Genomic DNA, 68,421 nt, shown 5'->3' with positions numbered 1-68,421 from the left:
AGCAACATTAATGAAAAATTAACATTTCAAAAATACTAAATTACATTAATTTGACGTACAAAATAGCACCCAATAGCTGGCTACACAATGGCCGCATTAATGATGGCCCAGGTTAAGCGGGTTAAAAAAAAACTCCACAAAATCTCCTCACACTTCAACTCTAACAAAGCGGTCCCAACCAAGTTAAAACATCGATACAAACAATTAATGACCCCGGTGGGGGGTCGAGAGTAACGCCGGAGTGGCGACCAAAGTGTGGAACCGGCCGCACGACGAGGTGACACCAGCCCGTCTTGTTGGCGCCCACAAAGGCGGCTTACGGCATCGTGGGCCCGCGAAGGCTGGCCACGGCCTAGGGAGGCCTTCACCCAGCAGTGGATAGACCACGGCTGATGGCGATGATGCTGATTGTCTACAGAGACCCAATGTTGCCATTCATTCCTCTGTCACAGCAGCAGCAGCAGCATAAACGGGGCCTACACGGGGCCTTGTCTCCGGGACTGCGCCCACCCGCGGCGGGCCTTGGGGTTTCTCTCCGCCGTCAGGGACCCCCTCGGCGTCTCGAGAGTCGTCCGCGGGGGTTCACGGCTTACCCCTGTGAGGACCTCGGCATTCGTCCAGTCGGGCGCGGCCGAGCTGAGCGAGCCGAAGGCCGCCCGAGTCGCCCCCTGAGCGTGAGTTCGCATCGCCATCACGCTCTCGCCGTCTCGCCCGGGGCTTGCCGGGAGTCCGCTGAAGCTGGTGACGTACTTCCGCCCTGCCCCCCTTCTTCTCATCGCCCCGCCCCCCCTTCCCATCGCCCCGCCCCCTTTCTTCCCATCGCCCCGCCCCCCTCCTTCCCACCGCCCCGCCCCCCTCCTTCCCACCGCCCCAGTTGAAACCTACTATATTTTGCCACTGGTAAAGGAGGTCTCATAGTGTAAATGCTTACCCAGAGCTCTCAATAGTCTGATAGTGCGCTGTTTTTGAGTTGTACGCCTTTTGGCGTCATCTAGTCCAACACCAATGGAGACTAGGCTCTAAGAAAAGCTGTCTCGGGTGTGGACCAATCAACTTCAAGGACAGTGATTATCATTATCAGAGTTGTTTCTTTTTGTTTGCACTTTGACTGCTTGTACTGTGGTTATTGCAAACATGATTCCTTGTATAAAGGTGTCAGTTTTTGTACCAGTTGAAAGGGTAAAACCCTATTACTATATTTTGCCACTGGTAAAGGAGGACTTTCATACGATTGTGAAATGAAATCACGTGGAATGGAAGACGTAGGAGAGAGTGTGGAGTGGGATGTATCCATCCAGCAATGGGTTGGTGAAGATGATATTTCAGCGTTAAACTTATTATGCCGTGCTTTAAGTCGATTAAATTGATGCGACAAGTTTGAATTACGATTTAACCGGCGGCTTAATACTCACAACGGATAGTTGGTTGAAAGTGGGGGGAAAGGTTAAATATATAGGGCACACAAAAACAGACAAAAGTCTAAACCCACACAAAGTCCTGTTGAGGACGAGGGGAGAGACGAAAACAGATGGAGGAGTTGCGATATCTAAAGATTGACTAACGAGAACTATGCTTCTGTCGTGTCAGCGAGTCGAAAACGAGGGTTGTAGAGGCACCTTCTTTATTGAACACCCACGATCTCGCCTGCACACTCTGCAGTCGCTAGCCGATACACAACACGAGCCGTCTAACATCGACGGCTCTGACCGAGACAGCTAACGGGCTATCTAGCAGCGCAATATCGAGTGAAGGTGACAGCGACGATGGCGACGAGACGATCCAATCCCTAAACCGGCCCCTTTTATGCTACCAGCGCGGCCTGGCTCCGCCCTGGCCACACCTCCCTTCTCGAACCCACGAGCAGCTTCCAGGGGCTTCCAGATGGGGCCCTCCTTGACCCTTGTCCCAGTTCCTCCGCCCTGCCGACACACAGCCGTGTGTATATGCTCACCGGCATGTGCACTCTTTGTCCACCGCAGTTGCTGCTGCTGGTCACCAGCCGGCGCTATTGCACTACACTTCTATGACCTTACATCAACAGGGAAGTTCAACCTCTGTCGGCCCCAACCCTTCCTCTTTAGGCCCCGTGCCTTCCTGACGAGGCCCCACCTCTTGCTGTTGACTCCACACCTTTGTTTTTCAGGTCCCACCCCTTCCCCCCCTAGACACAAAGGAACTCGTCTGTAGCAGTTATTTCCTGGAGGCGATTTTGGCCACGAGCCGGCTAAAAGTCATGCAAGGTTACCATTCAAATGGTGGCAGCTGCCAAGGACGTCAGAAAAGTCTACGAACGTCACTGGCTGCATCCAGAACTGCACATGTTGAAATGTCAATCTGATAAACGCCACGTTGCTCAGCCTTGATCGTGTGTCGGATGAGTGCAGCAACACACCATTAGCCCAAAGCAGGCTGAGCTCTGTGGTTCTCTATATAGTAAGATGTTATAAGGCTATTAATCAGCACGAGACTAAAAGAACACCAAATAAATATTACTTCCAAAAAACAACTTTAAGCAGTGGCAAAACACGCGTTCTAACAAGGACACTCAATTTATTTTGATAATGGTGAAGTTCTGTGCAAATCTAATTACTACTGGCCAAGACTAATTAGAGAATCTATAGAAATTAATAAAAATAATTTAACTTTTTGGATAGCTACTTGGAAGCGAATCGTCAAATAATACGTTGTTTAAATGCATGCTTATACAGGTCACCGTACTTCAATGGGGATTACGGCTATTTTAGAACACACAATCGACAGGGAGTACAAAAACAATGGGCTTGCATAATGCGCATGCATAATGTACGTTGCTAACCATAAAAATAACCCAAATGGCAATGGATATCGATAGTAATTTATATGCATTCATTAATCTCCCCCTGCCCCAACTTCGCGGAAGAGCACACGAGTGATGTTATAACATCTCCCCCTCTATTTAAGGAACGAAACAGGTGGACTTCTCCACAAATCTGGCTGTCGCCTGGTGAAGCTGGTTGTAATTACTGGCAAAACGTCACGGTACTCAGATTGTAAATGTTGTGGCTTGGCTCTCCAACACACAACGCGTTAGTGCTGTGCTAGCGACGAATTGGCATGTTCTGTTTACGTGACAACCCTTACTAGTTGGCTGTGTTGGGTGGTGGCGGGTTTAACGACACATTTATATATTACGCAATATAACCCAAAAAAACCTGCATTATGGATATTGGTCACGAAAGCCTAAGTGTTAAACTGGCTAACCTCTATGGGGAGGATACTTTTCTTCAAACCAGAAAATTGGAAACTCCGAATTAAGCAAATGAAGCGGTCTTCACTGGTATTCCTCAAAAGATGCATAGATTCAAAGATAATACCACACGCAGTTAAAGTAACTCATCACATTAAGTAACTTAAAGCAAATTAATTGTTGCTAAAAGAGAGAATACAGCCGGCTTTCGCCAGCTGTTGCGTCGCTGGGGAGCGCGTTCAGTGCGTGCGGGGGGCACGGGTAGGGTGGCGAGTGGGCGGTGGTTTTTGCCACCACGGGCGCCGCTAAAACGGTAATAAAGAAAATGAAACGAAATAAATAAGAACAGAGTTGAAGATGAGGAGAACGGGGGAGGGCGAATGGAGAGGTGAGGAAGGGAGGAGTGAAATATTTTGCCGACGGTGGGAGCAAGTGGTGTCAGCAGCCAGCTGCAGCGGCGCTTTCGCCATCTTGCGAGTGTTTATTGAGCAATTAATGAGTAAGATTAACATGCGAGAGGAAAGCGGAGCACCCAGAGAAAACTCATGCAAGGGGGCCACATTGGGGGCCACATGATCCCACACAGATGGAGCAGGTGGAGTCCGCATATGCCATACTGCCTTCTCCTGGCGAGCCAGGGTATGGCTCATCGACGTCTACAGGGATTTTCACGTGAACCACCAACCCTCACCTCCACGAACTGGACTATGGGCCACGTCATAGCCGCCACGTCCCGGATATGCGCCAACGAGCCCAGCAATCAACCGAGTAGCAGATAGACATCGCACAGGGCAGTTCCAACCGGCGGCGCCAACCTTTATTTTGAGCAGAACGGACCGAACCACACGGACCATAAAAACTAAATCGTCACAACCAACTGGAGACAGAACCTCACACGACAGCTTGCAGAGGGACCTGGTAGAACGAGGCTGTGTTGTGGCCGTGTGGCGGCGAGGGAGGCTGTGTTGTGGCAGAGAGGGAGGCTGTGTTGTAGTAGCGGAGAGCTCTTAAGGACTAGAAGTGAAGGAGTCCTCTCCGGGCTGGGACGCCAGGGCGGCACGTTCCAGTTCAACCGACTCCCCCCACGCGTCTCATGTGCTGTCCGCACACGCCTTCCGTTTATTTTTGTTCCGGTTCCTTTTCTTCTTCTTCATCTTTCCACCTTCTGTCACACCGCTCTTCACCGAGCTCTCCATTCCACCTCCATTCGCCTCCTCCTCCTTCTCCTGCTTCTGCCCGTCGGGACAACCGAGGTCCCGACGCAACTCCAGAGAGGGGACCGCCGTATCAACATCTCCACCACCGTTGCCTCCCCTGGGGGAGAGACGAACATTAGGACACGTGTTGAGTTTCAGATAAAAAATATTTCAGTTTTCGAGATTTTCAGATAATTTGCACGAGTAATTAATCACAATAATTATGTACATTCGGTATGTGCTCTATCACTGTTATCGCGCAAGGCTATCCTGACAAAGACGCTATTGTTAAACAGACACAATCCGCAGTAGTTTGACAGTCGGGGGCGATGCTGTGATGTGTAATCCCAGTTCAGTAATTTTCAGTGTAATTTTTTAAAATGGAACAAATTTGGACCGTGTCGTTGGCATACAATGGCCGACTGTTCGAATGGCATCACGGGGATCTTAGACGTCCACTGCGAGTGAATTAGACGACAGAGTTAGTAAAACCACATGGACTAAGTTCAAACAACTGAGCCGCTGAAGACGACGCGACCACCGCACGTAGCGGATCGTCGGACGTCGCAAACGCCGAAATCACATCGGAGAGCTACGTGGCGTGGCCGCGAAAGCGTACGTTTGTGGCCTCCAGTGGTAATAACGGACGTGAGCCCAGAGCGAGGGGGCTCGCGGTGAAGGGACCGAGCAGCTCACCCTCCAGGTTTGACGAGATCACCGCCACCACCGCCCCCCACGTTTCTCTCGAACAGAGCGACGAAGAAGCCGTGTGTGCGGTCTTCGTGCGGGTCGGCTCGCACGCAGCACTCCGCCCCGGGGAACACGGGCAGACCGCGGCGACGCCACTCAGGCAGGATGTGCACCAGCCTGCACGCAGCAGCATGACACACACGCGCGCAGATACCCACAGCGTCACACACACACGCTCCGCAATCCGGCCAGGTGGCTCGGCGGTAGAGCTAGCAGCTGCGAAAGTTCAAATCCTGCTCCAGGAGTTGACTCGTCGCATCCATCCCTCCGGGTTCAATGCAATTATCAACACCGGAATGTATCACATGACTAGTAGTATCTGCAACCATATTGGGAGGTATACAAGATGTGGTGTGCTGGACACGTGTATTTTGTGCGTCGACACACACGCGTGGTGTGGTACCATCACAAAGACAAAAGATCCCCCGTTTAGCCTTCACACACTTTTGGAGCAAGTGCTGTTAGCGAGCACATGTGGAAGCCAACACGGCACACGAGTGGGTGGATAGCCAGCACAAACGCCCGACCGCCTTTGTCTCCCTTGTGGCGATGTTTACACATCTCACCGGATAACTAATTTGAGGCTGAGTCGACCTAGGATAGGCTCAGCACCGGTTCGGATAATCGTCACTGGTGTTGGTGGCCATGAGCAAGAACCCGACTCAGGTCGCCAGGTCCGTAGTGCGGCGCGCTAACCGCTGCACCGCCGCTCCCCACCCACACAGACGTGTGCGTGCGCGCAGTGCAGCGACACGTGCCTGAAGGCCCCCGCGGAGTCGGCGAGCGCCTGCCGCACCACGTCCTCGTTCTCCTGTTGGTGCACGGAGCACGTGGAGTAGACGACGCGCAGCGCGGCCGGGAAGCCGAGAGCGTGGCGCAGGGCTCGGGCCTGGAACGCGCTCAGAGCCCGCAGGCGCTCCTGCGAGCTGGCCGTCTGACCAGCGCCGTTGACGCCGCCGCCGCCGCCGTCGCCGCCCCGGTCCGCCGCTCCGCCCATCCGCCCCACCATGCCTGGCGCAACAAGAGCCGTGGGTTGCACACAGTTATTTAGTTACACTGCAGGAGGAGGAATCCGACGAGTTACAAAGCTCTTTTTAATAGATGTCCAGTAGGGGCGGGTAAGAACGTTACAACAACAAACAGTACCAAAACACGATAGCAGTGCAAAGGATAGGAAAGGTAAACAAATCACTTAAAAATATACACGTAAAAATAAACTATTTTTTTATCTTACCAGGTAAAGCCCACCGAGGAATTAACTTATATTTAAGAAGCTACCTGGCTATCACAAATGGCAGCTCAACAAAAGTGGTGGCCGCAGTTTGCAAGCGCGACGGAGGGCGATCGCAAACCGGCCATGGAATAATTCCTCGTCCGCCGGGGTCAACGATTTCAAGCCGGGGAAGGACGACGGGGAGGGGGGGCGGGGGTGGTGGGTCGCGCAGACTGTGGCGTGGATACCGTTTAGGAGAAGTTTTTAATGCGGCAGGGGAAAGTCGGCAGCGCGTTGCGGTGACCGAACGCACGAGTGCCCCCGTGAACACGGCGGTTGCTGTTGACGTAGCGGATGGGGGTGCATGTGTGGGGAACGGTGACGCAGTGGTTAGCGCACTGCTCTACGAAGCCGTCGTCCCGGGTTTAATTCCATCTATCTTTGTCTTTGGGTGGGGCTCTCACCGGATCCGCTGCACGAGGGGTCCAGCAGCACGTACTGCACCCTGGCGTAGCTCGCGTCGTGTGGATCGAGAGCGAGGAAGTCGGCGCACTGCAGCCGGTGGCACGAGACGCCGGCGCGCAGGAGCTGCGTGCTCATCGTGGCGACGCGCTCAGCCGACAGATCCACCGCCAGGATCTTCCTGCAGTGGGCGGGTGGGCAGGTGGGCGGGCAGGCGATCGGGGCGAGCGACGCCGGCAGGGAGGTGGAGGGGCAGGCGAAGGGAGAGATGGGAGAGGAGAGAGAAAAGGCGGGCACTCCAGTTTCACTCATTCATGGAGTTGGTCAAAGGTCCCAATATAAGACCACAAAGCTTGGGCAATTATTGCCGCCTGTTGCAAGTCCCTCCGAATCCTCATCTTCTCGCCCCTCTGAGAGGGAACAAAAACTACACGCTATCATGGTGTGCGTTTATTTATTCGGCCCGCGCACGGGTTGGAGAGCGTTAACCACGAAGTGCGACGGACTGCACCCACCCCTTGTTTTTCATGATGGCGGCAAGATGGCTGGTCTTGTTCCCGGGGGCGGCACAGCAGTCGAGCACCTGGGAGCCTGGGGGAGGCGCCAGCACGAACGCCGGCAGGCAGCTCGCCTGCGGCGTGGAGGGGGGGGGGAGATGGGTGGGGGGCAGAGGGTCGAGGGCCATGAGCAAGGACGACATCATCGCTTCATCCGGTCCGCGGCCGATGTGAGTACTCGCGGTATTAACGTTCATTACATTCGCTGTTAACATTAATTGTGCCGTTAATTTACGTTCTGTAACTATCGGTTGACGTTCTTATACTTTGAGACAATCCACGGACGAGCGAGTGGGCCCGACCACCACCAGATTCTCTCTCAACTTTTCAACGCTTTAATTGTCTCCGTCATGTAATCAAGTTACGACAAGTCTCATCTTACAGCCAGACTTTCTCGAAAGCTATCAGTCGATCGGTACTGCGGCTCCAAGGTTACATTTCGAGTTAAGAGTTCGAGCCAGAGCTGAACGGCCACCCAGCCTGTGCCACGAGGAACTGAGACTCAGTCACGCATCGAACACACACACACGACGCACACACGACGCACACACGTGTGTGTGATGCACGGCTCGGCGAGCGCACACCTTGTCCTGCAGGATGATGTTGCCGAGTTTGTAGAGCTGGTCGTCGTGGAGGTCCGTTTTTGGAGGAAAGACGAGGACCTCCGGGACGTCGATGTCTCGCGCAAACCTCTTGCCCTTGAGGTCATCAAGGGCCTGTGCACTGCGCGGCAGAGAGTAATTGACCAGAGCTGGGACAAATTATTTTAACAGAATCGATGCGATTATGGGAAGGTAGTCGGGGGGGGGGGGGGGACGGTGGGGGGGGAAGGTGGGGGGGGAAGGTGGGGGGGGAAAGGGGCCAACCCAGGAGCGATTCCGATAGAGAGCCGGCCACCGTCGTTGGGCCGTGCGCATCGCGGCCTCACCAGTCTGCCGCGCCGATGAAGGTGAAGCCCTGCCTCTTGAAGTAGTCGACCGCGTCGTCCACCGTCGTCTTGAGCGTGTTCACCCTCGCGTACCGCGGCAGCAGAATCTCTGAACGAGAGCAAAGACAGAGATCCCCATCCACCACCGCGTAGGTCCACCAGCACCGAGTCGGCATTATCTAAATTGCGATCTCGCTGGCCCGGTGGTAGAAGCGAGAGACTCGCAATCGTTCGAAAGGCTGAGAGTTCAAAGCCTGGTTGAGGGGGAAGTTGATTCCGCACCATCATCCCACTGTCTGGGGTCAATAAATGTGAGTACCGCATTGTGGAGAAGGGAATCAGGGTGGGGGGAGGTGGGCGGGCGGGGGTGGAGGGTATGGGAGGAAGTGAGGGTAGGGGGGGCAGTAGCAGGCTGACCTTTGGTGGCGGCGCGCCCCCCCACTGCGGTGAGCAGGTCCAGGTTGGTGCTCACGCCGTGACGGACCTTCATGCGGGCGAGCGCCGAGCCCAGCTCCGCCGCGTGGCGCTTCATCATCACCTTCCACCGCCCGCCGCACTTCACCCCGTGGCCCAGCAGCAGGTCAAACACCAGCAACTGTGCCCCACCACGGCCGGAAGAGAGACGATAAGGATTAGCGCTCGTCACGCTCTCAATAGTGTTTAATGCGATGGTTTCATACGTACTGGCGTCGTTGTCGTCGATGCAAATTGCATCTCTGACAATCACCGAAGAACGACAGAGAAGCAGGAAGGCCGCAACCAGACATCGAGCCGGCGATAGCAGTAACTGCCCAAGCGTGGCAGTGCTATATATATATAAGATGTTTCAGCCAACTGATGAGTTGTTTATGGATGTGTGGAGGAAACCGGAACACCCCAGCGTAAACCCACACGTGCGAGGGGGTAACACGCCATCCAATACAGACGGGACAGATATTATTCCGCACTTTGCTGTACCGCCTTCTCCCGGCGAGCCAGGGTAAGGGCACCCCCTCGATGCTCACGGGAAGGGAATTTTGCAACATTTGCGCGATCCGCCAACCCTCGCTGCCTTCACAGTGCTAGATTATATTACAGGCCATGTGCGTAGCCACCACCGCCCGCCACCACCCCTTCTTAGACACGGCACACCCCCCCGTGTCCTACGAGAGGCCCTCTGCCCCCCCCCCCTGCCGAGCACTGGCGCCCACCTTGGCGAGCTGCCTGTCGAGCCGCTTCTCCGAGCGCAGCAGGCGGCTCGACTCCAGCAGCTGGTGCAGCACCGGCTCGTAGCGCAGCACGCCGCACACCAGCGCGTACAGCTGCTTCACGTTCTGTCGTAGGGGAGGGGAGCGGCGGGGGGGGGGGGGGTCAGGTCAAGGGACGGCAAGGATAAACGGAGAAGTTAAATAAAACTTACTCCATCCATCCGTACCCCTTGCAGGGTTCTTGAATAAAAGATTTCAAGTCGGTTTGAAAGCTCTGCTCCTTGCATTCCTTGAGAACTTCTGTAATCCTAGTGAAATGAGAATTAGGCCCAGGAATGCATCACTGAGTTATGAAATTAAACTGATAATCAGGAAACATTTTTATAATTTGATTCGTATCAACACCTCCCCCCCCCACCATGGATATATATAAAAAAGACATTGGGTGCTGTCTCCAACTCCTAACCGCTCTACCGCTCTGGTCTCAATGTGGACAAATTGAACTACGAAAACTCTCCAGCGGAAGGTGTAACGACTCAATGGTCCCATTCACAAACACAGAGGAGGAGGCATCATCACAGCAGCGATGATGCATCACACTCCACAACTACCGACGCAACCATCTGGCTCATCGAGCACCTCAAAGTGAAATGATAGTTGTTGCTCAACGTCAGCCGTATTAAGAAGTTGACGATAGGGATATGAGGAAGGGCCATTGACCAAAACGTCGTCTATTTTACGCTTTTCCCTTTAGGCCCCCAGTCAGTGTGTTGACTAATGTGTTGCGTCTGTTGTTCTTCTGTCGGCCGGTTCCAATAACACTGCCATGCTCTATCCACTGCTGCACGACCCATCTTAACGGTGCAAACCACGCGGTCAGTGTTAAGCCGACGTGAAGTCATCGAGGCATTAGTGCTCCTCTCCTGCTTACAGAGCTGAGCCAGTGGTGGACATTCCACATTTCTATGGTGGGGGGGGGGGGGTAGAGTTTATCCACAGGACACCCACTGTTGATTTCCCCCACAAAGTGGTACTGTTTATCGAGCCTGGAGGGGATGATGGGCTGAGTCACCCCCCTGACATTCACCTTGTAATCCGATAGCTCTACCACTGGGCCACCTGAATTTTGCACGGTGTGGAAAATCTTCACACTCAGTAATACTCATAATAAACGTTTTTGGGTTAGATCGCGTTGTTTATAAATGTTGTGGATTCACTCAACACACCGGTGGGCTAAAGTAGTGAACTATTTGTCTTTTGTCAACGTGACACTTTTTTACTGATTGGCCGTGTCGGGTGGTGGAGTGTTACGACACATTTATAAATAACGCGATCTAACCCAAAAAAGTTTTATATGAGTATTGGTCGCGAAGGCCTAGGTGTTAAACTGACTCAGTAATACAAAATAACTCTGGCGTGAAACTCATGCAGCTGGATTAACACTGGTCTGGAAGAAAAATGTGCGCGTTAATTCACTGAAGGGAGTGTTTTGCGTATACATTTGTATTCGTTATGAACCAGGAATGATAAGCTATACCACTGTGTCCTCTTAACACTGCGTCCGCCATGTGCTTACAGGGATATCGCACAAGGAGTCCACAAAGACAACACCCGCACTGCACTGCTGATGAAGGCCCCCTCTCCTCTCAGCCCAATCGCCATCTCTGCAACGATCCAGCCCGCTCCGATCTCATCGCTCCGTCTCCACGGTCGACGGCGGAGTTGTTCGTTTCTCCACGACCACCGCCGCTCACTCCGTGGGTTAAGTCTCGACCAGGGGCCTTCCTTCCTGCCCAAAAGGTCCCAACGTTGGCATGTTTACTGGGTTATTGTAAGGGCGCCACGGTGGCTCGGAGATGTTAACGACCTCGCCTGGTGTACAGGAGGGACATGGGTTTGATCCCCGACCCTGGCGCCTGTTGTTTAATCGGAGTTTGCGGTTCAATCTTGATTTGAAGCTTTCGTGGCTGCAGGAATCCATACTCTTTGGTTCTTTCAGCTTTCCAACCTGATGACGGACGCTTGTGTTGCGCCTGAATCGTCGTTATTTATTTTATACCTACGTGACTTTACCGAAAGAACCAAAGAGTATGGAGTTTGCGGTGTCTCTTTCCACGTGGTCGCGTGGATTTTTCTCCGGGTCCTCCGGTTCTCTTTCCACTCCGCATTTAGAATGAACACCACGCGTTTGGAGTAATGTGTCTGCTATACATTTCCACGTGTTGATGATGTTGATGATGATACGCCGTTTTCTTGAGCTATCATTTGTGATAGCCAGGTTGCTTCTGAACAAAACGAGCATGTGTAGCTCACAGTGGGCCTTACCTGGTGAAATAAAACACAGGGCGATTCAAAAAAAATGTTAACACTTTCGAGAATTTGCAGCAATACCACGAGATATGTGCCACCGGACAATGATGGTGAACAAGTGGAGACTAGATTTGAAGCTTTCGTGACTTCAAGGATTCATACCCTTAGGTTTTTTCGGTAAAGTCACGTAGGTAAAATAATAATAAAAAGAATAGAAAGAATAATAGAAATAAAATAATAAAAATAATTGTGTTTTTTTTACATTACATTCGTTATCACGTAAGGGTGTATTATCCCTTTATTTTTTTCCCATTTAAACTCTAGTCCCATATAAGTGTTACCATTTTTTAAGCACCCTGTAGTTTTATTTTAGTTTTCGTATTTGGGCCTCTCTAACGACTCGCACAGAGATCCACGTGGAGGAGGGGGGGGGGGGTTGTTTAGGGGGTTCGTCCCGAGCCGGTGACCCAAGTTGAACCCCCTATCAAGGTGATAGGCGTTCAGGTGAGAGTAGGGGGGGTCGTGGTAGGGCCCCCCACTCGATCTACCTTGAAGCTGCTCCGGTAGACGAGGCTCTTGAGGGAGCCCTCCTTCCTCTCGGCTCGCTCCAACACGGACATCGCCTCCACGTACAACGCCATGGCACGGCACGAACCACGTGGACTTGTACCGACGTTCTCTCTTCTCCGTCTCTGTGTGTCTCTCTCTCGCTCGCTCTGGTTTTGTATTTGTCAGAGAGAAACCTGCCGCTCGTTGGAGAGACGCCGCGGAGATGATTCGAGCCGAGAGGACCACCTCGACTGCGGTTTCCTCCCTCTCGGGGTCGTGGAAGAGGCACATGGGGGAGGAGGCGGTCTCGAACCTTCATTTCTTCCGGTCTCATGAACCTCCCACATCCCCCCCCCACCCCCCAACATTTACATAATCATCAGCAATTAGTCGCGATCGATACGACAAAGCTCTCGGCCTTGGCAACGATGTTGAGGAGGGTGCATCCATGTATTGCTACTCTTAGGTTTTTTTCGGTAAAGTCACGTAGGTAAAAAATGTGAAATAAATAATAAACATAATAGAAAAATGTGATTTCTTCTTTTATTTCTATTATTTCTTCTATTATTTTTATTTTTTATTTATATTATTTATTTTTTACCTACGTTACTTTACCGAAACAACCTTAGAGTATGAATCCTTCCAGTCACGAAAGCTTCAAGCCCCATGTATTTGCATGCAAATGCTGAAAATTGGCCCCACGCCAGCCACTGGAAGCCGCTACAAGCGAGAACTTTTGTTTTGTACGGAGTATTTTAACATTTTAAAAAGTACATTTGTATTATGCTGAGAAGGCGTCAGAATCCAAATCACTTTAATCGACCCAAACGCCTTTATTATGCAGATTAATGCGGCGGTGGTGGTGATGGTGCGTTGTCCCTGGTGTGCAGGCACAAGCGTGGCACGACATTTGTAGGAAACCAACACAAACTAAAATAATGGAACGGCCACGTCTCATTTACGTGTCACGAAAACGGGCCATTCCCCGAAACGTCGCCTTCTCGTATATATTTGTTCTTCTTCACATAAATATCCACGTGTGTGTTAATACGCTGGGGGGGGGGCTTCATTAATGCATCGCACGCAGCATCCGGAAGCGGGAGACGCGCAAGGAATTGTGGTTCCACGTGTCCCCCCTCCTCCTCCTCCTGCTGCTGCTCCTCGCTCCTGCTGCCCCGTGGCTGCCGCTGCTGCTGCTGCCCCCCACTACCCCCCACCCAACACCCCCTGTCCGACCAACATCTAAGGAGCCATGGGCAGACGTCTCGACCCCAGCAAGAGGGTCCTCAAGGGCCCCGGGAGAAAGAGCAAGAAGCAGCGCGGAGCGGAGACCGAGGTGGCTTGGGCCCTGCGCAAGGACCCGGGTGAGAAACGTCGCGGGGTGGACGCAGGCGAGGTTGGTGGCCTTAGGCCCCAACCTCGCTGGGACGGCTCTCGTACGGGACGGATGAGGCGGCCTCATTTGTAGCGGACGAGGGGAGCCGAGAGGGCCACTCTGGCTCCGCGTGGCCACGGTGGGCCCTAGTCTCGGGCCCACGTGTGCCACGTTTCCCAGTGTCTCGTCGCGCTGTGTGACTCGTCTTTGCTGTAACAAGTGACCCCGCGTGGCCACGTCCCGTGGGAACCCATCGATCCCGAGTCTGCGTGACCCCCCCCCCCCCCCCCATATTTAGGTGTTCCATTATCTCCCGACTCCCATGGGCGACCGCTCGACTCCGTCCCCCCACCCCCGTTCCCGTGGTCTGGCGAGGCTTGGTTCAAATTGTAGCATTGTGCATATAAAATGTGTTGGGCTGGGATTTACAATTTTTCTATTACGATCACTTCGATTACTCGACTAATACAAAAAAATATATTTGGGCCAAAAAATTAACCTCTGCACACGTGCCGCTGGACGGGAGGTGCCGGGCAGCGCTTTTGGTCACCTGATAGCGTTATCAGCCGCGTCACGATGGGTGTGGCTTGCAGAGGGTTTCCCACCTTCGGAAGGCAGGATGGTTGAGGGGGTTTCCGCTGTGTTTTTTAAGGGGCCCAATTTAATCCACCACAGACAAAGTCTGTTACAATTTCTGGACGATAGAGCCGTGCCACTGATGTTGAGGCCGCCATATGAATACCTCATTAGGGTAAGCATTGATACCTCTTTATAACCGAACCGTGTTGGGGCCGTCCCAAGTCAGTCTGATGCAGCAGCTCAGGAGGCGACAGGTTTTTTTCCACTGCCAAAACAGAGCTTTTCCATATTCTTGGTTCTTTCGGTAAAGTCACGTAGAAGGGAAATAATAAAAATAAAACATAATAAGATAATCCTCACGATGGTTCGGCCGCAACGCAAGCAGCCGTCCTCAGGCGAAGAACAGGGCTGTCGGAAAGACAGCGTCCTAATGAACACTGCTAAGCTTGGCAGCGTATTTTTAAGCTGGGTCGGAGGAGAGAGTCTTGACAAAGAAGTTTACATATCAACAGAGGAATTTAGCATATTGATGACAAATGCAGATATGGGATTAGTCACTACTTGTGGAATGTGTAGGTGGTGGGGGGTCTCAAAGTCATATCGTGCTAGTATATTATGTAGGATTAGCAGTGATAAAGGGAGGGAAATAGGATTAGCAGCAATAAAGGGAGGGAAATTTTAATAGTAAAGAGCTGCAGCAGCCAAACCACCGCGTATCAAGAGCTTTGCCACTGATGTCGCACACAACGAACTACACTCGTTGAGGCGCACGTTATATTAAGCGCACAAATAATAATAATGTGATCTCCATTCCATCAAATTAAACTCAAAATTGAGTGGCGCTGAATTGGAGTGGAAGCGAAAATCGGGAAGCCAGAGAGCGATCGCACAGGATGGTAACTCGGCGGCGTGAGAAACTGGTGGATTGTGGGTAACGCTGTCCTCTGCTTGCAGGTGTGGAGGTGAAGCTCTCAAGTCACGGGCGGAAGAGGTGAGGCACGCACATCACGCAGTCGCCCTTGGAAAAGTTCTGTCTGCTGCTTGATGAAGTCCTCCCTCCCCATTTCGTTGCCATCTCACGGGTCCGGCGATAGCCACACATCCAATCGTCTTTCAGTGTTAACGTCTGGCGATTGCTCTCACAGCACATCGACATGCCACATGCACTGGACTTTATTTTTAATTGGCCCTGTCAGGTGGAAGAGGTTGTACGACACACATTGGCATTTTTATCACGCGGCGGTCTGACCCAAAACTCAATTATGAGTCCGGTTTAAACGTGTCTGCGTGTACGTGTGTGTGCGTGTTTGTGTACCTCTGAGTGTGGTTCTGACCACCCACCCTCCTGTGTACCGTGACGACCTTCATAGGTGTTCATCAACAGCATTTGGTCCTACAGTCTGTTAATGCTATACGGGCGGATCTTTTGTCTGATTCTTTTGTTTAGAGCTGCAAAGCGTTTTGCCAAGGAGGTCCAGAAGGTTGAAAACAAATCTGGATTTTCCAAACCCAAGAAGCAGCTGCTGAGTGTTGGAGGTGAGTGTGACCCCACGGGCCCCGGATCGCCACCCCGGATCTCACCGCCACGATTTTCTTGGACCTGGAGAAATCCCCCCCCCCCCCCCCGGCGGTGGCTTCTGCACCCATGCTCATTTGCTATGAAAAAGGTCCGCTCCCTGAGTAATCTTGTCATGGCGAGGGGGCGATAACGCTCGTAACCATGATCCAACGCGCCTGACCGCACTCACGTTGTTGGGAATGACTCGGCCCCAGTTAATGGAGCCCGGCTCTCTCTCCTCTCCTTTCTCTTCTCCTCTCTCCTCCCTTCTCTCTCCCTTCTCTCTCCCTCTCTCTTCCTCTCTCCACCAGTGACCCAAGATGACGAGGACGACGACTCCACGGGCGATGGCGCGGCTGGCTCCGACGAGGAGTTGTCGGGGGCCGACTCGGCAGACGGTACGCACTGCGGTGAAGGTGGCGCGGGTGCCTGGGTGTGATCGCACGATGATGAGGGTAATGAGGTTGTGATTGGTGGGAGGGTGGGGGGGGGGTGAGATGAGAAGAGGTGGCGAGTTGCACGATGGGGTGGTGGATGATAAACCTATGAGGTCCCAGTCAGAGTGGCGGGCAATGAGGTCGCAGGCCGAGTGGCGGGCAGTGTGATGAAGTCAAGGGTGACGTGGTGAGGTTACGGATGATACGATGAGGTTGTGGGTGACAGAGTAAGAAGGTGGGCGACACGACGAGGTGGTGGTGAGTGACTCGGTGAGAAGGTGGGCTACACGGCGAGGTGGTGGTGGTGAGTGACTCCGTGAGAAGACACAACGGGGTGGTGGTGGTGAGTGACTCGGTGAGACGGTGAGCGACACGGCACAATGCACGAGTGTCGCACGTTCTTCAGCGCCGCTACCCCCCGCCCCCCCCCCACCCCCACAGACGCCATCCTGGAGGTGAAGAGGACCAAGGTATACAGCGACGAGAACGCCGCGTGGCTCACGCCCGCCAAGCGCAAGCGGCTCGATGACGACGATGATGATGATGACGACGATGATGACGAGGAGGTGGGTGGGAGCTGCGCGAACAGCCTGGGCTGGCGTGGGTAAAGCGGGGCAACCGTTCCGCTTGCGCTGCTGCCACTGCTGCACCTGTGCATCACACGTCCTGTTTGTGACGGCTGTTAATATTCAATGCAAAGTTTAGAGTGGTTATGCGTTAGCTCTGTAGGTCCATCCGTCATGTGCTATGAAGCAGGCCCATTGCTCGTTTTAAATCCTTTATATTAAGTTCACTTGCTTGCTTGCTTGCGCGCTTACGACCGTGAAAATCTTTCGGTCGTTTTTTAACCCACTTCCCGTGATCCAATCGAGCTGACATTTTGCACACAGACTCGTTGTGCGTGACAATGTATTTTCGTGAAAACATGTTTCCAAAATTTTACACTTTTTAGGAAAAAAAAAATTTCACTAACACAATCATATATTTTTCCTAAACACAGAAAATTATTCAAGAAAACAACAAAAATGTACAATATAAACAATCATACAAAAACTGAAAACCTTATAATCCTTATATACGACTTTCCTTATATTTAATTTAAAATACCAATGTGATAAAAATGAAACTCTTACTCGAGAAAAACAGAAATGAATAATAAAATAAAACCGATGCCACGCATATAAAGGATTTATAGTGAAAAACTTTGTTTTTACGGGTTAATTTTTTAAATAATGGAAAGCGCTTGAGAATCCATGTGTGTGCATGGTTTTTCTTCTATTTTTGTTTGTTAATTTGCCGCGTGCCTCTTAAAATGTCTCCGTAGTCCGACCTGGAGAATGGGGGCGAGGGGCTGTGCGCTGATTTTGATGGCTCCGATGATGACGACGATGATGATGAAGACGATGAGGGGGAAGGTGACGAGGATGGTGATGATGAGGTTTGTATCTGCACATCTCTTGGTCCAAGGGTCGTAGTGTGGTTAGACGGATAAGTGTAGTTTGGTGGGTGAGTATAGTTGCGATTAGAGGCCGGGTGTGAGTGTGTGATAGGGTTAGAGGTCGCATGTGGGGGAGTGTGATGGGGGTTAGAGGTCGCATGTGGGGGAGTGTGATGGGGGTTAGAGGTCGCATGTGGGGGAGTGTGATGGGGGTTATAGGTTGGGTGTGGGTGAGTGAGATGGGGGTTAGGGGTCAGGTTTGGATGAGTGATGGGGTTAGAGGTCAGGTGAGTGTGATGGGGTTAGAGGTCGGGTGAGTGTGATGGAGTTAGAGGTTGTGTGTGGGTGAGTGATGGGGTTAGAGGTCGGGTGTGGGTGAGTGATGGAGTTAGAGGTCGGGTGTGGGTGAGTGATGGGGCTAGAGGTCAGGTGAGTGTGATGGGTTAGAGGTCAGGTGAGTGATCGTGTTAGAGGTCGGGTGTGGTTGAGTGATGGGGTTAGAGGTCGGATGTGGGTGAGTGTGCGGTCACATTTAGAACTCTGGAGCGGTGGTTCTGTTTTCGCTGGGGTCATGACCTCTCTCCCTGTGTCCTCAGCTCCTGCCAATCGAGAAGGCTGCGAAGAAGCAGAGAAGTCGAATGGAGAAGGCCAAGTGAGTCTGCCCATCTTGTGACGTCACCGGGCTGATGGAGGGAGATAGGTGGCGGCACGGGGGGTGGCCAGGGCGAGACGTGGGTGGGGGGGGGGGCTGGGCAGTTGGGCAGGGCTGACGAGAGGAGGTGGTGGCGGGGTGTGTGTATGTATTTATGTATGTGGAACTTCTTTCGCACCGTACGTAGCCAACCGTGCTAATCAGAAGTGCGGGGGAAGGGGTGGGAAAGGGGCTAAAGCTGTACCTGGGGGCCCAAGCCCGGGGTGGGGGGGGTGGAGGGGGGGGGAGTTTCCTTACAAGGTAAAAAGCGATGTTTTTCATCTGCCCGTCAGTTTGGTGGGTAAACATCGCAGCCATTCCCATGATCAGTGTTCAATGTGGGGACGATGCTCGTGGTCCGTGCCGCGTGCAGGAAGCTCCTGCAGGAGGATGAGGACGACATGCAGACCAACATCGTGGAGAGCGAGCGCTTTGTGCTGCCCAGCGGACAGGAGATCGAGAAGGAAGATATCCTTTACGCACACGCACCCGCCACTCGCTCGAAAGCGCTTCCCCCCCAGACATTCGTGCTGTCGGCTACGTGCCCCTTTTGAAGTCCAGGCTCAGAGCTGCGTCGATCGGATTTCATTCTCCCACCATCTGACATTTATTTTTCCCAGCCACCACGAGGGGCGATTGTACGCAACGTGAAAACGCATCGGGGTGCCGTGCCCCACACGACCGAGCTAACACACAGTTTCTGTCCATGGCTACCATCGGTGGACGAGTAGACGTCCGAACGAACCGGTGCTGGGCCACCGCATCCCTTCACCCACCCACAGTAGTGGACCTACTAGAGGGCTGGAGTAGGTCTTCACCCAGTAGTGGACCGACTAGAGGGCGGGGGTAGGCCTTCACCCAGTAGTGGATAGACTCGAGGGCTGTTATCACACGTGCACCACCGTCGTCGTGGGCGCGGCGGTGGGACTTTTGCGGTTCTCTCCTTGACGCTGGCGCCGCACCCGTTCAGCCGCCCGACCTGCAGGTCATCCACCAGCGGATGCAGGACAACCTGGCGGTGCTGGGAGACTTCACGAACCGGCGCGAGCCGGGCAGGTGAGCCGCGACGGCGTGTTTGGGGCGACGCTGCTCGTGCAAGCGCGTGCGTTACGCGTGTGTACGTGTGTGTATGCTTGTGTACGTGTGTATGTATACGTGTTGAACTTCTTTGGTACCGCATGTAGCCTACCGTGCAAATCGGGGGTGCGGGCTCATTGTAGGGAGCGGTGGCGCGGCGGTTCGCGGTGCACTGCGACACAAACGCGGCAACCCGAGTTCCGATCCCCGCTCTCGACCAAATAACGGTGACGGCAAATATCTGAACCGGTCTTGAGCCTCCTCCCTTAGGTTGACTCGACCTTAAGCGAGTACCTGCCGTGGTGTGTACATTACATCGGCACTGGGGGAGAAAGGTGCTCGCCAACAGCACTTGCCCCTTAAGTCTGTTTAAAGGCTACATGGGTGATCTTTGTCTTTGTGACGCGTGTTCGTGGCAGGACCCGGGAGGAGTACCTGGAGCTCCTGAAGCGTGACCTCGCCATGTACTACAGCTACAACGACTTCCTCATGAGCCTCCTCAGCGGACTCTTCCCCCTCTCAGAGGTGTGCGACGTTGTTGTGTGACGTTGACGTCATGTTTGGGATCTACTTGTGCGATGTCGGGTGGTGGTTGTGGCTGTCTGTGGTGATCGAGCGCTGTGTTGGGGGGGATCGCACCGTACACATAGATGTCGCTGTGAAACTCCATTCCCTTCGGCTTAGCCAACGTGAGCAGAGATGCCTCGTACTTGTGTGAACAAAGCAGATAACTTCTGCTGTGTTTGTGGTGAAGTAACTTTTGTATCACAAAAGCGCAGTATGACCACAATGGTTAAGGAAGCCTATCACCTTTATTTTGGCCACAAAATTGGAGATCAGGACAAGATGTGGGCCCCACACACATGCTGCAACACTTGTGCAAAAAACATCTTCGCCAGTGGTTGAACAGGAAAATTAAATCTATGCCTTTTGCAGTGCCAATGATTTGGAGAGAGCCAACAGATCATATCAGCAATTGTTACTTTTGCATGGCGCCTCCAGTTGGGAAAGGTGTGTCAAAGAAAAAAAAGTGGACTGCATTATCCAAACATCCCATTAGCTATACGCCCAGTACCCCACTGAGAAAGACTCCCGTTCCTGATGCACCAGAATCATTATCACTTGAGTCAGACGAGGAAGAGGATTAAACTTCCGGTCCTGAACCATCAAGGTCACATCACCCAGATTTTCTCCCATCATCCTCCTCCTCTGAACCACACCTCATAACAAGGTGAATTGCCCACGTGATTCCGTTGGCCACGGTGAGCATGGCGAGCGATTTCACCAGGACATTGCAACAATGGAGAAACGCCGTCGGGGCAAATGGAGCCCATCAATGCCTGCAGACTATTGCTGGACAGTGACACGAGATGCTCCATTTAATGAATACAAGAGACAAGCCAAGAATCCCCGAGTAGACACTGAATAGGGACTAAACTACGTACTTATATAGACATAATAGTTTTTTGCCTTTTGTTTCATAATACATTTTATTTATATAACCCTTTTGCTGATGTTTAAAGTGTTACAGGAACAGGACAGGTGACATGTTATCATGTAAAGCAACCATAAACACACGAAAAGACCGAGCCTTACAATTTATGAGTAAAACTCTACTATCTACACAATATACATAGACGTAAAATGTAAAAACGTATATCTTGGGAACAGTAGCCAATCGGTTGTTTTGATTGTCATATTTGAATTCAGCACATGAAATGATTATCAAATGATAATCCCTTACGAGGTGGACGCGAGACGTGTTTGCGCCGCTCATCTCGTCACGACTTTTTTTGTCGTCGCCCTCAGCTCATCGAGTTCCTGGAGGCGAACGAGGTGCACCGGCCCGTGACGATCCGAACAAACACGCTGAAGACGCGGCGCAGAGAGTTGGCTCAGGTACGGACACGCAAGGAGACACGCAAGGACACACGCGCGGTGTGCGTGAGCGTACGTGCGTGAGCCGCATCGCGTTCCCGTGGAACACAACGCGCGTGCGACGTGGCACACTCCCGCGCGGCGCAATGCTTGGCCTCGTGTTCACCTGCGTCGCACCATTTTCAGTGTCGCTCACTCGCCCCCCCCCTCCCCCTCTCTCCTCCCCCCAGGCTCTCATTAACCGGGGCGTGAACCTCGACCCCCTGGGAAAGTGGTCAAAGGTCGGCCTCGTCATCTTCGACTCGTCGGTGCCCGTCGGTGAGCATCGCCTCGTGGCTCTCGCAGCCCCGAGTTCAACCTGAGGGGGGGTGGGGGGGGAGGACACCGTGCGTGCAACATGGCTGCGCGCCGTTGCCCGCGCGTCGTTGCCCGCGTGTGTCCGTTGGCCACGGTGGGGGTGGGGGGGGGGAAGTTGCACGCGGCTCGAGTGAAAATACAGAGCGACTTTGTTCCGACCGGAAATTTGTCGTAATCGATTCGATACACAGTCACGAACCCACTTGCTGTCCTTCCGATTGCCGGCTACTGCACCGTACGGTCCAGCAGGCTTGGGGGGGAAGTTCGTTTTCACAGAAGTCCGTGCAATCCACCAACCTTTGCCGCCGAAGCGCAGGATCACAGGCGTCGCATAGCCACTACCATCACGCCCGGTGCAAGTGCCCGGTCCTCGTGTGCGCGTGTGTACGTGTGTTCATGTGCACGCTTGTGGACGTGCGTGCGTTTTGATCGGCAAAACAGTGGTGCAGCGGGTAGCACGCTGCGCTACGAACGCAGCTACTCAAATTTGATTCCCGCTCATGGCCAACAACACCAGTGACGAATATCTTTACCGGTCCTAGGCCTCCCCTAGGTCAACTCGTCCTCGAATGACTTACCTGGTTGCGACGTGTAAATATCGCCACTGGGGAGACAAAGGTGGCCCGGCGTGTTGCTGGCCACCCCCCCCACCCCGCCCCCCCCCCCCCCGTGAAGCGCCGTGCCGGCCCGCGTAGCCGCTCACTTGCGGCACTTGCCCCGACGGCCTGCCGAGGTTATCGGGGTCACCTTTGTGTTTGATTTGCGGGCGTGCAGGCGCCACCCCGGAGTACCTCGCCGGGCACTACATGCTGCAGGGCGCCTCCAGCCTGCTGCCCGTCATGGCACTCGCGCCGCAGGAGAACGAGAAGCTGCTGGACATGTGCGCCGCGCCCGGCGGGAAGACCTCGTACGCGGGTAGGGAGAGTGGGGGAGGGTGGGGGGTGGGGAGGTGGGGGGGTGTGGGGGAGGAAGAGTAGGTGCGTCCGTCAGGGTTATGGCGAGGTCGTGCTGCCCAGGTCGCGCTGACCGGGGCGCTCCGGTGGTCAATTCCTTTTATTTTACTTTCATTACTTTTAATGTTTTACCTACGTGACTTTACCGAAAAAACCTGAGAATATGGTCAATTCCTGTTTGTTCAATAAAACCACGAGCCCTGGCCAAGGGGGGGGGGGTTCTGACCGCACGTCACCGGGGCTGGTCACCAGGGGCTCGCCAAGAGGACCGCGCGTTCACTGTGCGGGCATTAACGACGCACTCACGAACCGTCATGCGTGCGTGCGTCCAGTCGGGTCAGCTGACACGTGCAGCCAATAGATGGCGCTAGAATGCCCTCGGTACAGTCTCAGAGCGTCGCGTTTGAATCCGAACTGCCTCTGGGCCCAGCCACTTTGACTGCGACTCTCGCCTAATAAGTCGCACTCCTACCCCTGTTCACCCCACCCCCCATAGCCCAGCTGATGAGGAACACGGGGGCGATCGTGGCCAACGACGTGAACTCGGAGCGGCTCAAGAGTGTGGTGGGGAACCTGCACCGCCTCGGCGTCACCAACTCCATCGTGTGCAACTACGACGGCCGGACCCTCGCCAAGGTGGGACCTCGGGGGGGCGGGGGGGGGGCGGCAGGGGGAGGGGCGGGGGGGGGGGTGCGGCAGGGGATGGGTCGGGGGGGGGGGAAGGGGGGATACATTTACAGGGCGTGCCCCTCCATGCCAGCCACGTGACACTGTTGGCATAGCTGCCCCCCTCCCCTCACCTCAACTTTATTTGTACCCAGCTCTACACCCCAAACAATGCCATAACCCCCAACCCTAACCTCAAGTCATACTCTTAACTGTTCTCCAGCCCAAACCCTACCCTAACCATACCATAACCCTACCCTACTCTTTGGCTAACCCGACTCTAACCCAGCTTAACCCCAACCCATACTCTGCCCGAACCTAACCCTACCCTAATTCCACCGATAACCCAGCCCAACTCCAAACCTATCCTCATGCCGTACCCCAACTTTACTCCAAGGCATGCCCTACCATAACCCGACCTCAATCCTACCCGCCCTTCACACACAACCCTTCCCTCACCCCAACCGCGTCCTGACCCTGCGCTCTCCGTCCCCCGCGGTGCAGGTGATGACCGGGTTTGACCGCGTGCTGCTCGATGCTCCCTGCAGCGGCACTGGCATCATCTCCAAGGACCCATCCGTCAAGACCAGCAAGGTGTGAGCGCGTGTGTGCGAGCGCGTGTGTGCGAGCGCGTGTGTGCGAGCGCGTGTGTGCGAGCGCGTGTGTGCGAGCGCGTGTGTGCGAGCGCGTGTGTGCGAGCATGCACGTCTGTCTTTTTACGTTTTTTGGGTGCATGTGGGCATAGGTGCTGGCCGCCCACCCCATTGTGTGCCGTGTCCAACGGTCTTCCCTGCGTGTCTCCCCGCATCTCTGTCCGTGTCTCTCCGCGTGTCTCCCCCCCCCCCCCCCCCCCGTGTCTCCCCACGTGCCGGTCGCGCAGGATGAGAAGGACATCCTGCGCTGCGCTCACCTGCAGAAGCAGCTGCTGCTCACGGCCATCGACTGCCTGGACGCAGCATCCACCACGGGGGGGTTCCTAGTCTACTGCACCTGCTCCGTCACGGTGAGGCACAACGCTCGCACCACACGCAGCAGCGCCACGCACGCAGGGCATGCCGGGCATGCCGCACCGTTGCCTCACTCTGATGGACTTGTGTGTGCAGTGGGGCGAGTGGTAGTGTCGTGGTTAACGTGCTGTGCTATGAACCCGGCAACCCGAGTTCGATTCCCACTTATGTCCAACACCGGTAATAATGATCTGAACTGGCCCTAGGCCTCCCCGACGTCGACTCCGTTTCAAATGAGTACCTGGTGCGGTGCCTAAGTAAACATCACCACCGGGGAGACAAAGGCGGCTGGGCGTGGCGCTGGCCGCCCACCGCCTCCTGCGCCGTTCCGGTCTGCATAGGTGCTCGCGAACAGCACTTGCCTCAACAGTCTATTAAAGGCCATATGGGGGATCTTTGTCTGTGGTGGGCCGAGCAGGTGGAGGAGAACGAGTGGGTGGTGGACTACGCGCTGCGCAAGCGCAACGTGAAGCTCGTGCCCACGGGCCTCGACTTTGGCAAGGAGGGATTCACGCGGTACGTAGTGGGGGGCCCCGAGCCCCCCGGCTGTTTGATCACGTGTCCGCTTATGCGTGATTCGTTTCGTGTCCGCTTATGCGTTTCGTCACGCGTGTCTCAATGCGTAGCTTGTACATGTGTGTGCGCGTGTGCGTGTGTGTGCGCATGTGTGCGTGTGTGCGCGTGACTCATCACTGTGTGCGCTTGTGTGCGTGTGTGCGCGTGCGTGTGACTCATCGCTGTGTACGCGTGTGCGCTTGTGTGCGTGTGTGCGCTTGTGTGCGTGTGTGCGCGTGCCTCATCACTGTGCGCGTGTGTGCTCTTGTGTACGTGTGTGCGCTTGTGTACGTGTGTGCGCTTGTGTGCGTGTGTGTGTGTGTGACTCATCACTGTGTGCATGACTCATCACTGTGTGTGCGTGTGTGCGCTTGTGTGCGTGTGTGCGCTTGTGCGCGCGTGTGCGTGTGTACGTGTCTGCGTGTGTGCGCGTGACTCATCACTGTACGTGTGTGCGCTTGTGTACGTGTGTGCGCGCGTGCGCGCGTGCGCGTGTGCGCGTGTGTGCGCGTGACTCATCACTGTGTTCGTCTCCGCGTGCACGCAGCTTCAAGGAGCGCCGCTTCCACCCGTCGCTGAAGCTGACGCGGCGCTTCTACCCACACACGCACAACATGGACGGCTTCTTCGTGTCTAAGTTCAAGAAACTCTCCAACGACATTCCCAAATCCGCCACAGGTGGGCCCCCCCCCCTCATGGGCACTACACGGAGGGGTGGCCGCGACGTTGACACGACTGCCATATATATAAAAAAAAACCCGCCCACCACACGCGCACTGACGTTCACCGTCACAACCGGCACGCGATGATAACGCTGCGCACACGCGCGTGGTAAACGCCAGCTACAGCCAATGTTGGCGTGTGTTTCGCACTGTTGGATCAACGTTGGACCGACGTTCCACTATCATTTCAGATGCCCGTGATGTGGAGCTCTTCATGGACGAGCAGGACGACGACGACGAGGTTGGCTCGGGGCCCGACCCTGCCGGGGCATCAAAGAAGGCCGCTGCCACGGCCGCTGCCGCCGCCAAAAATGGGATCCACTCGGCAAAGACAAATCACATGAACAAGAGAAGACGTCTCAACGGCGGGACGGACAACCGACCCGGCCCAAAACAACCACCGAAACAGCAGCAGCAGTCTGGACCGGGACGGGGGCACAAAGGGCAAACTGCGAGGCAGCAGGGAGGGCAGCCGAAAGGACAGTCCGCTCAACGGCCGCCCGCCAGCAAGCTTGCAGGACACATCGGCAATGCTAATAATAAGGGGAAGGCCGTGGGGAAAACCACGTTAAAGGTTGCAGGCAGTGCCACCAGGATTCCTCAGGTAGGTAAGGCTGCGTTCAGGGTCACAGGGAAGGCGACCGGCAAGCCCAGCGGCGTTAAGGCCGGAGGTAAATTTGGTGGGAAGAAGTCGGCAACGCCGACCAGAAAAGCCGGGGCCAGCCCTGGGCCCGGCAAGTTCCCTTCTCCCAAACAATTCCGTAACAAGAAGGGCAAGCCTGCCAAGGTTTAGAGGTCGGAGGTTAAGGGGGGGCGGAGTGCGGTTGCTTACTCTTTTTTCCACTGCACAACTGAGCCGTGCCGTGGCTGTACCAAACAAGTCTGGCGCGGCTCAGAAGGCGCTAGGTTTTTATTTTCAACTGCAGGAGCCGAGCCGTGCCGTGCCGCCGACGTGCCCATAACGAATGAGTCGAGACACGTGTAGATGATGCGGCGACGACACGTCTTTCACGGCGTACTGACACCGCACGCACAAACGCATTATTATGCCCGCCGCCCCTGGCCCTGCTTGGCCCCCTGAGCCAGCTTCAGTCGTCTTGTGAGGTCGGCGTATTACGGTTTTCATTCTGGCTCTGCTCGGCAAATAGCCAGTGGACAACCACCCGTATACAGCGAGGGCTTGGCGTCAGGCTCGGCTTGGATGTGCCAGTGGAGAAGGATGCGAGTGACGATTGCGCGACGCTAAATCATCGGCCGCGTCGGAAGTGTCCGCTGAAGCCGGGAGTCTCGATTGTCGTCGCCGACGCATGCCGCGCGGTGTTGATCGGTCGCTCGAAATGAGATTCGTCTACGGCGCATCCTGCTCGGCTTAAACCCCGTTCGGATTAATTAATAATATTTTGACTCCTGCTGCTGTGCATTTAACGGCGGTGAGAATAAAGACTTTTATGTAGAGAGTGGGTGTGAACCTGTTTGTGGGTGTGTGTGCGTCATGCCAAGGTGGCACAGGGGAGCACAGGTGGTGCATCTATTCATCCCACCATTTCTGGCCGCTCCATGTGCTGTAAAGAAGGGGAATTGCCCGAAACGTCGCCTATTATATTTTGTCCGGCGCAGCAGTTGAAGCAAACGGATATACGCCTAAATTTCGATTTAAAGCTTTCGTGACTGCAGGGATTCATCTTCTTGGTCCTTTCGGTAAAGTCACGTAAGCAGCCGTCCTCAGGTGAGGACGGCTGCTTGCGTTGTGGCCGAAACGTGAGAATTATTTTATTATGTTTTATTTGTATTATTTTATTTCCCTTCTACGTGACTTTACCGAAAGGACCAAGAAGATGGGGTATACGCCTCTTAAATGCTTCTGCCATCTCCAGCAAGATACATATCGATACACCACGGTCGAACGGCAGGTAGCGTGGGACGAGTAGGCCCAATACCGCATGGTGACCCATGTGTGCGGACGGTGACCTCCGCTAACCCCCAAGCGCACCCACGTGACCACGCCGACCTCGACTCCCCTTCCATTGGCCGTTGGGCAATTGGGACACACCCACGGCTCGACCAATCGGAGCGCTTCATATGTCGGGACAGGTAATTTGAAATCGGCGGCGATGGAGTCTTTACGATTTTATTGGCGGCGTCGCATCGGCTTGAATACCCAGTCAGATGTTGACTCGCTCATGTTGTTTGTGTTAGTTGTGTACGGTTCTATTTTTAGCTCGAGGGGTGTGGTATCACGTGACAGGCGACGTCCTCCCAGTCCCATTGGTCGGTTGATTCGCGCCCCCTTGTCTGTGATTCGTCCATCGGCACTCGGCGTGTGGGGAGGGGGGAACCTTGGCAGCCATCTTACTCAGGGGCGGGGAGGGGATTCTCGTGACGTCACGACACCGGTGGGTGGGGGTGGGGGCCTGAGCAGCCATCTTACTCAGGGGCGGGGATTCTCTTAACGTCACGACACCGGTGGGTGGGGGTGGGGGCCTGAGCAGCCATCTTACTCAGGGGCGGGGCACTCCGAGGGATGTCGCGGTCCATCCGCTCCGTGTTAGCGGCCCTCGGGCTTCCCGCACCAAGATGGCCGCACACGTGGCATCGTGGGCTCGACCAATCCGGCACGTGGGCGTGGCGAGGTCTGCGTATGGGACACCCCCCCGCCACCCCCCCCCCCGCCTTGCATCGTGGTCTCGTCCAGCATCAGCTGCCCTCAGCAGCAGCGGCAGCAATGAACTCAATCGTCCGCCTCTGTCGCCCCACAGCCACCAGGTACGGGGCAGCGTGGGGGGCAGTTGGGGGTAGGGACCGGGCAGCGGTGGGGGGGGGGGGCAGTGGACAGAGGTAATGGAGCAGTGGTGAGGTGTAGAGGGCAGTGGAGAGTGGCAAAGGACACTGGCGTGGAGCAAGGGGATGGGGGGGGGGCATTGCGGGTAAAGTATGGGCCACTGGGTGGCAGTGGGGGGTAGGGGCAGTATGGGCAGGTGCAGGGCAGTGAGGGCAGTAGCAGTGTTGTGGCCTGAAACAAAAAAACATCATAGGAGACGTTAGGGGCAGTGGCCAATCATTACACACACACACAGCGGGGAGCTGAGATCACACTGCACCCCTGCCACATTTCCAGGTTCCCTGTATGTTTAACTTCTTTCGCGCCGTACGTAGCCAACCTCGCTTAATCTCTTAGGGGGGGGGGAGCCGGACCCCCCTATGGGGACCCGAGCCCTGGGGTGTGTTTCGCAGCCAGCCGGCGGATTTAATCACCCACGTGCGCGAAACCCTGGTTCGAACCCAGGTCACGAGAAGTGCAGGCTGAGTGTGTCTGACACGGCCATTATGAGCAGCAGCATCCTTTGCCAGCAGAGAATTACTTTGTCAGTCATCTGCAAGGCATGAAGAAGATGCTTTGCCCCGGAGCTGCTAAACAAGTTTCTGCTGGCGCGTGACAACAAGACACTGTGAATAGGGGGGTGAGGGGAGTGGAGTGAGATAAGAGGGGAGAGGTAGGAGAGTGCGTGGAGGGGAGCAGAGTGAGATGGGAGGGGAGATGTAGGGGAGGGGAGAGGTAGGAGAGTAGAGTGAGATGAGAGGGGAGAGGTATGAGAGTGAGTGGAGGGGAGTGGAGTGAGATGAGAGGCAGGAGAGTGCGTGGAGGGGAGTAGAGTGAGATGGGAGGGGAGAGGTAGGGGAGGGGAAGGAGAGTGGAGTGGTAGGAGAGTGGAGTGAGATGAGAGGGGAGAGGTAGGAGAGTGCGTGGAGGGGAGTAGAGTGAGATGGGAGGGGAGAGGTAGGAAAGTGTGTGGAGGGGAGTAGAGTGAGATGAGAGGCAGGAGAGTGCGTGGAGGGGAGTAGAGTGAGATGAGAGGTAGGAGAGTGCGTGGAGGGGAGTAGAGCGAGATGAGAGGCAGGAGAGTGCGTGGAGGGGAGTAGAGTGAGATGAGAGGCAGGAGAGTGCGTGGAGGGGAGTAGAGTGAGATGAGAGGGGAGAGGCAGGAGAGTGCGTGGAGGGGAGTAGAGCGAGATGAGAGGGGAGAGGCAGGAGAGTGCGTGGAGGGGAGTAGAGTGAGATGAGAGGCAGGAGAGTGCGTGGAGGGGAGTAGAGTGAGATGAGAGGTAGGAGAGTGCGTGGAGGGGAGTAGAGCGAGATGAGAGGGGAGAGGTAGAGTGAGTGGAGGGGAGTAGAGGGCGATGAGAGGTAGGAGAGTGCGTGGAGGATTTCGTGTTATTTATAAATGTGTCGTAACCCTCCACCACCCGACACGGCCAATCAGTAAAAAAGTGTCACGTTGACAAAAGACAAATAGTGTGAAGACACCGGTGGGCTAAAGTAGTGAACTATTTTGTCTTTTGTCAACGTGACACTTATTTACTGATTGGCCGTGTCGGGTGGTGGAGGGTTTCGACACATTTATAAATAACGCGATCTGACCCAAAAATCTATATTATGAAGAATATTGGTCACGAAAGCCTACGTGTTAAAGTGTACACGTATGTTGAACTTCTTTCGCACCCCACGTAGCCAACCGTGCGTGCGATGTTTGAGACGGGCCTGTTCTGTCATGTCGTGAGGCTGCTTATGCTGCGTTCGAGTTTGTTCTTTGTCCTGAGAATATACAAAACAACGCGACCCACGTGCACATACCTGTCAACCCCTTATCAGTGCCCTACCCTATTACAGACCCACTCAGACCTTATTGGCCACCCGGTGCCTTCATCCTACAAAGTCACCATCACAAGGAAGAAACACAAATAGACAAAAACACTTTTTTTCGCCCGTGTTTAGACCCGCACCTGAAAACTCACTTTCCCTGTACAAGAACACGGGTAGAGCGTATGGGTTGGCAGCTATGCGTGCAATATTGGTCACCGCGGGGGGGGGCTGTGGAAGGATCTGGAATGAGTTGAAGGACCTGGGTGGGAGCCAGCATGATCGCGAGACCACTCCGCCCGTGGCACAGGGTGATCCAGATGTCTATTGATGTCTATTGACCTCCATTTAAATCTCTAAAACGTAATATTACTTTTAATGTAAAGTTTATTTAAAACATAAATTAACATACAAAGCAAAAAAGCATGTTTGGGGTCAATTGGTGGTGGTAGCGACTGGTATGTAGGGAATCCAAGACGTGTGTTTCTTGGAGCGTCAGGACATCAGTATTATGGGTTTTCAATTAATATGGGTCAATTAATTGTGGGTCACAAGACATCTGGACCATCCTGCACGCATGTGGCTGGATTTGTGCCACCCTGGAGGCGCGCCCTCTGCTCAAAGACCCCCCCCCCCACATTCCGCACCCCACTGGGGTGTTCTCCAGATGTTGCATCACCGTCTGCGATTAACTCCGTCAATAATCTGCCTCTGGTCTGGTGTAATAGTCAACAGCGTGAGGCCTTCATAACGCTGTGCAAACTCGCAGTGCCACGGTTCCACAAATTAAGTAATCTCGTCATGAAAATGGTGTAATCATCATTTATTAGTATTAGTCTACTACTGTGCTACTTTACCCAGAAGAGCCTCACTGAGTCTCAAGTCCCTTTTTCAGGAGGGCCCTGCCAGGTTTTCGCAGTAAGGGGCGATTTTGCTGTGCGTGTCATCCCAATTGAGTAATTTTCAGTTTGGGTTTGCACCATTGGGCATGTTTTGGCCAATGCCAGTTACACTGTGTGTGTGTTTATATTTTACGTTGCATCATCCCCCGAATCACCTTCAACGGAGGAGGAGGAACAGCAAAACTCCACGAACTCTCTCCTGAAGCCTTCTCACGGCCAGCAGACCTTCACGTTGGCATCTAGCCCCTGAACTGTACTGGTTTAGCCATGTTTGTTTGTTGTAGTACAGAGTTAGACTGATGGCCTTAATCTAAGTTGTCTTATGGTGGTTGTTGTTGTTTGACTTGCATCCCACTGGGATTTTTGCACACAGCGTTGGTGTACGGTGTTTTTTTCTACAATATTTTGCTGTCTTTTCTTGGATTTTCTGTTTGCACTTAGGCACATATTCACTTTAAGATGTTTTTTGTTCATGTTTTTTGTTTGTTGCGGTTGCACCCGATTCAAGAGCCGAATGGCTCACAGGGCTATACCTAATAAATGAACTTGAACTTGAACATATTGCCATCGGATGCAATCACGAAAAATAATAATCACTTGTTTACACCCAGGCAAGTCACTCCGAGTCCGAAGACTCTTGCTTTAGGAGGTTGCTGCTACACAGACCAGCGATTGGCCAACGCCAGTGACGCTGTTCTGTTCATCACGGGCACAAACCCGATGAACCCAGAGGAGGGGTGGTGTGGCTAGCACAATTCCCAGCCACCTTTGTGTCCCCGGCGCTGCTGTTTACACGCGGCACGAGATGATACTCATTTAAAGCCGAGTCGACTCGAGGGAGGCCTAGGACCGGTTCATATGTTCGCCACTGTTGGCTGTGAGCGAGGACCAAACTTGGCCCTGCTGCGTAACCACTGCGCCACCACTCCTCGATTGTCTTTTTACGTAAAAATTATAATTTGTTTCAATGCATGCACAACTGGTAATTTGTAACTCTCTGCTGCCGCTGTTGTCGGCCGGCTGAGTTGCACTTGAGAAAAACGATCAGCGTGGCCCAGTTGGCTTTACTCGGGAAATAAACATCTGATTCTGTCCATGCGCGCCAGATCGTGGTTGGTGCGCGGGCACCACTGTGCCGTGCCGGACGTCCAGAATGAACCCATCCTGGAGTACGCGCCGGGCAGCCCTGAGAGACAGGCCCTGCAGAAGGTGAGTGGCCATCACAGCCAAGCGCCGGGCTATCTCCGATTGTCGAAGTCAGCGATTGCTCGACTGAGTTAATTAAACGAACGCCACTCTTCTGGTGAACAAATACTTTCGCCGCAGGGTATAGACGCTGTGATACGAGACCTGGCTGTCGTCCTGGCTCTGGACCGTGTCTCTTAGAAGCTGGGTCGTAATCCGATTAATTAAGTGATCGGTTCGTCTACTGATTATCGGTTCTGTTACTCACCCACGGTGTGTTCAGTTACCACACTGCTGGTCACAACAACTCACTCACCACACTGCAGGTCACCTCACTTCTCTTTCTGCTTCCTCCCTCGCACTGCTTCACTTGGGATTTCCCTCCTCCCATCATTATCATCATCGTATCCTTTGTCCTTTTTTTTACAATAACCTTGCTGAATTCAAGTAACGTGTTAACTCTTGGCGATTACCACTTGAACAGCGCTGGCCGCAGAGAACCCGGAGCGACACGGCTGCACTCTATGATAGCTATCGCCAAGCTGTGCCACACGCCCTCCCGCATAGTCCTGTGGGAGCCTCGGTACCGATAAAGTTATTTTATTTTAGTTGTGCTTCTGGTTTCATTTTGATGATGTACACGTACGTCATCAGGATGGGATAATAACAGTGCTGCTTGTTGCTGGCCGCTTGACTGAAAGTATTTGACGGCCGTGATCGACCCTGGTTGTGTTTCCGCTGCGTGCTGCCCCCACTAGGCCCTGGCTGCCCTCAAGGGGAAGACGGAGGAGATCCCATGCGTGGTCGGAGGGCAGCACGTGTGGACCAAGGATGTGCACCACCAGCTCAGCGTGAGGACAGTGGGGGGCCCGTGGGGGGCTGTGGGGGCCCCGTGGGTGGGAGCTGGTTGTGGGCGATCTCACTCGTGCAGCCTGACGACCTCTGGCCCAGAATCGCGATGTCATTTTTGGAATGGCTCAAATGACCATTGAACATTGACGCCCCTGAGGCGGTGGTGGAAATTCCACATCACTGTGATGGGGGCGAGTTTATCCGTAGGACAACCACTCATTTTGTCAACCCCAGAGGAGGAATTATTTCCCAATAAGCTGAACTCGTGACCTTTCGTTTGCGAGCCGCTTGCTGTCTTCAGCTGAGCCACGTGCCACTTGTTTTACTGATGGTCGTTGATTTGTCTAATTTCTTCCACAAATTTTTTCCCCCGAATTATACTACAAAGCGTCGCATTCTGAAAGCGGGTAGGGTAGGAGGAGGTGGGGGAGTAAAAATATGTTGGGAACCCTTGCAGCGAGCAGTTACATCACCCTGTGTCCGAGAACAGCCCCCCGAAATGTGACATCACAGACCTACACTCGGTAGGAAGGCCTTCACCCAGCTGCTGACAGAGCATGGCTCACGATTATGGTAATGAGCCACCCTGACTCGAGTTAACTGACGTCAGCCTAGGCTGGAATCCCCGTAGTAGGCGTCTCCCCCCGCCCCCTCGCTTGCCGCTAACCCCCACTTGCCCGTCTGCCGTTCCAGCCATTCAACCACTACCACAAGGTGGCCAAGTTCTGCTACGCCGACAAGGTGAGTGCCGCCACTCCGCGGTCTTCTCGTAAAATTGTTATATCGCGGCTGCCCTAACCGTCAACCTTGTTTGACCGCTAACGTTGCGATGGAGTGTGAGGGTTCGCTGACCGCTGCCTTCCCCCGGCCCTCCCCCCCCGACTACCCCCTTCCCCGTCGGCGCTGACAGGAGCTGATTGAGCGGGCGATAGAGGCGGCGATGTCGGCGCGGACCGAGTGGGAGGCGCGCCCCGTGTCGGACCGTGCCCAGGTCTTCTTCAAGGCGGCTGACCTGCTGAGCGGGCCCAAGCGCGCCGAAATCCTGGCCAAGACGATGGTGGGACAGGTAAGGCAGAAGCTCTGAACGTGGGTTCTCAAGTTCCAGGGTTGGTCTCCGAGTCCCCGGGTTGATCCCGGGGTTGGTCCCCGAGTCCTCGGTTTGGTCCCCGAGTTCCTGGGTTGGTCCCCGAGTTCCTGGGTTGGTCCCCAATGCCCCGAGTTGGTCCCCAGGTTGGGCCCTGAGTCCCTGGGTTGGTCCCGGGGTTGGTCCCCGGTTTAGGCCCCGAGTTCCTGGGTTGGTCCCCGAGTTTCTGGGTTGGTCCCCGAGTTCCTGGGTTGGTCCCCGAGTTCCTGGGTTGGTCCCCGAGTTCCTGGGTTGGTCCCCGAGTTCCTGGGTTGGTCCCCGAGTTCCTGGGTTGGTCCCCGAGTTCCTGGGTTGGTCCCCGAGTTCCTGGGTTGTCCCCAAAGCCCTGAGTTGATCCCCGAGTTGGTCCCCAGGTTGGACCCTGAGTCCCCGGGTTGGTTCCCTAGTCCCCGGGTTGGTCCCTGAGACCCCGAGTTGGTCCCCAAGGCCCTGGGTTTGGGACCCAAGTGGGCGCCGTGCGTCTGCAGGGGAAGACGGCGATCCAGGCGGAGATCGACGCGGCAGCCGAACTCGTCGACTTCTTCCGCTTCAACGCCAAATACGCGCTGGAGCTGCAGCACCAGCAGCCTCTCAGCACCGCGGAGAGCACCAACTCGCTCAGCTACCGCGGGCTCGAGGTGACCTTCCTGCCCGCCCCCCGCCCCCCGCCCCCCGCCCCCGCCCCCCGCCCCTTCCCCCCATCACTCATTTCCCAACAATTTCCCCCCCATCGCACGACACCCCTCGACGCCACCATCTCTAACTCATTCCCCTCCCCCTCTCGCTATCCCCCGTTCACCCTTCCACTCCCCCATTCTCCAACCCCATCACTCCCCACCCCACACCTTCCCCTAACCCCCATCACTCACCCCCCACACCCCCCCACCATCCTTCACCCCCCCCCCGTCACCCATTCCCATCCCCCGCCCCATAATCATGATGATGATCGTCATCATCGTCGTCGTCGTCATCATCATAAGTATCCTTGTTATCATCACTTGTGTAATTGTCATGTATGTATGTTGAACTTCTTCCGCACCGTACGTCGCCAACCGTGGTAATCGGAGGTTCGGCTGAAGGGTAAGAGACGTGCTTGCCGTGTGGGTTGTGCTCCAGGGGTTCGTGGCGGCCGTTTCTCCGTTCAACTTCACGGCGATCGGGGGGAACCTGGCGGGAACGCCGGCTTTGATGGTGAGACCCCCACCTTACTCCTTGCCGAGCCCTCGGCCTGTTCCGAGCCGTGAGCCTCACCCAAGACTCAGGCTAACCCCAGCCCTAGCCCCAATCCTAACCCGAGTACTCCAATTCAAACCCTAGCACTCATGCTAACCCTAGTTTTAATGCTAACCCGAGCACTAGCTACAAGCCTAACTCTATTCATAATAATAACCCACCACTAATCCTAATGCTAACCCCAGCACGAGCGCTTAACCTGAGCTGTAGCACTAAGAGTAACCCAACACGCAGCCCTTAAATAACAAACCGAGCCCTTCGTGCCGTGTCACTTGCACGTGACCTCACATGCCGTGTCTCCCCCCTCTCCTACCCCCCTTTTCCAATCCGCCCCCCCCCCCACCTGCCCCCCCCCCAGGGTAACGTGGTTTTGTGGAAGCCGAGCGACACAGCGCTGAGCGCCAGTTGGGTGATCTACCGCACGCTGCTGGAGAGCGGCCTCCCGCCCAACGTCATCCAATTTGTGCCGGCCGACGGCCCCACGTTCGGGGACAGCGTCACCGCGTCGCCGCACCTCGCCGGCATCAACTTCACCGGCAGCGTGCCGTGAGTGCTTCGTGTGTGTGCGTGCGTGCGTCTTTGTGGAGAGCGGTCAGCGTGCTGCGGTTAGCGCGCTGCGCTATGAATGCGGCGATCCGGGTTCGATTCCCGCTCACGACGAATAATGGTGGCGAATATCTGATCCGGTCCTGGGCCTCCCTTGGGTCGACTCAGTCTTAAACTAGTACTTGTAAGTATTAGCACTCGGGAGACAAAGGTGGCCGGGCATGGTGTGACCTCACCGCCTCCTCATGTACCGTACCTTGCAGTACAGGACTCAACTGGGATTGCCTAGCGAATGCCAATTTCCGTGTTCCCGCTCTCTCGTCCCTCTCACACGCAGCACGTTCAGGCGGCTATGGAAGCAGGTGGCCGACAACCTGGACGTCTACCGCACGTTCCCCAAGCTCGCCGGCGGTAACGGACGACGCGGCGTGGCGTCAGGTCGCGGGGCGGTGGAGCGCGTCGGGTCGCGTCGTCGCGGGGCGGTGGAGCGCGCACTTGCCAGGTCACAGTGAAGCGTTCCACGTTTGCGCCGAGCCAGGCAGCAGCTTCATCGTTTGCAGACCGCAGCGGCGTCATCCTCAGAATCGCCACCACGCTCGGTTTGGCGGGGCACGGCCTTCGATGACGTGCGTCGTCACCGTCATCATCGTCATCATCGTCGTCCATCTTGCACCACCGCAGCTGTCGTTCGTGTCATAATTCAGCTCCCCGCGTGCGCGATCGTAAAATCCGTCGAAGATCGTCACAAAAGGTTTTTCCCCGCATAACCGGGATGCGCGCCACGTGTCTCCCCGTATGCGCGTCTCCTCGTCCCGTTTTGCAGAGTGCGGCGGCAAGAACTACCACGTGGTTCACCCGTCGGCGGACGTGAAATCAGTGGTGGCGGGAACGTTGCGCGCCGCCTTCGAATACGGCGGGCAGAAATGCTCGGCGTGCTCACGAGCGTACATCGCCGCGTCGCTCTGGCCACAGGTGGAGGCCGGCCTCCTGGAGGCCCACAAGTGGATCAAAGTAGGCAACGTACGTACAAACCCTACAGGAGGGCGGCCAGCGCCCCGCCCCGCCCGGCCACGTTTGTTTTCCGTCAGTGGCGATGTGTTTTTTTTACACGTCGTACCAGGTACTCATTTGAGTCTGAATCGACCCGAGGGAAGGCCGAGAACCGGTTCAAATCATCGTCACGTATATGCGCCGCGCATACGGAGACGTGCACCTTATGAAGTGGGGAACGTACGTGCGCAGGCAGTGTGTGTTGAACGTTCGTGTGCGGCACGCTGGGTTGTGATGGCGTCACTCTGCCAGGTTTGTAAAATTATTATTATTCCTTATTTAACCAGGAAATCCACACTGAGTCCCAGGACTCTTTTCAGGAGGGTCCTACCGCTACATTGGTTTTTAAAGATGTTTTCAGCCAATGTATGAGTTGTTTATGGACGGCAAGGAAACCAGAGCTCCCGGAGAAAATACATACATGCGAGAGGGCGTAACCTTTTATCCCCGTACAAATGGAAAGAGATGGAGATTAGTCCACTTGTTCCGCCTTCTCCTGGCGAGCCATGATCAAGCACATCCATCACGCCCATGGGAAGGGAGTTTCACAACAACATCAGTGTGTGCGGTGATCCACCAACCCTGCCATTTGTCAACGTTCAACGCGCGTGTGTGTGTGTGCGTGTCTTTGTGTCTCCTGCTTCAAGCCGGTGGAGGACTTTGAGACATTTTTCTCGGCCGTCATCGATGACAAGGTGCGTAACCGCTTAGCCTCGAGCGAAGCAGTCCGCAGTGTAGCTATCGAGTGTGCAGGCGGTGCAATTGCACCAGTGCCCATCGGATGTAGGGACCCAGCTCTGGGCTAACACTAGGGGGCCTTGGGGCGCCGTCCCACCAAGCAGCTGGAGATGAGAAATTATTTTTCGAGTGAAAATACTTTTCGAATTTTTTTTTGCTGTGTTTTTTTTATTCTTTGAACGTGAATTGCCTAATGAAGATAACATTTTAAGTTCATATTAGAAACCGCTGCAACACCACAGTCTGATTTGTGCCTCGGGGAGGTCACGGGGCGGCTGTGAAGGAGTCCGAGTGAGAGATTTCCCTTCATTCATTGCGATTAGCGTCACATTTTTGCCACGCCGTTTCAGACCCATTCAGGGCGGTGAAAAAAGTACCCATGGCTGTAATTACTATGTCACAACACAAGGTTGTACTGTGAAAATATAGCAGGTCAGGGCCTACATGCTCTAGAAGTAAACAAGTGATGTCACAGTTGCCACAGATAACAGTGAGACAAACCACAAGAAAACAAGCTCTAATGAAAAGTGAAGTAAATAGTAGGCCTTTGAACATTATATTAATGTCGCCAGTGAAAACAGATCAAAGTTTTTTGTGTAGGTAGGTGTACGGCGCTGTGTGGCTGTTATTCTACAGTGTGCGGTATCTTGGTTGCCTTGACTAATTTGTTGAGTCGTGTCAGCTGATCTATAATTGTTATTTCGGCTTTTGGCAGTGTCAAAGGGGGTTGTGTAGTGTGGACTTTTGAGGGTCATGGGGACATCATTTGAGCTCTTTGTTGTTTTGTTTCGTATTGTTTATAAATGCCTACCGTTGGTAGATAAGACAGTTATATCACTTTCATGGGAAGGCCAATCACATGACAAGGTGTTTCTTAATTAGAACACCATATTTTCAGAGGTCACTCACAACAGCCCCACCTAGTGGACATGTCACGAGCCTTCACTGCTACCAAGTGGGGGGGGGGGGGGTGTGACTAATCGGCCAGGGGGTGGCCACCTCAATATTTTCATTTGTTGAACCAGACCTCATGCCAACCACACTATGCCACTGGGGGTGCCCACATCTGCACATCGCTGCCCTGACACATTCTCCGTGCTGCCCCCTGACACATTCCCTGTGCCGCCCTGACACGATGGCCTTCCCACTGCCCTGCCCCAGGCGTTTGCACGGATCAAGCGGTACCTGGATCACGCCAAGGCCGGCGGTAGCCTGCGCGTGCTGGCCGGCGGGGGCGTCGATGACCGCGTGGGATTCTACGTGGAGCCCACCATTGTGGTGACCACCGACCCCCACGACCGCATCATGGAGGAGGTGCGGCATGGCAGGGGGGATACGCGGGGGGGGGTATCGCTGGTTGATCTTCGATTCCTTTGATTTGTTAACGCTTTCCAAACGAGGTGAAACATGTGAATCTCGTTGCTATGTCCATCTGTCCGTCCGTCTCTGTGTCTGCCTGCAACGTGGAGTCACGATCAACTTCATAAAGATGATCCGATACGAATTAAACATTATAAAGTTGTGTTTCTATTCGGGAATTGCCCGATAGAAACCCTGCCAAATTGATCACCACTAAATCAGCTCAAGCCTCCCATAAGTCACGTCACTTCTATGTAGCCACCCCCACTCCGAATCCCTCCCCTCTCCCCACCTACTGTGAAAACAGACACTGCTCTGTGCAGCTCACTTCTCCGTTTAACACGTAGGCTTACGCGACCAATATTTTTCATAATAAACATCTTTGGGTTAAAAAAGAATAATTTTGTAAATGTTGTGGATTCACTATTCAACACACCGGTGGGCTAAAGTAGTGAACTATTTGTCTTTTGTCAACGTGACACTCATATTCTCAGGTTTTTTCACTTGATGCAGCTAATCTGGCTGTGACGGTCCCACCTGATGACGGAGACTTGTGTTGCCTCCGAAACGTCGTGAATTTTATTTTTATTTTTGTTTTGTTTTATTTTACTTTCATTACTTTTAATGTTTTACCTACGTGACTTTACCGAAAAAACCTGAGAATATGAATCATTGCAGTCACGAAAGCTTCAAATCTAGAACGTGACACTCCTTTACTGATTGGCCGTGTCGGGTGGTGGAGGGTTACGATACATTTATAAATAACGCGATCTAAACCCAAAAACATTGATTATGAACAGCTCACTTCTGCCCGCGCCTTCCTTCCCTCTCCCTCTCTTCTGTCCCCTTTCATCCACGACATCTTGACCCAGTCATTCCCTCTCCCGCTTCTCCCCTTGCTGCTGTCCGGTGCTCCCTCTTTCTTCCAGCTCCCCATCTGGAGCCATGCCCTCTTTGTTAATCCTGGGGACTTCCTTCCCAGCATCCTTTGCTTTTTATACCGCTCTTCCCTTTCCTGTTCCTTTGTCTTTTTCCATTTATTATGTCCTTGACTCTAATACCCCTCCCTGTGATGTGCCATAGGTAAGAAGTTTTTGATAATATTCATGTGTGTATGTTGAACTTGTTTCGCACTGCATGTAACCGACTAATTGGAGGTGCAGGAGAAGGACAAATTTAACACCAAAAACTGTTCTAAAGAAATTAGTTTCCAATCTACATTATTTAAGAGTGAATAGCTGGAAGGAAGAGCGTTCGATGCCTTGAGAGGCGTTAATGACCTACCCCTGCCCCCCCCCCCCGCCCAGTCTCGACAAGGCGGCTGGTCTTGCGACGATCTTCGTGAGAGCCCGTATTTTACCCTGACCTTTCTCCGCGGGCTGTCTGCCTGTTGTTGCTGCCTGAGCAGGAGATCTTTGGGCCGGTGCTGACGGTGTACGTGTACCCGGATGACGAGTACAAGCAGATACTGCAGCTCGTGAACGAGACATCTCCCTACGGGCTCACGGGCGCCGTGTTCGCACAGGATGAGTAAGTATTCTTGGTTCTTTCGGTAAAGTCACGTAGAAGGGAAATAATAAAATAATAAGCATTTAACATTATAAGGTAAAATTCTTACGACGTTTCGGCCACAAGCAAGCAGCCGTCCTCAGGTGAAGAACAGGGCTGTCGGAAAGACAGCGTCCTAATGAACACCGCTAAGCTTGGCAGCGTATTTTTAAGCTGGGTCGGAGGAGGAGAGAGCCTTGACAAATGAGTTTACATATCAACAGAGGAATTTAGCATATTGATGACAAATGCAGATATGGAATTAGTCACTACTTGTGGAATGTGTAGGTGGTGGGGGGGTCTCAAAGTCATATTGTGCTAGTGTATTATGTAGGATTAGCAGTGATAAAGGGAGGGAAACAGGATTAGCTAATAAAGGGAGGGAAATTTTAATAGTAAAGTGCTGCAGCAGCCAAAGCACCGCGTAGGATGAGTAAGGCTCGCAGAGGACACGCGCAGGGATAGGGAGCGGTGGAGGGTGGCGCAGTGGTAACACGGCTCACGGCCAGAAGAGCCTGGGTTCGATATCCAACTCAGGCGCATTTCTCTGCGGAGTGTGTATGTTCGCCTCTTCTGCCTGGGATTTCTCCTGATCAAGCCGGTTTCATTCCATTAAAAAAAAAATCCTGATTGGGGGTATACTCAGCCCATCATCTCTACGGGGTCAACAAAATGGGTACCACTTTGCAAGGAAGCAAAGCTGCCTGAGAAACGTGGGATTTATCACCACTGGCTTGAGGCGAAAAACGTGAGATGAGCAGCGTCTCTGGTCATTTGAGCAGGAAATCACTTTGCCTTAAGACAGCAAACGATCGGTTATCCGGAATAATGGGTGGATGGGTAGCTCATGCAAAACAATTACGATGTACCACGCGCCATTCCCCATGCCCCGTGTGTTGCGTGCCATCCCCTGTGTGCCACATGCTGCGTGTCGCGTACCAATTTGTCACGTGCTTGCCAGGGCGGCGGTGTCGGAGGCCTCGGCCATTCTCAGGAACTCGGCCGGGAATTTCTACATCAATGACAAATGCACGGGGTCGGTGGTGGCGCAGCAACCCTTCGGGGGAGCCCGTGCGTCCGGTGAGCAGCAACACGTGAACGCGTGCACGGGATCTCCTATTCATTTTATATTAAATAAATTGTTTCGTTTCACCTGGTTTATGTCCACACGGCAACCAGCGGACCCGTTACAACTACACACGGCAAACGGCACCCCGCCCCGCCACAACTGCACAACTCACCACAGGCACACATGGCAACGAGCAACAAGCAACAAGCATACACGGCAAGCAGCGTTTAACCACAGCCACGCAACTCGCCAATTGGCAGACGTGGCAACTAGCAACGAGCAACCAACCACATCGATACACATGGCAGCCACGCAACCTCACCGCGCAACCTCACCACGCAACCTCACCACGCAACCTCACCACGCAACCTCACCACGCAACCTCACCGCGCGTCGTTCCGGCCTTCATAGGTGCTCACTTAAAGCACTTTGATCCAAATTAGTCCATGTCAGCTGCATCTTTGCCTTTTGTCTCACTGCAGGTACGAATGACAAGCCCGGGAGCCCCATGTACATCACCCGTTGGACATCACCACAAGCCATCAAGCGAACTCACGTGCCCCTGACGCAGTGGGGCTACCCCAGCATGGCCAAGTCCTAACCCCGAACCCACAGCACGATACATCAAACACCAACCATGTTCTTCCAGCACCTCCCTGGGAGAAACACTTGATTTTTATACTCTTTGGTTCTTTTGGTAAAGTCACGTAGGTAGTGACGTGACTTTACAGAAAGAACCAAAGAGTATGGACTCCTGCAGTCACGAAAGCTTCAATCAAATTCATTTTTACTCTAGCCCATAAGCACACCTCCAAATCTGTAGCACCTAAACGTCTAGCCCTTAAACCTCTAACCCTTTAACACCCATCCCTTAAACCTCAATCACTTGAAGCTATGGAAAACCTCAATTGCCTTTTAAACATTGGCTCTTATCCTAAACATGGCGAACCGCCTGGCACTTTTAGCTTTATCAGCGTAGTTTTAATCTCACGATCGTATCTGAGCCTTATGCACTTCCTCACGTTGGCCCGAAAAGAAAACTAATTGGATCATGTCGTTCTTCCTAACCGTTGCCTTGCTGACTGAAAAACAGAGTTTTGTTTTATTAATGGAGAGAATCGAGCTTTGAGTTTGGAAATTGAAAAAAGAATTGTTTTTAATGAATTAAAAATGGCCTCTATGTCTGCGATGGAGGGCGGCAACGATGGAGTTTTAAGTTTTAGGATATCTGAAACGCAACTGCAGTGCAACGCTTTGAATCCTGCCTTGTTTTAATGTCCTTGTTTTTAATGTGCGTCGATTTAGCAAAACAATGCAATAATGCTTTAATACAAAAGAAAAACAATACACCGATTTTGAATACACATTTGTGTGACTCGTTTAATTTTCTACGTTGGCTTTTACGACCAATGTGATTCATGGTTTATTTTGGACTAAAAGATCCCAAAATAAACTAACTATGAATCGCATTTGTTGTGAGTAGCTCATGGAAATGTGTTCATATAAGAGGCGTAATTGCTTTACGAAGTTGTTGAGAATAGGATGGACAAGAAATATAAAGAAGCATAAGAAAATCGTGAGAAATATGTTCAACTTACCAGTGGAGCGAAACGATATTTGGCACCTTAAACGCTTGCACTCGTGATAAATTGAATGTATTTGGCCATGTCAGGTGGCGGAGGGTTACATAACAAAACAATTAGGCCAGATCAGTACGGGTACCTGTCAACCCATACGTTTTTACCCATATTCTTGTACAGAGAAATTGAGTTGTCAGGTCCATACAGCGTACAGCCGTTTCAATATGGGCAAAAACATGTTTTGTCCATGTGTTTCTGCCTTGTGATGATACTTTGTAGGATGAAAGTTGAGATTTATAACGGCAAGGGGTGACCAATAAAGTCTGAACTTGTCTGTAATAAGGTAGGCACTGATAATGGGTTGACGGGTGCGACTGACTGTACGTGGTTTGTGATGAAGATGAGTTACAAATAATGATGTGCCAAAAAACAATGTGGATTTTAGTCAAGAAGAAGATGCCATGACTGCAGACACGTGTGAAACTGACAGGGTACCCTCAAAGTGAACATGCCAACATGCAACATGCCAACGTTCCGCCAATGTTGGCATCTTTACCAAGCTACTACCATGCCCCCCAATTTTTTCTTACAGTTATTAAATATAGTTCGTATACTACGATTCACTGTTAATATTTTATTAGATTCATATTTTTTTCATTGTTCGTTATTCCTGTTATTCGGGTTTATTATTGCTGATACCTTTCATATGATTGTATTCATATTACATAATTATTCTTGATACTATTCATGTTATTATTTGTTATTCACATACAGTACTTGGATTATTGTCTATGCCATTTACACATTTTATCGCCGTTATTTATATTTCGTTAGTATTACGGTTACTAATGTTTTATAATTGCCGTTGCTGATGTTAACATCGTTCATTACTATTATTGATAATATAATTGGAATTCGAATTATCATTGGTAATGTTTTGCTTATTGTTCAGATAATTTTACGACGTATTAGCACTTCACGTATCGTAATTCCTCATAATTGACGTTAATGCTCACAATAGTCGTGTTGTTACTTTAACATTATGTATGATATCGTTCGCGAAAGCCTACGTGTTAAAACGACTTTAATATTATTTATTTTTCACGGGCCTCAAGTGGAGGGGGTTAGACCGAAGGCATTAATGGCCGCCACTGCCCACAGCCATCCCAGTGACGGCGCCTCAACCAATCAGCGCGCGTCTTCTCCCACCGACAACCAATCAGCGCGCGCCTCCTCCCCTCTCCAGCCAATGGGAGCGCGTCGCGCGGGGGCCTGTGGGAGCGGGCAGCAGTAGCCGCTCTGTCGTGGCGGCGGTGGTTGGAACTGGGTCCCCTCTCGTCTCCCGCGTATTATTTATTATCTTTTGTATCCACAATCATCGTCACCTCGTCGCCATCGAGAACAATCACCACCTCGTCGAGCTGTATCCTGATCAAGCTGCTGAGCGCGCGCGCGCGAACCCGACCGAAGGCCTTGTGACCAGCGTGGTGAAGTATGGTCAATATAAATGACGAACCCCCACCCACCACCAACCACCTCAACTCGCCATGCTGCAGGCAGGGGGGGAAGAAAGCATTTATTTACAGGGCAAATGTTGTGCAGTACTTGTGTATATGTACCCATTGTGCTTTCAAGCCGCAAGAGACCAGCGTGGTGAAGTATGGCTGCACAACCCTCACGGCCCTGATGGAGGTAGTGGATTTACTAAAGCGACTAAGCAACATTGAGCCGCATTGTAATGGGTACGAATGAAGCGATATGAAGCTAATTGTAGTAGCGATGGCCTGCACGCTTTGGTCAATCCACTGCTGGATGAGGGCGTTGTTTGACCACTTCAATCACGTGCAGGGGGCCATACATTAGTACAATGGGAGCACGTGAGTACAGTACAACAATGTATTGTGTTGAACTGCCCCCGCAACGTTGAGTTGGAGGTCTCCGATTAACGTTTATTTATTTATTTTGACAATGTAAACTTTAACGTAAATGGTGATTTAAGAGCAATTGCAATGCTGTACTGTACTTAAGGTAATTTTCTGAAGGGGGGAGACAAAATCCTTTGAAGTTAACAGTGTAACCGGGGCCACTCACCACGGCTGTGTAACCACGTTAAGTGATACGAACTGTTGACGATTTTTAAAGCGACTAAAGACAAAATGAACACGTGTGTGCCTATTCACTCGGCTTTAATAGGGGAACTCTGGGTGAGGAAGGGGGTTTCTATGGGATACGGCAGGGGTAAGGGGCTCCTGTCTGCTGCATGGGGTTGTTGGTGGTACTCTTAGGTTTTTTTCGGTAAAGTAATGTAGGTAAAAAATAAAAAAATATAATAGAAATAAGATAATACATCACGACGTTTCACGTAGGTAAAAAATAAATAATAATAGAAATAAAATAATAAATCACGACGCTTCACGTAGGAATTTTTAAAATATATATAAATAATAATAGAAATACAATAATAAATCACGACGTTTCGGAGGATAACACACGTCTTCATTTTATTTTTTACCTATGTGACTTTACCGCAAAAAACCTAAGTATGAATCCTTGCAGTCACGAAAGCTTCAAATCTAGAAGTTGGTGGTGGTGGTTGCAGTGCTCTGTGAGTTACTTCTGATGATGTGGCACTGACCGTCGCTTATCGCCCTTCACGTATTATTTATTATTTCCCTCTCGTTCTGCTCCCATCGCGTTTACTTACGACAATGCTGCAACCTTTGCTCAATTCCAAGAAACGCATTGTGTAAGAGTCGTGTCTGTTAAAGCGGCAACGGTGCTCTTTGTTGCTGACCGCATGGCGTTATGTACGCGAATACAGTATAGAGATTATTGACGAATGTCGGGTGTCAGAACGCATCTGTTTCTGTTGTAATGACAAACCCAGTGTTGCTTTTTTTGTCTGTGTACTCGGAATACGCTAACGTTTCGGGTAAAGACCCTTATCCAGAGGGTCGGGAGGTTGACTTGGGCTAAAGACAAACATTGGCGTGTTTTTTTTACATGTTAGGTTTAGGAGAATCCCATTAAGAGACAAAGAGGACCACGTGGATTAGAGACCATTTATAAGGGTAGGTCCTCATCCAGCGTTCTATAGAACATTACCGATGATGAAAGTTTTACCACCTTGGTACCAAATTCTCCTCTTGACAATTTGGGACTTAAGCGGCGGCAATGGCACAGTGGTGAGAAACACTGCCGCTCTGCGAAATAATTCTTCAGCCATTCGTAGACTCTGCGTCCAACCCCGTCCCTATCCGCCGGTTGCATAGCTGTAGAGTGTGTAGGCGGTGCAACTGCACCGAGAACCCTCAGGCTGGAGGTAGACCAGGTGCATGGAATGTGAAGTGAGTTGGGGGAAATTGGACAGGGAGTTAGTCTTTCATTTCATTTCTTGCACCGGGGAAATATGCCAACCACGCTATGCCACTGCTGTACATGGTAACACTGTACCCATTAACACGCCCATTCCAGAGTCCCTTGGGGCAACAAAACCAATTCTTATTGGCGACCCGCAGCATTTAGCATAGCAGCGGCATTTCGCATAGTAGCAGAATTTGCCAGTGCAGCATTATTGACTGCATTGTCGTGTTCCGTCTTGTCCTTCAGCCGCTGTGAATGCCCCTTGCTTCTTTCTGGACAACGACGGTGTCGCCGCTGCTGCTGCTTCTGGGCCGGTGGGCTGTCGGCCAGGCGCGGTGCACAGCACTACCTCCTCTCCTGCCACGCACGGGCAGCCAGCGTCTGACGTGGCCCCTTAAATCCACGCGCTCCGTCTTCCTCCTTCAAAGGGGCCCCGTCTCCTTCCTCCTCCGCCGAGACCCCCCCCTCCTCGCCAGCGCCATTGCAGCCATGACGGAGCAGCGCTACTGTGTGGACTACGCCAGGCTGGGCACGGCGGGCTGCAAGAAGTGCAAGGAGAAGATCGCCAAGGGCTTGGTGCGCATCGGCAAGATCGTGGCCAATCCGTTTGGCGACGGCGGCGGCGAGATGAAGGAGTGGCACCACGTGCGCTGCATTTTCGAGAGACTGGAGCGCTCGAGGCCCTCCACCCGCCGCATCGAGGAGCTGAGCGACCTGGAAGGCTACGAGCGGCTCTTGGACCCCGAGCGGGAACTCATCAATGGCTGCATCGAAGGCAACGGCCCCCATCGCACCAACCACCGCGGGCAGCTTGAATAAAAAAAAAATTTGTAACCATTTCTAACTGATGTTGAAAAATATTGCAATTGTGCACGCATTTGGTGTATGCCTTGTGTTTGTTTCTCGTCGTGTTGTTCGTCAAGTATCACGGTGGCGTTTGTGTCATGTTGTTTGTGTCGCGATAATCTTGTGCCGTGTTGTTTGTCTCGTGTAAGGTGGTTTGTCTCGTGTAGTGTCGATTGTCAAGTGTTGTGCTGCTTTGTCTTATTTAACGTTGCGCACATCATCGTGTGGGTGAGCAGACCTCCTCATGAAGAGGGGAGCGTCACCACGTAAGCCGGCAGGCCAGACCAAGCCAGCATTGGCCTCTCCTTTTAGGATGGAGGTGTCCAGTGGGCCATCAATGACAGGCCCACGCAAGTTCTCCGGGTTCTCAGGTCAGCACAGCTTTCTACGTGTTTCTCAGGGGGCTGTAGCTTACTGGATATCTTCTGGGACTAATACCGTGTGAGATCATCTTTTGTCCCCAGAGTATTCTAACCCCGGGGTCAGAATAATTGAATAATAAGGGGTCTCAGAACGCTTGACGTGCAGTAAGCGATTCTGCACAGTGATAGTTGTACTTGTGTGGACACGAGGTGACTTTCCACCCAGCCTGCCATCGGGCATGAGCCTTCCAGGAGGGGACAACGATTGCAATATACAACCCCCAAAAGAGTAGTTTGCAGGTAAAACTATTTTATTTCTCAAATTTATATTCAGTTCTTACGGGCTAAGGGGTGTACGGCCTGTTTTTGAAGTCCTGCACCGTCTGCTTTGTGCTTCTCAACAGCCACTCCCACGACAACAATAACGGCGGCGGCGGCAGCAGCAGCGGCGCCCTCCCGGCCCAGCGGCACCGCGGCATATGACCCGAGCCACAAGGACTGCTTGTTTCGCGAGTTCCGCAAGCTGTGCGCCATGATCGCCGAGCAGCCCAGCTACAACAGCAAGACGCAGATTGTCCACGACTTCCTACGCAAGGGCACGTCTGGAGGTAGTTCCAGGGGCCAGGAAGTGAGGGGGGGCTTGCATATGCTTTTGTGTTATTGTGAGGGTGTGTGTGTGTGTGTTCAGCGTTGGTGCAGTGGTTAGCGCACTGCGCTCCAAACCCGGTGAACCCGAGTTCGTCTCCTTCCCACAGCTGACATCAGCCTTAAGTTAGTTCGTGGAGCGGTGTGTAAACATCGCCATTGGGGAGACAAAGGTTCTGTGTTGGCTTTCATTGGTGTCCAATAACAGCACTTCACCAACCCCCACTGAACATTGTGAAGTCTGGTCAAACAAACATGGGTCCAAAAACTGTGGGGAGGACTTCATCTAACAGTCGATTGACGATGGGTTGACAACAGTGGATTGACATTATTTTAACAACACTTGCCCCAAAAGTCTGTAGGCTACGAGAACCAGCTGTGTAGCTGTTCGACAAGTACTGGTGCAAAAAATGAATTGGCTACCTCCTTCCCCCGCCTCCTCCCCGCCTCTAGTAGTCTGGTGCATGTGTGTGTATCTGTGTGTGCGTGTGTATCTTCAGATGGTTTCAGAGGCGACGTGTACTTGACGGTGAAGCTGCTCCTACCGGGCGTTGTCAAGTCCGTCTACAACATCAAGGACAAGCAAATTGTGAAGCTCTTCAGCAGCGTGTTCAACTGCAGCCTGGATGATATGGTGCGCGACCTGGAAAAGGTTCGTGTCGCCCTGCCACACGACATCCAGTCCTCGCTCATTGCCGGCAGGGAGGGTAGTTTCAAGTCTCCCTTAAATAATTCCCCTTAACTCACCAAATAAAAAACTGAGTAGGAGGCACTTCTGCCGGCAGTGCCATGATGAAGCAATAGCAAGGCTGCTCCTTTAGGTCTTACATATGTTGCACGTGCATGGTGTCGCAGAGGTCGCAACCGGGTATCCGATACCCGTACCCGGCCGGGTATGGGTACGGGTACCCGTTTGCGACCCTGGTGCGGCCGGGTACGGGTAGACCGTGAGTCACTGGTGAGTAACTGTTTGTCACTCATTTCCCAACGTCTTGTCTCTTCTCACAATTCAAGTTCCTAGAATCAACCCACCCGCGTCTGCAGCATGGCTTCATCCCAGAGGTCGCAATCAGGTACCCAATAGGTACCCAATACCCGTACCCTACCCGTACGGGTACCCGTTTGCGACCCTGGTGCGGCCGGGTACGGGTAAGGAATCAAAACCCGTTTGCGACCTCTGTGGTGTCGTCACCGGTCTGCGCGCGCAGGGCGACGTGTCGGAGACGATCCGCGTCTTCTTCGAAGCGAGTAGCAACTTCACCCCCACCGCCAAGAGCACGCTGACCATCCAAGAGGTGGAGGGCTTCCTGGGGAGACTCGCCCTGCTCACCAAGGAGGAGGAGCAGCAGGGCGAACTGCAGGACATAGCGCGCCGGTCGGTATCCGTACGGCGCGTGGGGGCCACGCCTGCCCCGGCAGCGCGCGTTCCGCACAGCAGGAAGAGTCGACGATCAGAAACGGAACGGGGGCAGTGGGCAGATTCGGATTTGGTGAAAAGTTTGGATTTGTAAACTTAGATACTTAACAAAGCGCTGTGAGAGGTGAAATTTGATACAGTTGTACATATTCTACTTGTAATGTTTATACGACGGGAGCGGTGGCTCGGTGGTTAGCTCACTAACCACTAAAGTGTCGCCACCTTGGCAAAAATATTCCCCGCCTCCCCGATTGTTGCCGCTGAGATGATTGCAGTGATGGATAAATATCGTTTTCTGGTTGTTAAAAAGTGGTTATCCATCGTAGTAATGTTCCCACACCCCACTCTTAGATGCTTCATGCTGTAGGAGTTGTGCACTTGCGTATTCGAATTTGAATCTATTACTTATTCAAATTCGCCAAGACGCCAACTCGGGACTCGACAGCGGCGCCGTCATCGTCCGAGGTTGGACGCGGCGATCTTCGTGGGCTTTGCGATTCGGAATATGCTGATGTTGTATTATTCCGCTCTCTCGTGTGGCCGCCGTGAATCTCTCCCGCTTCAGCGTTGCGCGTTCTCATTTGTTCATTGTGTTTCGCAGATGCACCTCCAATGACCTCAAGTGCATTATCCGACTCATCAAGCACGACCTCAAAATGAATGCTGGCGCAAAGCACATGTAGGTCACCAGTCGGAGTTTCTGCACTGGCGCTGGCTTTTACGTACCACACTTGCTGTTTAAACGACGCCATCTCTCTTCAGTCATGTCATTCTGTGGTATCGTTCATTGGATTTTTGATCAAGTTGAACACGTGTTTTAAGTTTAGATCTGGCCCTGTGGTGTGTCCCCATAAGAATTGGGTAAAAATACCATCTATTATTTAACTCATCTTCCATGGTAGTTTAACTCCCTTGGCAGTGCCATTTTTACTTTGTCAAAGCTGCAATTATCTTGGGAGTAATTTTTTCAGTCTTTTACCTTCTTATCAACGAAAGACAAATTGAACAAGGTTTTAAAAACTCTTAGGGCAGATGCCACTAATCCAAAGCCTAACCATAAACCGGTCATGTATTTTGACCCCGGGTTCCACATCCTATGGAGTCAAAATTACATCTCACACTAGCTCAGGGTAACATCCGTGCTAACCCTGGTGATCGTGAAATTGAATCTTGGCTCTAAATACTGGCCATTATGATAATTGCTATTTTACCCTTTTATCTGGCAACAAAACTGACACCTTTTTTTACGAGGAGTCATGTTTGCATAGATCACAATACCTGCAGTCATAATGCAAACAAAAACACAACTCTGATAATGTATGCACTGGCCATTATATCGCGGGAGGGATGAAATAAGATTGTGCCCGCTGTTTACCTATTGTGCTGCACCGTGGTATGCCGCAGCCTGGATGGGCTGGACCCGAACGCGTACGATGCGTTCAAGGCGTCTCGGAACCTGGAGGACGTCGTCGACCGTGTCCTGCAGAACTGGCAGGATGGGTCGCGGAAAGCACTTTCCGTCACGGCCTCCCTCATGACGCCCGTGCAGCCCATGCTGGTGCCTAACCCCCCACCCATCTCGCTCACTTGCTCGTTTTAATCACCCACCTGACCTGCTCGCCCACCTGCCCGCTTGTTCACTCACTCATCCACCCTCCTCCCTTCTAGCTCACTCAGCCACTCGATCGCTCGCCCACCCTGCTCACCCGCCTGCCCGTTTGCTCACTTGCTCACCTGCCCACGCACTCGCTCAACCACAAGCCTGCTCGTTCGCTCACTCGCTCATCTACCCACCATGCTCATCCTCCCGCTTGCTCCCCTATCCCAACCACTCACTGCCTCCCTCACTCACTCGTCCACTCACCCACAAGCCTGCTCCCCTCCCCCTGGCTGGCTCGCCGCCCGTGACGTGAGGCCACTCGTCACCGTGTCACCTTGTCGTCGCATGCAGGCGGAGGCGTGCAAGTCTGTGGCGTATGCCATGAAGAAGTGTCCCAACGGCATGTACGCTGAGATCAAATACGATGGGGAGCGCGTGCAGGTGCACAAGAACGGAGACTCCTTCCAGTACTTCAGCCGCAGCCTCAAGCCCGTGCTGCCCCACAAGGTATATCGCAATTACTCAAGGTGGCAGGGTGGCGGCAGAGCAGTAACACCTAGGCCTCATAGCCAGAAGGCCTTGGGTTCAATTCCTGACTCGGGTACCTTTATGCAGGATGAGTTTTATGTTCATCTTATTCTGTGTGGCTTTCCTCTGGGTTCTATAATTTCCTCTCCTGGTTAAAAATAAAACAAAAACATTGTAACTAATGTTGACCAAAAAAACCAATGCTGTAAAAATTACACACTCGGCAGCAATATCAGCCCATTCGCTGCAAGCGTCAAATGGGCTATCACTGGGCTGCATCACCACCCCCCGAGTGGCATGATGCACCGGGCCCTCTTACTCAGCTGCTGAGCTGGCATGCTTGCGTGTGTGTGCGTCCGTGCAGGTGGCGCACTTCAGAGACTTTATCCCCAAGGCATTCCCTGGGGGCACCAGCATGATCCTGGATGCGGAGGTGCTGCTCATCGACACGAGCACAAGCAAACCGCTGCCCTTCGGCACGCTCGGGGTGCACAAGGTGACCACATGTGGCACTGTCTGCTTGCAGTGTCTTTCTGTGTGTTACATCTGTCTTATCTTATATTCACACAGTGTACGTCACAATGTGTCTGTTTTTCTGCGTGTCCATGTTTGCCGATCTGTGTGTAACTGTGTCTTCGGCATGCCGTCCTGCCTGCCTTTGTCTTATCTTATATTCCTGTCTCCCCCTCTCTGTCTCTCTGTGCGTCTGCCTTGCTGCGATCTTGCCTTCATTATCCACTCTTCTCCATCTGGGAAATTGAAGTGTACAGGGGAATAAAGGTTAAAATGTCTGCAGTGTAAACTCACGTCGCCTTACCGTTAACAACGTTGCCGCGGTTTGTTTTGCAGAAAGCTGCATTTCAGGACGCTAACGTGTGTCTGTTTGTGTTCGACTGCATTTACTTCAACGGGGAAAGCCTCATGGACAGGTAAGACAACGCCTGAATGGTTGCTGTTATGCACGTGATGGCAATGGTGAGAGTGCAGCGAGTTGGGGCTCGGTGTTGGGAACACGCTTGTTAATTTAGTTTTTTGTTAGCGTTGTCAATTGTCGTTTGCCACATGCATAGAATCATCTTAGCGAAGTTGAAGGGTCTAGCCCTATGTGTGTGTGTGTCCGATCGTGGTGTATAGGTTAGCACGTTGCGCTACGAACCTGGAAACCCCGATTTCGAATCTTGCTCACGGCCAACACCAGTGACTAATATCTAAACTGGTCTTGGGCCTCCCCTAGGTCGACTCAGCCTCAATTCAGTACCTGGTGCGATGTGTAAACATCGTCAGGCGTGGTGCTGGCCACCCACCCCCTCGTGTGCCGTGCCGGCCTTCATAGGTGCTTGCTTACAGCACTTGTCCCAACAGTCTTTGAAGGCTATACGGGGGATCTTTGTCTTTGTGTCCGAACATACCTCGTGGTGACTGATGACCCCTGCCACTGGTAGGCACTGTTGGCAAGGCTCATCAGTGATGTTGGCTGACGCTGACCAATCGTATTTTGGAACTGCGCCGTGTGGTCTGAACACTGCAGGCCAATCGATCGGTTCGATTGTTTATAGATCTAGATTTGATGTATCGATTCCATAACTTTTGGAATCAACAATCAATTCTTGAAACTAATAGAAAATCAATTAAGAACCATAGCTGGAGCGCAGCCTTGACGTGAATATATCAAGATTGTTATAATCGTTATGTTTATTTCTATATATCGTGATATTTTTATTATTTTTATTCACTTTATTTGCATTTTATTATTTAATTGTTATTATTTTTTCTATCTATGTGACTTTACAAAAGAAACATAGGATATCTATATATAGTATCGTGCAAATTGCATCTTGCAATAACTGAGGAACCACAGACAAGCTGGAAGGCAGCAGCCAGGCGATGAGCCGGCACCAACGATTGCCCAAGTGCGACGGTCCTTTATATATTAAGATGTTTTCAAACAGTTAATGAGTGTTAATGCATGTGGGAGGAAACTTAAAACCCCCACGCATGTGAGGGCACTACACTCTATTCTCATACAGAAGGGACAGATATTATACTGGTAGGAACCTCCTGGTTACACTAGCTCACAGGGGATTATTGTGTCCGTCCGTCGTGCAGGGAGGGGCTGGGTGGGGAGGGATGGGCTGGGTGGGGAGGGGAGGGTGGGGCTGGGTGGGGAGGGGCTGGGTCACCTCGTGGTGCTCTTATAAAACTCAACGTTTAACCTACTCACGCCGGCTTGTGCCCGCCCTCAGTCGGGCATATTTGAGGAATACACCGCACTGCCGTTGACCCTGGCCATTGACCGAGCAACCCAACATTCCTACCAGTTCCCTCCGCAGGAATGTGTTCGGCCTACACTTTGCTAGACAGCCTTCTCTATTTAGGTGACCCTGGGTATGGCCCATCGACACCTCTGGGAAGGGAGTCTCGCAACATTTGTGCGATCCACCAACCCTCGTTGCCTCCACAGTGCTGGATACAGGCGTGAGTAACCACCACCACCGCCGCCAGGGTGACATTGAAGTGTTTGCATTAACAGCCCTGTCCCATGTGTCCTGTGTGTCTCAAGGAGCATCAAAGATCGGAGAAAATTCCTCCACGACAACATGATCGAAATCCCCAACCACATCTTGTTTTCGGAGATGAAGCACGTGACGGTAAATCCCATCACGGAGCTCCAGCGCACACTCACGCCCTCCGCACGAGCTGGCGCAATCACGCTGGCCATGGCCTGGGGGGGGAGTTCCTGCCTTCGGGAGGCAGGAAACCCAATTTTTACTGGAGTAGACCTGGATTTTAATTTGAGAAACATTTTCAACGAACGTTTTTGCCTCAAGCCAGTCCGGAGAGAATTCTGTCGGTGCTTGATTCATCGAACACATGATAGCAGCGGGCTTCTTGAATTAAAGTTCATCTTCAATGATTCTTGATGATGTTTCCTGGCATTCTTTTAAGAGAGACGTGGTTTGATATCGCCCTGAGAACGATTGTTCAATGGCGCTTTATACATTTTAATTATTATTATTGGAGCAATGGCCCTTCCTTTTAATGCCACACCGTTATTGACAAATATGCTGATTGTGCTTTGTGCACCACTGACAATGCAGCTTCACCGAATAATTTGTGTTCTGAAATGTTCCATAGGTAGGATTACGTGAAACTACTGGTTGACGTTACCACTGTAAGATGTTACTACAGATGGCTGTGAAAATGCTGTCGATGTTACATTGTATCATGCCACTGATTTACGTTAGCTTCAGCTGTTGATCGAGATGGTTTCGTGAATGCTAAGTTGCACCGTTTATATACCACTGGTGTGCAGTGAATGTGAATGTATATATGTTGAACTTTTTTCTCACCCTACATAGCCAACCATGCTAATCTTATGTGCATTGTATTGTGCTGCTGGTGGATGTTGTGCTGTTCATGCTCGTCAAGTTATATTCTAATTAGCTTTTGATTTGTATAACTCTGAGCAGTCGATTGTAGAAGGCCTCGTGAATTATCACCGACCCTGCTATATTCTGATGGTTGACATTGTTTTGAGCCATTGATAAAGAGTGCGTTGAGCCGTCGACTAAGCCTTGTGCCTCGTGTTGCCATCAGAGAGCCTCGGACCTGGCTGAAATGATCTCCCGGGTCATTAAGGAGGGTCTGGAAGGGCTGGTGTTGAAGGACGTCTTGGTGAGACTAAACAGCTCACCGCTCTGCCAGACACATCTTCACGCGTTACACCAGAAGCCACTTCACCCCCCTTCAATCCACTTGTGCGGCGCTTTGAGCGTTGTCCCCTCACCCCTTGCGGACGTGCTCACGACGCCTTTATGCGCGCTCGCGTCGCAGGGAATCTACGAGCCGGGCAAGCGGCACTGGCTCAAGGTGAAGAAGGACTACCTCAACCAGGGCGCCATGGCGGACACGGCAGACCTGGCTGTGCTGGGCGCGTACTATGGCCACGGCAGTAATGGTGAGGCCTGGGAGGGAGAGGGCGTCGTGGTGCGGTAGCGGTGGTGTTGGTGATGGCATTTCCGTACATTTGTTGCATTGGTACCGTGTTCTCGGGAGTTAAGATGCGCCACAAAACTTGTGCCCGTTGGCAACACTAGTTATACGCATATGGTCACCCACACACACACAGTTATCGGATTATAAGACGCAGCCCCAGCTTTTGGTTTCAAGTACAGGGAGAAAAATTTAACCCGTAAAAACAAAGTTTTTCACTATAAATCCTTTATATGCGTGTTCAATGGGCCACAACCCAGCCCACATTGGTCTTTGAAACGGGCGGCTAGAGTCCTCTCGTCCTCTGGCTTGAGATGGCTGCCACCTATGGGTCAGATGATTGCCTGCCACCATTAAGCAATTGGTAATTAAATATAAAAAAAAAATTCCTAAAAAGTGTAAAATTTTGGAAAAATGTTTTCACGAAAATACATTGTCACGCACAACGAGTCTGTGTGCAAAATGTCAAGCTCGATTGGATCACGGGAAGTGGGTTAAAAAACGACCGAAAGATTTGCACGGTCGTAAGCGCGCAAGCAAGCAAGCAAGTGAACTTAATATAAAGGATTTAAAAAGTATGTCATAATCTGGAGTTTATCTATGGTACCTTTTTGCCAGTATCAAAATGATGAAATCATATGTAGAGGTTTTACCCTTGCAATAAAACAAGAGGTGTTAACATGTTCAAACAGGCAGTGTTTGTGCCTGTGCGACCGGGCAAAGCCGACGTGATCTGACGCTCGTCGCTTTCGTAACTTGCAACGTACGTCAGCTCCGGGTAACAGCCATGCCACACGACCTAACCCCCCCACCACTAATGTTTTTGCTCCTTCCAGGTGGGATTATGTCCATTTTTCTCATGGGCTGCTACGACGAGAACTTGGGGCGCTGGTGCACAGTGACGAAGTGCTCCAGTGGGTACGATGACGCCACCCTCAATCGGCTGCAGAAGGAGCTCGAAATGGTCAAGATCAGCAAGGTCAGAGCTCATCAGTGCCCAGAATCCTCTGCCTTATTTGGGGTAAAATTGACCATGATAACACAGGTTGATCCTGATTTAAAGCTTTCGTGACTGCAGGGATTCATCTTCTTGGTTCTTTCGGTAAAGTCACGTAGAAGGGAAATAATAAGTAATAAAAATAAAACATAAAATAAAATTCTCACGACGTTTCGGCCACAACGCAAGCAGCCGTCCTCAGTTGAAGAACAGGGCTGTCGGAAAGACAGCGTCCGAATGACAGTGGAAAGACAGCGTCCGAATGACGCTGTCTTTCCGACAGCCCTGTTCTTCACCTGAGGACGGCTGCTTGCGTTGTGGCCGAAACGTCGCGAGAATTTTATTTTATTATGTTTAATTTATTTTATTATTTCCCTTCTACGTGACTTTACCGAAAGAACCAAGGAGACCGGTTGATCCGTTTCTAAATACCACCACTTAAACAATGAAAGTGTGGCCCACGCAATTGCTTGCTCATGCCGTTAAGGGATGGAGTGAATTCCAGTGGGGAATTGGTCTACTCTTCCACGTTGACCCTGACATATGGGAAGAGGTGGGCATACCCGCACTTTACCCCACAAGCTTCTGTAAAAGTTTCCACCACGCGGAACGAAACGTCGGACCTCATGCCACATAAACTTGCGTCCACAGAATTTGTATGTTCTGAATGATATTCATGTTGCGTTTGCTCTCTTATCATTGGTTTACGCTGTATGCGGCTGGTGTGTGTTTTGTCACCAACTTTCTTAGAGTGCATCAAAAATCCCCGACTGGCTGAAAATCAACAAGACATACTTCCCCGACTTCATCATCCGCGACCCAAAGGTTGGTGTCGGCTTCGACGGCAGAATCTCTTGTGCGGTCGCGTCAGATTGGCGTGCAAGCACGTGCAGGAAGAGGCTGGACACGAGCACAACAATCGGAATCAAAAGTCCAGCTGTGCTTTTATATGACATGTGCTTGTATCTGAAGTTGCCTTGTACCTTTTGATTTTTGATAGAGCTGCCCTCCTTTACGTAGGAGCATTGCAATGTGCTTCACATGCAATAAGTAGCTTACAATAATTACACCTTGTCTCAACACATTAGAAGAGGCACCCGCGTTGCAGTGGGCAGCTTCTCTCTGTTGGCAGGGACACGGTGAATGGCCTGCGGTCGGGCTTTAATCTGTCAGCAGTGGGCAATGATCGCTCTGTGTAATCCCAATTGAGTAGTTTGCGGGTATTTTTTGTGTGATTGTGTGTGCGCGTGTGTAAGATTCTAAGGGGCTGTATGCTTGTATAGGGGGGAACAGTAATGTAGTGGTTAGTGCACGATGCTACGAACCCGGCGACCCGAGTTTGATTCCGACTCATGGCCAACATCAGCGACGAATATCTGAAAGCATTTTCATCCTCCCCTATGTCGACCAAAACATAAATGAGTACCTGTTGCGGTGTGTATGCATCACTACCGGCGAGACACTACTGTTGCTGGTCACCCCATCCCCACGTGTGTCCTGCTGACCTTCATAGGTGCCCGCTAACAGTACTTGCCCCAACAGTTTTTATTTAAGGGAATACAGTGGATCTTTGTCTCTGTGCACGTGTCAGAAAGCGCCGGTGTGGGAGATCACGGGTGCAGAGTTCTCCAAGGCCGAGGCGCACACGGCCGACGGAATCTCCATCCGCTTCCCGCGCTGCACGCGTATGAGGGACGACAAGGACTGGCGCACCGCCACGACCCTGCAGCAGCTCAAGGTGACCCCGCGAACCCCCCTCTGGCGTCGTTCCCGCTCATGCCGCTCGACCCCTGACCCCGTCGTCCCAACTCCAAAACGTCCTGGGGGGCGGAAGGGGTCTGAGCACTGCCCCCCCACCGACCCACCCCTATGCAGAGGGCTCAGCCCACCTACATTCTCATAGAATCGAAATTTGCTGCAAATATTAAGCGCTGGGCGTTCGTCTTTCCATCAATTACAAAGGCAGATTGTATCGTTACGCATCAATGTGTAGGGTTTACCACTTGTGTAAAGTTTGTTTAACATTGACTTTCTCATGCACCCTGAGTCTTTGTTTACACCCCCCCCCCCGCCACCCCCATAAACAAGGTCATGCTTCCAAGGCTGTGCGGTCCGTGTGGCCTCCTGCCGCTAGCGCGCGGTGTGGCCACGGCGGTTCATCCTAGCGCAGGCCCCAGACTCATTGGTGGCATGGGTCTGAACTGCAGCCATTTCCCGCAGCGCAATTATCATGGTTGTGTGCTGGGTATTATTGTACCGTAGCTTGTGACGAAAAAAAAGTCTGTAATTCGCCTGATCTCGTCAGATCTCAGAAGCTAAGCAAGTTTGAGAATGGATGGTGCTTGCATGAGCGACCACCGCCGTGCATAATGCCGGTGTCAGAGGTGACTGCGCGCTTGTGCTAGACTGTGGGCAGCAAGCAGCAGTGCAGCCAAATCCGTCTTCAGCAACCCGCACTGACCAGCGCGGTGAAGTATGGTCACGTAACCCCCTTAACCCGCATGGCGTAGGGAGACCCTGACCCAGGAGTGGATTGACAGAAGGGCGGTACATCTACAAATCGGTGTAGATATTTTCCATCACTGCTTTTGTACTGGATTAAAAAAGGACATTTAATGTGATTCAATAATTTACATTTTTCGAGCTGTGTCGGCAAAGTTGATACGTGCAAGTGCCGATATGAATATTCATAACGATGATGACACTGATACGAATGTCTAGGATGATCCGAATGATCTTGATGATGATGTTGATGACGTCGTCGGCATTAACGTTCAGGAGCTCTTCAAGAAGTCTAAGGAGAACTCGGACGTGATGGACTTGCTCGGATCATCCGTGAAGAATGACTCCGAGTCGGCGCCGGCCACGCCGGGGGGCAGCACCAACGGCTCGGGCTCCTCCTCCCCCAAGCAGGGCCCCTCCACCACCACCACCAGCAGCAGCAGCAGCAAGGCCAAAGCTTCGCAGAAAGCCTCACGCGGTACATGCCACTTGTACACACTCACGCGTTGTCACTCACACTCAGCGCTGTGGTGACGTCACCACGGCGCTTGTACCAGGCAGTGTACACTTTAAGGCCACGTGAAGTGTCGAGCACCCGTTGGCAGGAGGTCACAGGACAAACCCAGGTGCCACGGGTCGACTGAGATGACTGGCAGAACCACCACCACTCACATAGTCACTCACACCCAGGCAGAGGTCGCAAACGGGTTTTGATTCCTTACCCGTACCCGTACCCGGCCGCACCAGGGTCGCAAATGGGTACCCGTACCCGTACCTGGCCGGGTACGGGTACCCGTTCCCTACCCGTACCCTACCCGAAATGAGTGACAAACGGTTACTCACCAGTGACTCACGGCCTACCCGTACCCGTACCCAGCCGCACCAGGGTCGCAAACGGCTACCCGTACCCGGCCGGGTATCGGGTACCCGGTTGCGACCTCTGCACCCAGGGCCCCTCCTCACTCACAACCTCAATCACACCCAGGGCACCTCCGTGCTCACACCATCACTCGGTACATTCCTGTTGTCCAATGAATTCCAAATTTTGCACACGTACTCAGATACGGTGGCAATGCATGCCTGAATCAAAATCGCCATCAATTAATTGGCTCTTTTAAAGCAATTAACATTTTGTATGGACGGCTTATTAATTAAATATATATTTGGGTAGGTCAAAAAGGCCGCGGTCCCTAAACTCTCGAATCAACTCGCTCAAGAAGCAGGCGCCACGTGTCTCAGGCGCGTCTGCTCCGTGTTAAAGAGTTACGGGCACCCTCACTGCACACAAATAAAAGTTGTACATTCAAAATTCATTTATAAAGTAATCAATTAATTTAAGTAAGCTTTGATGTGGGAGCAGGGGCCGCATCATTGGCGCACTTCCTGAGGGTGAGTTAAACGAAGTTGTGAATAAAACCGTTGTTTTTAAAATACTTAATTGAAGGAGTTTATTTCCCGATGAAGACATTTTTGAGTAATAAAATTTGGCAAATTTGCAACCATGCCAGCACACGTGGCCTACTCTCTTTCGAATAACTTTGCGAGATCGTTTTCCTCCCATAGTGAAACAGACGGCGCGTGCCATATTCACGGTTGTTGGTGTGTGGTTGTTCCCAGGCGCCTCTGCCAGCCGGAAGCCCAAGCAGCCGAGTCGTGCCGACACGAAACCGGTGTTGGCACCGGCGTTGGCGTTGGCACCGGCTGTAATTCCGCCCGTGATGCCACCTGCGCCGGTGAAGAGGAAGAGGAGCACCGAGGCTCAGGAAGAGGTGAGGTGTGGAGCCTGTGGCTCCAGATTGAGCGTTTAATTTTTTAGGGCTTGGGCAGTGCCCACAGCCCATTACTGTAAGGTACAACATACCTTCCTAAACAGATTGTAGGCTTGAGGTGCTGACATCCGCCAAACAAGGCAGCCTTTGGGAAGAGGATGCGTCATAGCTGGACGGTTTGGTTCTGGGTCACAGTTTCTTTATTGATAATCAAATTCCCTGATTGATAACCGAGTTACCATTTTTTTTTAAACTGAGTTGTTGGTTTGTTAACCGAGTTCCTTGGCTGCTAAATTGAGGTGCTGGGGTGACAGTGGAGTTGCTCAGCTAATAACAGAGTTGGCAAGTTCATAACAGAGTTGTCCAGTTCATTACTGCGCTGGGTCACAGGAGTAATGACCCAAGTTGTCTTGTTGATAACTTTGTTTCTGGATTAATAGCCCAGTTACCAGCTTTACGATGGAGTTCGCCTTGAGAGTAACCGAGCCTCCTTGTTAATATAGTCCAGGGGCTGGAGGAGAAATTAGTACCAACTAAGGCATGGTAAATAAAAGTGAATACTTAACCCAACTCGTTTAAAATAGACATCACATAATTAATCATTATTGGCCACATACAGACATTGAAACCGGTAAAGTTGTGCCATCTCAGATGGTGCCTACAAGTGAATTACAGCCGTTGAAACGAGCCACGCTCGTAAAAATCCTCCTGTTAATTACGGGCGTAGCTACAGGAACTTATGTTCTCTTGTATTGATTGATAGCGCCGTACAGCGCGTGCGACCACCCATAACGGTCGCGTGCACTGCCAAACATCCATTTATTGTTCGTTTTTTTTAACATAGTTTGCTATACAGTTTGCTCATGCTGTATCGTGAATACTGTACAAGTGTATCCGGGTGATGTTTTAATTTTGCCTTTGACGAGGAGACCTGTACAAGTGCAAATGTACTCGTACGCGGCGATGATGCGTTAATGCTTTCGTCCGTTTCTCCGAAGGCCCAGTTCACATTGTTATTAACCCTGTTGTAGCGAGCACCCCTCCTCTGATGTACCGGCAAACTTTCCACCGGGGGGTCCGTGGGTGTTTCGTTAAACAACGATGTGACACTTCATCCGGTCTGGGCTCGTGGACTAATAACGCTGCCGCCGGTGGCGCTGTGCGTCTACGCGCCTTTACGCTCAGACGCTGCTCAACATCTTCACGGGCGTGCGCCTGCACCTGCCGGCGTCCGCGGAGGGCTCCGACCGCGCGCGGCGCTACTTCTTCGCCTACGACGGCGACCTGGTGCCCGACCACGACATGGACTCGGCCACTCATGCGGTGGCGGCGGCGGCGGCGGCACCGGCGGACAGCGGGGGCCCCCCCGCGGCACTCCCGCCCAAGGCCCAGCGCGTTTCCGTCGACTGGATCTGGCAGTGTGTCAAGCGACGGCGCCTCGTGCCGCCGTGCTGACGCGTCGGCGATAAGGTCACGGTCCACTCGGGCGACTTTGGGGCAATCGTTGCCGGCAACCGTCACCAGCAACGCATTCATAATTAGTATCACGAGGAGCGACTGTGGCAACTTGGCGGCAGGCGTTGCCGGTGACGATCGCTGTCGAAGATTTGCCCTCGCATTGACCCAGTGGATCGTGGCCTAGCCCCCTGTCGTGAGGATGGGAGGTGGGGGGGAGGAGGTTTATTTTGTTTGCAGAAGAGCAGAAACACGATTGTGAAAATGTTGTTCCGCGTGTGCACGTACGTTGAGTGAGGTTGGGTAAGAGTAGTGAGATCTGGGGCATGACCTCGCGATGAAGCTCAAGCTTGGAGTGGACTTATCAGGGACCTGTGCATTTTCTCCGTGAACCCCCAATCCCCCTTCCTGAGCTAAGGCGTGCTGAAAAACAAGTGTAATTTTATACTGATTTATTACAGCAACAGTTATAACAGCCCACGGCCGCCTATAGGCAGTGCCGCCAAAGGGCTAGCGGTAGGGTTGCCTCGTTATGTTGATCCCGCGATGTATCGCGATAATGGGAAAAAATCTCAACACATTCGTCAATAACACTGCTGCCTTGTAAGGAAAAATATATAATAGGCAATATTTTTGGGCATTGGCCTTTCTTCTTGAGGGAGCTGCAGTCGAAGAACTTTTGTTTGTACTTGGAAGCACATCGAAGCACAGAAAGGATACGATAAAATATTAAATACAAATCAAAGATAAAGGAGAAACTGATGTCGCGATAATCGTTGGGTGGCGAAATTTTAAAGGGTATCGTGAGAAATGATATCGCGGCAACCCTATTACTACATACCGCTGGCCCAGGTGCTCATGGGTAGATGTCATTTCCCCAGGTGCTTATGGGTAGACTGCTGCCCAGGTCATGGTTAAGGCTACAATGTTGGCATGGTAATTTTTGTTGGATAATTTACTGCAGGATGCAGTAAAACTATAGGGAGGCAGCATAAGGAGGTACCGCACTTGTGCCTCGTTCTCCTCCCTCCACCCCAACATGTTGCCATGGCACTGAAAATACAAATTTGTATTTTAAAATACACATTTGCGTTTGCAGCAATTGACGTACATTTTTGAAAGGAAATGACGGAAGCTCCCTTAACCCTCGTGCATTTTCACAGCCGTTTCCAAAATGTCACCTTCGAGACTTGGTTCACATTCACGATTTCGGACAACACCGTGACAATCCGTGCCAAACTCGTAGCCCGTAGCCGTGGTGGTATGGTACTTGTGCCTGGCGATGTGTCCCGTGCGCGCGCGCTGCTCGTTTAATTTAAAAGGCATCCGTGTTTTGTCTTCTGTGCAGTCGGCAGAGATTGGAATTCGCGTTGCTTTGTAGCCGATGCAATATCACCACGTAGATGAGGGAGGTTTGCGGTGGGGGCCGAGTGGTTTGTGGGGGGAACCCGGTTTAAGCGTTTGAGCCAGCGAGGGGCTTTATCAGGGTGGACATCATCCAAGGGAACATTTTCTAAAAAAAAATTGTCTTTTTTTTCTTCCCCCCCCCCAAAATTTTATTCCGTTTGTGCTGTCGTCTTGGAGCAATGGGACGAAGAACCCGCTAGAAACTCGCAAAACGTCGCGATTTGGAGAAAGGTTCGCAGAAGAGGATGGCTAAAAAATGTATCATGAGGTCCCTTCAAGTCAACTCTTATCCACACCTGTGGGGGCAGCACATTCCTTCCCGCCGTGCTACGAATAATGTTTGTCGCATAACTGTCAAATCCATGTTTTAAATTCTCCAAGGAATGTAGCCAAATTAAGTGAAACCCCAATTTATTGTTGTGGGGTTTTTTGTGTACGTACAATCACTGGTGACCTGGCTGAGACCATCAACTCACTACACATGAGAACCTAGTTTTGATCACAAATCAGTCTCTACGTCAATCTTTCGTTGTCGATGCGAGTGTCTGTGGGTCTAAATTTCGATTTAAAGCTTTCGTGACTGCAGGGATTCATCTTCTTGGTTCTTTCGGTAAAGTCACGTAGAAGGGAAATAATAAAATAATAAAAATTAAACATAATAAAATACAATTCTCACGACGTTTCGGCCACAACGCAAGCAGCCGTCCTCAGGTGAAGAACAGGTTCCCGACAGACCTGTTCTTCACATGAGGACGGCTGCTTGCGTTGTGGCCGAAACGTCGTGAGAATTATTTTATTATGTTTTAATTTTATTATTTCCCTTCTACGTGACTTTACCGAACGAACCAAGAAGATGTCTGTGGGTCTCTTTATGCGAGTCATAATGACCAGGTTGCAACCACTGACTCCAGGTGGCTACAGCCCCTGAGTGGAACCCAGGGTCTCAGCGGTGTTGGCCCAGTGCTCTCTGACCTCTGAGCCACCCATCCTCCTCAGATGAAGGGGAACATGTTACACGTGTGGAGGCCAGAGTGAACTTTTTAGCCAGGAGGTCCACGTTTCTGAAAGCCCGTGTGTGTTGTCGGTTATGTAGTGATTTGCCACCACCCGCTCCATCACCCTCGTGCTCTGACTTTGTGATGTCAATTAATTTTCACGATTTTATTTGAGAACCTATGCCTCTTTTTAACGTTGCGTCACACCCTGCGGCGACTCTCGTGGTTGCAGGGATCGTGTGGCCTAGCCACGTACAACCATATCACGCGGTTTGAGCGGTGTGGCCACTGGTGTATCGCACGCTGCGTTATGACCCAGGGCACCTGAGTTGTATTCCCGGCCATGGTCAACATCCGTGACGAGTGATATCAGAACCAGTAGCCCTGGGCCAACTCCCTTCCCCAGCCTGCACAGATCAGCGTGGGGATAAGCATGGCCAAGCAACCCCCACAATCGACAAAAATCGATTCTCGCATGCACGATTTGATTCGCGAACCGTGAGACTAAGAATCGATTTTAAATCGGCGAATCCATTCGCCCCCCCCCAGTCCTGTGAGTCATTTCTATTGTTTTCAGGAGGCCCGGTAGCATAACTTGCCTCGATGTGATGTTAGTTTTTATCGATACTATTGCTGCAGCTCTATCGCCGACTGGAGAATATCGCATCCCAGCCTAGACATTAGCCGAATCGATCATTTTAACACGAGCGACCGTCGTTCAACGAAGGAGTCACCAATGATGTTACTTGCAAAGGGAGATGGTGGATGTCCGTGAGTTTGGTTGAATAAAGGGACATCAGTCGGTGATGTAATTGCTTCTGCTGTTAGCGGTAAGACCACGTGTGCGCGCGCATTCCCCGTGGGGAAAGTGCAAGTGCCATGGCTTCCAGCTGTAGCGTTCGCACATCAATAAAGGATGTGGATGAGCGGATGTGGGGGCGCTCCTCTTGAGGGAGGGGGGTGAGGGATGGTGGATACGTTGGGGGGACAGGGAGGGTGGTGGTGGAGTGAGGTACGTGGGAGCCGCGCGTGCCATGTCCTGACAGACAAGGTCGACGATTCATGTGAATGATGGTGTTGATGATTCTTGGTTTTGTGTAACAAAAACTTTTTATTTGTCCCTGGGTATTAAGTGTCATTTTCTAATTGCTTATGCCTCACAAACTTTGCTTTTTTGACCAGGACACAAAGCAAAGTTAATAATCCACTCCATTAATAACACTGTAACAAATTTATTTATTTTTTGTTCTTGGGTAGTGTTATTTCCTAATTGCTTATGCCTCAAAAATACAGAAAATGGATATTCCCCACAAACTATGCTTTTGTGACCAGATCAGTGATTTTTTGAAATGTACCTATTTTCAATGATAAAACGCGTGCATTTGTGTCATTCCTTCACGTAAAGTCGTGGTCACAAAAGCATAGTTTGTGGGGGGTAATAGCCATTTTCTATACTTTTTAGGCATAACCAATTTAAAAAATAACACTTACTACCCAGGGACAAAAATCGTGTTACATAGTGAATTAATTATGGTTCATTAATTATAGTGAGCAGTGTGTTTATTCGAGTGTGTATGTGCTTGACACAGTCCCATCAGTGAGCTTCCCCGGCAAGCGAGGCTGCATTAGCTGGGTCATGCAGCCCGCATGCCCAAGCAGCTTCTGTTTGGCCTGATCGAGGGGGCTAAACGGGCGCGGCACGGGCTATAGCAGAGGTAGGTACAGGAGGATGTGGACCTGAGTGGACTTACCGAAGACTGGTACCAGCGGTGTCAACGTCGGCCTCTGTGGAGGAGGAGGCTCGTGCAGGACACTTCTGGGCAGTTGGAGGCGATCGAGTTAAATCCCCGCTCACGGCCACCGGCACTGAAACGGTCCTGGGTCTCCCGTAGGTAGGCTCAGCCTTAAAATGTAGTACTCTGTCGCGTAGTGTAAAGATCAGCATTGGTAGAGACAGAGGCGGTCAGCCACCCCTACGCGCGCTCTTCATCGGTTCTCGCTGATAGCAATTGCCCGAACAGTCTGTTACAGGGCTGCACGGGGGATGTTTGTGTACAAGTGCCGTACAGCGCGTGTGCCACTCCTGGTTAGGTGTCTGGCATTTTCGCAGCAGTAGTCCCATGTATTATGCATGGGGCTGATGGAGACGCCCTTATCTGCTATGCCTTAAGTGCCCCCCCCCCAACTCTCTACGGGGGTGGCTCTGCGATGTTGTGAGGTGGGGGGTTGGGGGGGCACTTGCTGGGCACGGAGAACCCGATGCTGCTGGGGCTCTGGGAAGGGCTGGTTGGAGAATTCTTCACGGCGGGAGTGGAGGGAGGAGGGGGGGGAGGATTTGCATTACGGGATGGAAAAAGAAAACGATTATACGCATCATACAGACATGTCCGTAGCACTAAACGTAATGGTTTAACATTTTAACTGAGAAACGAAGGGATCTGCCGTGCGTGGTGTAATGTGTGTAGTGGTTAGCACACTTGAATGTTCAGAGGTCGTCGGTTTAAGTAGATCTCCTGGCGCGGCAGTGAACACAATGGGGGTGCGTTTCTTAACTAGACCCCCACACCGACAATGTAACACATTTCTTCCAACACGTGTGGCCAGCGTGGACGACTTGGCCAAATCCCACTCGAGAGCTCCCCACTCGAGTGGGGAGAGGTCCCTTCCGTCAGCTGTGGCGAGAGCGAGACAATGTTAGGGGGCTGCGCCTTGTAAACGGAGAAAATTAGGGCAAAGAATATAAACTACATTTTAATTTTATAAGAAGCGACCGAGCCGCAAATGATAGCTCAGCGAAGTGGCTTACGTGGACATTGATAGCAGCCAAATATTCTAATCGCGTGTTTCTAAATGTGGAGGGGGGGGGGGGAAACCCTGAGAAAAATCCACGCGACCACGGGGAGAGCGAGGCATGCAAACTCCAAATATACAGCAGCAGGCGTCAGGGCCGAGATCGAACCACCCACGACCTCCTGCATACCAGGCGAGGTAGTTAACATCTCCGAGCCACCGCGGCGCCGGTACGTGCCGTGCAATCGATGCTTTTGCTA

The 68,421-nt window shown here is 52.2% G+C and overlaps 5 protein-coding genes and 1 long non-coding RNA gene across 12 annotated transcripts in view; 4 read left to right on the top strand and 2 right to left on the bottom strand.

The window, feature by feature from the left end:
* Positions 1 to 769, bottom strand: part of LOC144728436 (proteasome subunit beta type-6-like) — a 6,077-nt gene extending 5,308 nt beyond the window's left edge. Inside the window, exon 1 of the mRNA XM_078607880.1 lies at positions 594 to 769. Coding sequence (XP_078464006.1) covers positions 594 to 692 — 99 coding nt within the window. The 5' untranslated portion in view covers positions 693 to 769. The remainder of the gene's footprint in view (positions 1 to 593) is intronic.
* An 88-nt stretch (positions 770 to 857) lies between these two features.
* Positions 858 to 7,625, top strand: LOC144728435 (uncharacterized). Its single transcript, XR_013587517.1, has 3 exons — positions 858 to 5,272; positions 5,898 to 6,200; positions 7,389 to 7,625. It is a non-coding gene; the product is annotated as an uncharacterized LOC144728435 (long non-coding RNA).
* NSUN5 (NOP2/Sun RNA methyltransferase 5) lies at positions 4,022 to 12,690 on the bottom strand. Its single transcript, XM_078607879.1, has 10 exons — positions 12,378 to 12,690; positions 9,523 to 9,645; positions 8,750 to 8,927; positions 8,333 to 8,441; positions 7,989 to 8,127; positions 7,363 to 7,478; positions 6,850 to 7,028; positions 5,931 to 6,183; positions 5,119 to 5,289; positions 4,022 to 4,540 (listed from the first exon to the last, which is right to left on the bottom strand). The coding sequence occupies exons 1-10, from the start codon at positions 12,468 to 12,470 to the stop codon at positions 4,318 to 4,320; spliced, it is 1,584 nt and encodes a 527-aa protein (XP_078464005.1). The 5' UTR covers positions 12,471 to 12,690; the 3' UTR covers positions 4,022 to 4,317.
* NOP2 (NOP2 nucleolar protein) lies at positions 11,137 to 27,128 on the top strand. 3 transcript variants are annotated; one of them, XM_078607874.1, is made up of 21 exons: positions 11,137 to 11,276; positions 12,565 to 12,705; positions 13,626 to 13,742; positions 15,287 to 15,323; positions 15,780 to 15,868; positions 16,202 to 16,288; positions 16,769 to 16,893; positions 17,652 to 17,765; positions 18,362 to 18,417; positions 18,830 to 18,924; positions 19,419 to 19,512; positions 19,953 to 20,058; positions 21,343 to 21,432; positions 21,642 to 21,729; positions 22,543 to 22,683; positions 23,218 to 23,357; positions 23,892 to 23,981; positions 24,268 to 24,390; positions 24,813 to 24,910; positions 25,497 to 25,627; positions 25,863 to 27,128. In XM_078607874.1, the coding sequence occupies exons 3-21, from the start codon at positions 13,631 to 13,633 to the stop codon at positions 26,462 to 26,464; spliced, it is 2,418 nt and encodes an 805-aa protein (XP_078464000.1). In that variant the 5' UTR covers positions 11,137 to 11,276; positions 12,565 to 12,705; positions 13,626 to 13,630; the 3' UTR covers positions 26,465 to 27,128. The 3 variants fall into 3 exon arrangements, with proteins under 3 accessions (XP_078464000.1, XP_078464001.1, XP_078464002.1); XM_078607875.1 differs by having other exon boundaries at positions 11,137 to 11,319; XM_078607876.1 differs by lacking the exons at positions 11,137 to 11,276; positions 12,565 to 12,705 and having other exon boundaries at positions 13,003 to 13,742.
* Positions 27,129 to 28,223: 1,095 nt separating this feature from the next.
* ALDH4A1 (aldehyde dehydrogenase 4 family member A1) lies at positions 28,224 to 43,276 on the top strand. Its single transcript, XM_078607877.1, has 15 exons — positions 28,224 to 28,434; positions 32,316 to 32,418; positions 33,153 to 33,245; positions 33,940 to 33,987; positions 34,157 to 34,312; positions 34,858 to 35,007; positions 35,486 to 35,560; positions 35,961 to 36,148; positions 36,486 to 36,559; positions 36,972 to 37,168; positions 37,846 to 37,893; positions 39,098 to 39,250; positions 40,704 to 40,825; positions 41,805 to 41,923; positions 42,395 to 43,276. Exons 1-15 carry the CDS (start codon positions 28,310 to 28,312, stop codon positions 42,511 to 42,513), a joined length of 1,770 nt encoding a protein of 589 aa, XP_078464003.1. The 5' UTR covers positions 28,224 to 28,309; the 3' UTR covers positions 42,514 to 43,276.
* Positions 43,277 to 43,414: 138 nt separating this feature from the next.
* Positions 43,415 to 66,183, top strand: LIG3 (DNA ligase 3). Of its 5 annotated transcripts, XM_078607870.1 has the most exons (21): positions 43,415 to 44,984; positions 46,503 to 46,563; positions 47,102 to 47,630; positions 47,938 to 48,072; positions 48,468 to 48,671; positions 49,209 to 49,360; positions 49,917 to 50,083; positions 50,727 to 50,804; positions 51,530 to 51,683; positions 52,077 to 52,232; positions 52,618 to 52,749; positions 53,103 to 53,182; positions 54,814 to 54,901; positions 55,851 to 55,928; positions 56,088 to 56,211; positions 57,083 to 57,225; positions 57,994 to 58,068; positions 58,835 to 58,981; positions 60,022 to 60,223; positions 61,363 to 61,514; positions 62,700 to 66,183. In XM_078607870.1, the coding sequence occupies exons 3-21, from the start codon at positions 47,111 to 47,113 to the stop codon at positions 62,967 to 62,969; spliced, it is 3,057 nt and encodes a 1,018-aa protein (XP_078463996.1). In that variant the 5' UTR covers positions 43,415 to 44,984; positions 46,503 to 46,563; positions 47,102 to 47,110; the 3' UTR covers positions 62,970 to 66,183. The 5 variants fall into 5 exon arrangements, with proteins under 5 accessions (XP_078463996.1, XP_078463998.1, XP_078463995.1 ...); XM_078607872.1 differs by lacking the exon at positions 46,503 to 46,563 and having other exon boundaries at positions 43,415 to 44,979; XM_078607869.1 differs by lacking the exon at positions 46,503 to 46,563.
* Positions 66,184 to 68,421: the final 2,238 nt, after the last annotated feature.

Source organism: Lampetra planeri, chromosome 28 (genome assembly GCF_965212315.1).
Source record: "Lampetra planeri chromosome 28, kcLamPlan1.2.h2, whole genome shotgun sequence".
NCBI classification, from domain to species: domain Eukaryota; kingdom Metazoa; phylum Chordata; class Hyperoartia; order Petromyzontiformes; family Petromyzontidae; genus Lampetra; species Lampetra planeri.
This window is presented reverse-complemented; position numbering and strand designations above follow the sequence as displayed.

Bases quoted from the DNA above. Each gene is read 5' to 3' on its own strand.
- NSUN5 (XM_078607879.1), bottom strand. From the start codon at position 12,470: ATGGCGTTGTACGTGGAGGCGATGTCCGTGTTGGAGCGAGCCGAGAGG. The intron at 8,928-9,522 runs GTGGGCGCCAGT...GGTGGGGCACAG, and splicing joins TCGACAGGCAGCTCGCCAAG to TTGCTGGTGTTTGACCTGCT. The intron at 8,442-8,749 runs GTCAGCCTGCTA...GCTCTCGTTCAG, and splicing joins GGGGCGCGCCGCCACCAAAG to AGATTCTGCTGCCGCGGTAC.
- NOP2 (XM_078607874.1), top strand. From the start codon at position 13,631: ATGGGCAGACGTCTCGACCCCAGCAAGAGGGTCCTCAAGGGCCCCGGG. The intron at 21,433-21,641 runs GTACGGACACGC...TCCTCCCCCCAG, and splicing joins GGCGCAGAGAGTTGGCTCAG to GCTCTCATTAACCGGGGCGT. The intron at 25,628-25,862 runs GTGGGCCCCCCC...CTATCATTTCAG, and splicing joins CATTCCCAAATCCGCCACAG to ATGCCCGTGATGTGGAGCTC.
- ALDH4A1 (XM_078607877.1), top strand. From the start codon at position 28,310: ATGGGACACCCCCCCGCCACCCCCCCCCCCGCCTTGCATCGTGGTCTC. The intron at 32,419-33,152 runs GTGAGTGGCCAT...TGCCCCCACTAG, and splicing joins AGAGACAGGCCCTGCAGAAG to GCCCTGGCTGCCCTCAAGGG. The intron at 35,561-35,960 runs GTGAGACCCCCA...CCCCCCCCCCAG, and splicing joins CGGGAACGCCGGCTTTGATG to GGTAACGTGGTTTTGTGGAA.
- LIG3 (XM_078607872.1), top strand. From the start codon at position 47,111: ATGCCCCTTGCTTCTTTCTGGACAACGACGGTGTCGCCGCTGCTGCTG. The intron at 49,361-49,916 runs GTTCGTGTCGCC...CTGCGCGCGCAG, and splicing joins TGGTGCGCGACCTGGAAAAG to GGCGACGTGTCGGAGACGAT. The intron at 52,750-53,102 runs GTGACCACATGT...TTTGTTTTGCAG, and splicing joins GCACGCTCGGGGTGCACAAG to AAAGCTGCATTTCAGGACGC.